At 40.4% G+C, this 72,089-nt stretch overlaps 2 long non-coding RNA genes across 4 annotated transcripts; both read right to left on the bottom strand.

The window, feature by feature from the left end:
- Positions 1-17,434: 17,434 nt before the first annotated feature.
- LOC123800715 (uncharacterized) lies at positions 17,435-35,157 on the bottom strand. The gene is made up of 3 exons (XR_006781991.2): positions 34,370-35,157; positions 33,175-33,989; positions 17,435-31,911 (listed from the first exon to the last, which is right to left on the bottom strand). It is a non-coding gene; the product is annotated as an uncharacterized LOC123800715 (long non-coding RNA).
- Positions 35,158-46,325: 11,168 nt separating this feature from the next.
- LOC123800568 (uncharacterized) lies at positions 46,326-71,731 on the bottom strand. 3 transcript variants are annotated; one of them, XR_015721766.1, is made up of 3 exons: positions 64,954-71,731; positions 57,654-58,738; positions 46,326-52,177 (listed from the first exon to the last, which is right to left on the bottom strand). It is a non-coding gene; the product is annotated as an uncharacterized LOC123800568 (long non-coding RNA). The 3 variants fall into 3 exon arrangements; XR_015721764.1 differs by lacking the exon at positions 46,326-52,177 and having other exon boundaries at positions 54,510-58,738; XR_015721765.1 differs by lacking the exon at positions 46,326-52,177 and having other exon boundaries at positions 54,510-58,738; positions 64,968-71,731.
- Between the last annotated feature and the right edge of the window lie 358 nt (positions 71,732-72,089).

The following is a 72,089-nucleotide window of genomic DNA, read 5'->3' as shown; positions in this document are numbered from 1 at the left end:
TCTTTTCTCCTCCAAGAATGTCAATAAATCTGGAAAACTGGGGAACGAAGGTGGAAGGGTTCCTGGGAATTTGAAAAGAAGTGTTCAAAATCTATATGTAGATATGACTTTTCCTCGGAGTCCTGGAATAATTATCATAATAGCAAGTACTCTAAATGGATATTTATTACTATCACTGTTATTATTAGAAAGAGTAACTTCATAGAGCCCCACTAATCTTAGTTTGAATGGGTACTTGCTAAAGATCGTGGTAGGTTGTAGGTAGGATGACTACATGCCCAAGTTGACTAAGACAGTCTGGGTTCACCCCATTCTCCCACCTTAATTATAACTGAGCCTCTTTCATTCTCATAAGTATCTTGTTTTGGATGATAAATACCATGGTAATTTAGTAATAGGACAGATTAAGAAATCACCAGTTAGAACCACCTTTATCACTACCAATCAATAGTCTTCCCAAAGCGGCACTGTGAGATGGTCCAAGGGCAAAAGCAGATTTTCTGGAACACAACCTTAGAAGCAAAGTCTCTCATCCTAGGCTCAACTTCTCCCCAATCCAAGAGGCATGAGTATCCAGAAGGCAAGCACAATTCTACCCATAGTTGAAATGGAGGATAGGGAAATTTAGATATCAAGAGTTGACACAGCTGGTTTCACCCAGTACAGAGAAGAAACCACACATGTTGGGTCAACCTATGCTTCTAACTTTCTTCTCATTCCCTTAAGTCTGCTGAATGACTGAACTGGTGATACAAGCTTACATTTACCAGAACCTCAGCTTAAGATAGAAGAGAAAAATCCCAGAAGCATACCAATAATAGTGAGGGAATCAAGAAGATCTCACCAATTCTCATTTGGGGGCAAATTCCAACATTGGATAGCATCTAGTCCTAGAAATATTAACCTCAAAACAATTCACACTAATATAAAAATAAGATGTTTTGAAGAACTGAGATTTGAAAATAACTACAAATAACTCAGGTCAGATTTAAATAGAATCTGCTTTATATTCTCAAGAAAATCCAAGAACATGTGAAATCTGTAAAATGAGAGATAAGATGAGAAGACAACAGACTGAAATGAAAAAGAAGGGGGTTAGGAGGCATAGAAAATATTTTTAAAGCTGCATGAGAAATATAAGACTTTAAATAAACAGAAATAAATTTAGTATTAGCTTTAAAATGAACAGAGAAGCAGCAAATATCAGAATTAACCCTATAAAAGTAAAATCTGTGAAAGAGAAGTCAGGACTAAGAAACTCTCTCTGAATGGAAAGAAAAGGACAAGGAGTTAAATCAACAAGAGTGAAGATTTTGGACAGAAAACTGATAAAGGAGATCTAACCAGCACATAATAAGACAAATGGAACAGATTCAATAATCAAAAATATAAAAGAAGAAAATTTTACTGAAACGAGAAAGGTCTGATTATCCAAATTAAAATATCTCACCGTGAGTCAGACAAATTTAATGAAAAGAAAACAAAAATGTTGGTAAAAATTATATATTTTAAGGAAAAATAAATAATCCTAACATCGTTAAGATAGGAAAAAAACTTATTTATAAAAAAAAAAAATCAGACCTTTTTCTTGACATTAAATGCTAGAAGACCATGGATTAGCAACATTTGAAAAGATCTTGGTTCTGACCCAAGATCATTTAACAACATAAAGAGATTTTCCATTCACATGGTATATTTTATACCATTCACATGGTATATTTTTCTTTTAAATTAATGCCAAAAAATTAACAAAGAATCAGAAAATATAAAAATAGATATTAAATTACTTCTGGTGACATAGAAAGCATTTATGTATAGAACTAATTGAGGTGAAGTATGTCATGCTAAAAGCAGTATTTTAACAATAATTAACATGATCAAATGGTTTCAATCATAAATTAAATCAAACTAAGAGATGGGATAGAGGAGGTTTAAAACAAATAAGATATTTTCCCCCATCATATATATATTATGGTCATGTGTGCATTTGATTTTTGGTTGTTAAAGTTCAATTCTAGATGAATCAAAATAAGACATAAAACTTCAGATCATTAGGGGCACCTGGGTGGCTCAGTCGTTAAGCGTCTGCCTTCGGCTCAGGGCGTGATCCCGGCGTTCTGGGATCGAGCCCCACATCAGGCTCCCTGCTGGGGGCCTGCTTCTTCCTCTCCCGCTCCCCCTGCTTGTGTTCCCTCTCTCGCTGGCTGTCTCTCTATCAAATAAATAAATAAAATTTTAAAAAAATTATAAAAAACAAAAAAACTTCAAATCATTAAAAATAAATAAAAACGGTATGGAATATACTGATGACAAGGGAAAATCAAGGGACAGCAAACAAAAGTATAAAATAAGGTAACAAAAGTAAGAACAAATAGAGTTATGACAATATGGTTAAACTATCTTTTAAAAAAGTAACACCCAGGATGGGACAAAATGCCAACTTAGAGCGTATAAAGTCTAAAGAGAAATATACATAGCAGTTTGATGAATCTGTAAAGTAATTTGATAAATAAAGATACACAGAGCTACTGCAAACTAAAATATAACAGATCTCAATATTTACATCAGATGAAGTACAATTCAAGTCAAACACTTTTAAGAGGGCAAATTAGGTCATTTTGTATTAACAAAGAGTACATTTCTCAATAAGAGTATGTCATTAGTATTAATATGCTAAGTAATACATAAGAAAAAAATAAGAGTAATACATGTCTATCTAATTAACATACTTCTTGGTGAATCAAACAGGCAAAAATGAATAAGAATGTAAATAATTGAATTATATATTTTTAAAGGGTTCTATAATAAACATTTACCAAGCTCAATACCCAATTAACAGAAAATACATTTCCTTTTCATGTGTCCAGTTAACATGTACAAAGAATCAGCCCTACAGCATATGAAAAATAAAACCTTAATTACTAAAAGGAGAAATTATACATCATATTCTCTGACCACAGTAAAATGGAACAAAAATTATTAACAATGCATAAAAAAATTAAAAAAATGCATAAAAAAATAAAAACTCTTATTTTTAACCTAATATTCTATATCAGGTCTGACTATAAATCACAAATGAGGACAAAACAAAGATATTTTCAGATATATGAGAGTAAAAGGAAGATTGAGGTACGTAAGAACACTGTCCAGTAAACTGAGAGTTAATAATAAGAAAAAAGATAGCTTGAAATCCAAGGAGACCAATGAGAGAAATCCAGAATGACTGCTGGACAATGGGCCTTGAAAGCAATTATTCCAAATTAGAACAGTTGGCTCCAAATAAACAGGAAATTATAAACTCCAAATATTTTTATTCAGCCTTGTTTAAAATTACCGGTAAAATCATATGTCATGAGGCAAAATGGTATTTAAACTAGAACCATGAAAGTGAAAAGGATTATTGACACAACTCTGTTTTAAAGATGAAGGAGAAGGTTGAAAAACTGACGGAGGAGCAAAGAACCATAACCAAATGGGTGAAGTTTCTGTATCATTTAATTTACGTTTATTTGTATCTTGTCATCAAGGAATTTAGTTTTTATGTAGTCTGTTTACCAGGAGGGAAAAAGAATTTCCAATGATTTTCAAATAATCCTCTCCTGTGAACTAATCTATGACCTTAGAACTGTGTTTGTTATTGAAAACAGCACTTTTTAGAATATTTTGCCCTTAAAAATTGAATTTACTCATCAGTCTCGTGATAATTAACCCACCAACTGTGTCCTCATGGATCTTGTTATAATTCATCTAACTAGTATACAAACTGCTGACTTTCTTGCAAATTAGGAAACACGTTTTAGGATTTTCTTAGAAGACATTTTGCCAATAAAATAAGAGTTTGTAGCAAAGTCATTCTTAAAATACAAAACAAAATCTTTCACAGTTCCAAACAATTTATTGTCAAGAAGAAAGGAAAAATGGATTCCAAGCAAAAGATAGAAAAACTAAGGACCTGGTTGATATTAGTGCGTGGTAAAGAAAGCATATGGTTCTTCTCCCAAAAGAAAAAAGAATGGCAAGTACGAATTCAAGAAAAAAATTACAACTGTAGAAGAAAGTCCTGGTCCAATTGTGAAACAAATTAAAATTTTTGAACTAATTGTGAACATTCAGTGGAATGCCAAAAAAAAAAAAAAAGGCCAAACTTTGGACTTGGATATTTAATAATTGGTAGAATGGACATAACTTTGGACTCATAGAGAGGGAAATAAAATACTAGCACGCTCCCCGGCTATGTGGTAAATAACATTTATGTAGTCATAACAGTATATATAAACAACATAATCCTTTGGTTCAAATTATAGGAAAAGCAGATAAGGAACCATTCCTTAAATGGAGTTACAGATCAAATTTTATAATGTAAAATTTTAGAAATCATTAGTAAGTATGGGGAATGGAAAGAAGAGAGAAGGCTATTACTGTCCCAAAATAGGAGCCAGGAAGCATACTGTTAAGTATAATGTTTAAAGGTATAACACAAACTGAGAAAAAAGAACCATCAAAAATTAGCATAAAGTCCTCAGTCCCATATATAAGTTCTCTAGGGTGATGACCAGTGACCTTCCCTGACACTAGGGCAAAGCCTACTGGTTGATAATCACCCATAGCCACAGCGCTTCCAGCGTGGGTAACCAAGGATCACCAGAGATTTGAGGAGAATCTGCAGCATCAAAGACGAAGGCCAAGAGTGAAGAATAGATATGAACGCTGGAGAAATGGGGAAATGCACATAAGTTAGAGAAATCTAACTTTAATTAGCATACTTAGAGGAAAATTGAAAAAGTATGCAAGTAACAACAATCAGAGAAGAATTCAGACCTTTTAAAATTTTAAAGATTTTAACTATTTATTTTAGAGAGAGAGAGCATGTGCTCAGATGTGGGAACAGGAAGAGGGGCTGAGGGGGAGGGGGAGGGAAAGGGAGACAATCTCAAGCAGACTCCTCGCCGAGCACGCAGCCCCACCTGGGGCTTGATATCAAGACCCTGAGATCATGACCTGAGCTGAACGCTTAACTGAGCCATCCAGTCAGGTATCTAGACATATAAAGGGAAAGCTGTATAATAATTATTTCGGTTTAGGGAAATACTTACAAGAACAGGCTGAGTGCTTATTTGCCAGGTATTAAGACAGAGGACAGAAGTACTGAAAGGAAATAAGCAGCACAATTCCTGGGGTTCAGACAGAAATGAGAATAATTCCAGTTCTACCAGCTGGAAAGGATAGACCTTGTATTACACCAGCATCAGGTGGAACCCTCTGAAGGCATCATGGGGCTCAATGAGCCCTACACTAAAGCCTTCTCTGGACCCAACCTAACAAATCCTCAACGGGCTCATAATACTCCAATGAATTCTCTTTAAAGAAATATCAAACACTATTTAAAGAAATATCACAAAATGCAGCAACCAATCATGACAAGTTCATTGTGTTTGGCATTTAATCAAAAAATTACCATACATGCAAAAAGTGAGTACCATCTGCTCATAACTAGGAGAAAAAGCAATCCAAAAAGACCCAGAAAGGACAGAAGTTTTGTACTAAACTATGGGGATTGAAGAGCTGTTATAAATATGCTCCATTTGTTCAAGAAAGTAGAGGAGAGCTTGACGTGATATGAAGAAAAACAGAAAACACAGAAAAAAAGTAAAATAGAACTTCTGGAAATAAAAGCTACAGTACTCAAGACATTGGGGTATTGGCATACAGATAAACATATAGATAAATGAGGGGCACCTGGGTGGCTCAGTCATTCAGCGTCTGCCTTGGGCTCAGGTCACGATCCCAGAGTCCTGGGACCAAGCCCCGTGTCGGGCTCCCTGCTCAGTGGGAAGCCTGCTTCTCCCCCTCCCGCTCCCCCTGCTTGTGTTCCCTCTCTCACTGTGTGTGTGTGTGTCTCTCTGTCCAATAAATAAATAAAATCTTTAAAAATATATAGAGAGATAAATGAAGCAGAGGAGAGCCCAGGTACATAGATGGTCATGTATCAAGTCAACTGATCTCCAACAAAGCTTTCAGATTATTTGATGGGCAAAGGAGAACCGTTTCATGAATAATACTGAACCAATCATACGGAAAAAGAACTTTGACGCTTACCACCAGCACACACAAAAAGTAACATAAATGAATCCTACACTAAAGGTGAGAGCTAAAATAACAACTTCCAGGAAAAAAAGGAGAAAAATTTGCGATCTTACCACAGGCAAAGATTTTTTGAGACAAGAGAGAAACGCGCAAACCATAGAAGTAAAAATCAGTGAGTAGTAATCAACATGAGAGACTTCTCTTCTTTGAAAGATGATGTCAAGGAAATGGAAAGACAAACAATGGACTCAGAAAAAATATTGGCAAAATGTATGTCAAAATGTGTATCAGATTTATATCCAGGATATATAAATAGCTCCTATGATTCAATACTAAGAAGACAACCTAATAAAAATAGTCCTGATTTTTTAAAAAAAAAACGTGAATAGACACTTCATTGAAGAGGATATATGGGTGACAAATAGGCCATGAAAAGATGTTCAACACCATTGGTCATTTAAAAAATGCAAATTAAAAGCCGTGAGATGCTACTACACACCTTCGAAGGTATAAAATCAATGTCTACCGGACCAAGCGTTAGCAAAGCTGCGGGAACAACTGACGTCCTCACATGTTTCTGGTTGGAGTGTCAAATGTATAGCAGCTTTGGAAAAGTTTTGACAGTTTCTTTCAAGGTTCAGCATTCATTACCGTATGACCCGGAAATCCAATGTGTACTTATCTATCCAAGAGAAATTAGAGCATGTCCACAAAAAGATTTGTACAAGAATATTCATAGGAGGTTTATTCATAATAGTCAAACACTAGGAACAATGCAAATGTCCATCAGCCACTGAATAGATAAACAAACCATGGCATATCTACATGCTGGGCTACTACTCAGCAATAAAAATCAGTAACTACTAATACACACAGCAGCGCGGATGATTCTTGAAATCCTCATGCAGAGAAAAAAACCCAGACACAGAAGACTACATACTACATAGATCCTTTTATAGGAAATTTTGGAACAGAACAAAGCAGAGTGATAGCAGATGGGTGGTTGGTTGCCAGGGCTGGGGATGGAGGAGGGAAATGATTGCAAAAGGGCACAAGGGAACTTTCTGGGGTGATGGGAACATTCTACATCATGATTGCACTCTGACAGCGCTAACAGTTGTATGACTGTGGGCGTTTGGTGAAACTGATCAAACTATACTTAAAACTGGTGTGTTTTATTACATGTAAATTATGCCTTAAAATAGATTCTAAAGAATAAAAGTGAATGTCTCTAGAAACAAGCCTGAGAGTCATAGAACATTGTTTCTTATCACTTGAACTTTTATACTTTTATTTCCATAGGCATGTGTGACATTGGTTTAAAAAAAAAATTTAAGGGGAAGTCCGTCTGGGTGGCTCAGTCAGTTAAATGTCCAACTCTTGATTTTGGCTCAGGTTATGATCCCAGGGCCCTGAGGTCGAGCCCCGCATCTGCTTCTCTCCTTCTGCCCCTCCCCTCATGCTCTCTCTCTCTCTCTCTCTCACGTAAATAAATAAATCTTTAAAAAAAAAATTGTAAGGGGAAGAAGATTGAACTTTTACCAGATTAACTTGAACCACACCTTAATGTGGTCAATATGATTGTGTTTTATTTCAGGGATAAAATAAAAAATCTTAAGATGTTACCCCAAAACCCCACAAAAGCATTCACAAGGGCAAAAGCAACCTACATGCAAAAGTCTTTCTGAGCACCTCTGAGGCAAGACAGGACAAATGTTGAGATGTGCAGTTACAATAAAATCACAATTTTTAAAAAATTTATAATATAATCTTAAAGTTCTTCTGGAAAAAAATAAATACACAGGGATAGTCAAGAATTGCCCGGGTAAATGGTTTCTGCCTCATAGGGAAAGGAGGCTATTTAGTTTTAAAATTATTCAACTCCCTGTGATTTAATATGCTTTGTTTGGTGGATTTATGTTATGTTTCATAGCCATCCCTAGCAAAGTGATCTTGGTTCACAATAGATTTCTAGAAGGTTCTACTGACTTTATACTGAGCAAGAGCCTTCCTCTTTCACACTCTCGTTACAACAGGAGGTGTAGATAAACTGCATTTACTTGATGGACTTGGAGTTTAAATATTTCGTTTGTGAACTAGATGCCCACAGAATGTGACTTACATTTTCTGGAGGATAGAAGTTGTTTGAACAAATCTAGACGTGCAAATTTGTTTGTCAATATGCCCCAAATCTCTTCCAAATAACAGGAGTTTAAGAGCTTATGAATCAACCTGAACAGCTTGCTGATGATCGTTTGACAGACGGTGTGGGGAATTGAGTTTACCTCAAATTTATGACCTGATGGAGGTATTCCTTATAATGATTAACAATGAGTCATAGGAGAAACCAAGGGTCGTTCTCAGGCACATGTGCCTAACGTCAGGTGTGGAGAGAGTGAGAACAGTTGTAGAAGAGGGAAAGGTCTCATGACAGTCTGTTAGCTAATTTTCATTTTTAAAGTGAAGACACAGACTGGAAAAATTGTAAGGCAAACTTAGTACCTAAAACATCTCCAAAATGGGTGCTTTGTGAAAAGCCTGGGTCACAATCCCCAAAAGATTATTATTAATATAAGAAAGCAATAACTCAGAGGAAGCTATAATAATATCACAATATGTTTACTTAATTTGGGAACTCAGAATAGAATATAAGTGCAGGGAGCGTAGGGTGCTGCACACATTGCTCTGATAATTGATGTTTTTACCTGAAAAACACATCATATACACATTCCGAGGCCCAGATGTGAAACACTTAGGAAAGTATATAAAAAGTAACTGAAGCAAATGTAATAGTAGATGGTTAAACGGAAAAAAGACACAGAACCAGTCTTCCAAACATGATTTTGTAATATAGTCAATGTTAATTACCCTTAAAAAGAGTAATCAATAAAATGAATATGGTTTTAATGTGAGTTCTTTCAACAACTGTTTGCCCAGCAAATATCAATTGAGCAGAGGCTATACTGAGTTCCTTTAAAGCAATATTTTGTTCCAACACCCCAACAATTTTATGAAGCATTATTCTGTTCTAACATCCCAACAATCCTATGAAAGGGGTATTGTTGTTTTCCCTACGTTATGGATAAAGATACCAAACGCAGAGTATAAAAACCTGTCCAAATCCACGCAGCCAATTCGTAGTGGAGCTGGGATTCCAACCCAAGTGTCTCAGTACTAAGAGCAGAAGTGTTGACCGCTAAGGTAAAGAAATATCATCAGGTAGGGGCGCCTGGGTGGCTCAGTCGTTAAGCGTCTGCCTTCAGCTCAGGGCGTGATCCCGGCGTTCTGGGATCGAGCCCCACATCAGGCTCCTCCGCTATGAGCCTGCTTCTTCCTCTCCCACTCCCCCTGCTTGTGTTCCCTCTCTCGCTGGCTGTCTCTCTCTCTCTGTCAAGTAAATAAATAAAATCTTTAAAAAAAAAAAAAAAGAAATATCATCAGGTAAAATCTAGACTACTCAATGATTAAATATTTTAAAAATCTGAATAAATATAGTACAAAAATGGTTATGTTTAAAATCCTATTTTTTAAACAAAAAAAATTAACTTTTGTTTCAAAATTTTCTCTTGAACGACCTTCTGGGTTAGTTCTGCCTGGATCACGACCAGAAAATGACCCAATGTTGCTTCCCCTCATTCTTACAAAGTTATAGGCTTCAGAAATATCAATCCAACCATAATCATTAAGCTACTATTTCTGCACTTGTGTACCTGTACGTGCACGGTGTTTAGCCCTAGAATCAGATGCTGTGGACAACATACGTCCACATAACAGTAGTTTATAATCTAAAATAGAAGGAGACTAACGCATATGGAATGATTAGAAATTACATTGGGAATAACTGCATAAATTCTGCCTGACAAGTGGCCAATAGAGCTGCATACGAATAGCCCTTTGTGCAAAACATTTCCCCAAGTGTGTTCCAAGAAAACCTGGGAGCCACATCTCGGGAGGTCCTCAAAATCAGAACCATCATCCTAACGCTGCTTTGCTCTCACTCTGACATGAGCAGACACAGGCATTTTCCACCATCGTGTGCTCGGAATGTAAACTCCTCACTTTTGCAACTCCAGCAAAGTGGGAAATCTGTGGGAAAGACCACAGTGAGGTGGCCTGGAACTCTGGGATAGGCTTTCAACGTTCACTAAAACGGTCCCTGCACAGCGCTCTTCAAAAAACCTTCTGTGGCAGTACGCGCTCTTGTCTTCCACACCAGCGGTTGTCCGATTTGCATCTGCGTCAGATCCACCTGGAGGGCTTGTTAAAACACAGATTGCTGGGTCCCACCTCCAGAGAGCCTGATTCGGTGTTCTGAATTCTGAATCACTGTTCTCAGCTGTCGACCAGCCAAACTCTGACCTCTGTCCAACTGGCTAGGCTTCAGATGGTAAAACCAAGTGTGTGACCTGCTCTAAACTTTTCAACTTCCTGTGGTTCGTCCTCATACATTGCTCTTCGAAAACTCACTACTTGGGTCCACTGCTCTCAGATAAGTACTCGTGGAAAAGCTTTCGAAACATCTGACATTAAAGCTTCTTTCTAGATGTTCACGCATCAGTAATGCTAGCTGAGGTTGGAAGTTTTAGTTCTGGAATGATTCATTGGAATTGCAGATTATGCAGGTGAAAACCCTTGGAGCATAAGCAAATATCTGGGAGCCACCCTCCATACTGTTTCAGTCATAAAAGAGGTAAGTGTTTAAATAAAAATATTATCTGTAATTGCTAAGAATACGCCTTTCGTGATACTCTGAGGCGTGCCGTGCACCCAACAGAATTCGGTGAGGCGGAGAAGTCTTTGAGGGCCTGTTGTCCTAACAGAATGCTTGCCAGTATCCTGACGGAATTAGGAAGTCCTCCTTGAGCTGCCCTCCAGACATGAGCACACACAAAGGAAGGCTTCATCTAAACTCCTAAGCAAATAAAAGTCAAGTGAGGAAAGTGGAACATTAAATTTTAGAATTGGCAAGTAGCAACATTTTGCAACCTTGAAGATATTATTTAACTAAGACTTGGAATTCCATGAAACTGCAATTTTGACAACTAAACGCCCCCCAAAGGTGAAGACTTTACCTGGAAAAAGATCTAAAGTGCAGTTCTTTAACTCAGGGTAATAGGCAAGAAAGTCATGTATGCCAAAATCCTGGGGGCCAGGGGAATAATCTGCAGAAAAGAGGGAAAGGAGAGAATTGACTTTGGTGGGGGGGAGCTGAATCCCTCCTTTAGATGGGCTGTGGTTCCAGAGCCATTTTCCTTGTGTCTCTCTTAGGTATTTAGCATTTCCACTGAGAGGTTTGCCTTCCCTAAACAACGTCAGGTTTCTGGGAAGCTGTCAGCCTTCATGTGCTGACGACATTTTACCTGCTCTCTTTATAGTTATCTTTGCTCAGGTCTAGAATTCTCAATCGCTTCTAAACCAAAAACTTCACAAGGATTCCAAAGCCCCTTGTGCCTTATCCATTGAATTTGTCCAAGTTTATTCAACGGGAGACTGTAAGGTGCTCGCTTGGTATAACATACCTTGTTCGATGCTTTGGGGGAGGAGAAAGACATTTCTGACAGAGATTTTGCCCCAAAGGGTCTCGTATATGGTCTGGTTGAACAAATAAGTTGCCTACGTTTACTCTGATGAGACAGAGGTGACAAGGATGATTGTGGCAAGAAAGACAAAGGTAATGTTCGAGGAGAGCTACGTGAAGGGTGTGGGGGATCAGGAAAGGTTTTGAGGAAGAGGGGCTATTTAAACTGATCTTTGAGGAATAGGCAGAAGTTGAACATGTAGAGGTAAGAGAGAGCAGTGTATTAAATTTGTCTGGGTGACTGTTGATATGTGCAAAGCAAACCCAGCTCAGTACCCCCGAATCAATCCCTCCAGGAGGTAGGTCATCTCGTTCACATAGCAAGTCCCCCCAAATGAAAGTCTGTTTGGAGTTCAGTAACATCTTTGTCTAGAAATATTTTTGGAGATTTTTTTTTTTCTCTTCCCTGGATATTCAATTTCCTAGTGTGAAATCCAATGCTGCACAGCACAGATTCATGTTTGTGCTTTGTCTGGAGTAAATTTTTTAAAACAGCCGTGCTGAAATTTATGTTATTTGTATACAAATCGTGCATTTGACATGGGAAAGACCTCTACAAATCTGGCTGCTTCTAGACTCTTTGGGGAGAATAACAGAGAAATCACCCCAGTGTAAATTTCATATCCTCAAGTCTGTCCCAGCAATACATTTTCAGTTGAATGGTTTCATCGCAGAGGAAAAACACTTGGATTAAAAAGAAGAGAGGGACAGATAAGAGGGAGGAGGAAGAAAAGGAGGGAGAGAAAAAAGTCCAAAGGCAACAAAATGAAGGAGGAAGTTGTTTGGAGATGAGGAAAGCATAAAAGGAGGCAAGGGGAGGGATGGAAGGGGAGATAGGGTTGGCGACAAGAAGACTTGTTAAAGCAATGCAAACCCTTTTGCCTGTCCTTACTGTGGGAAGTGCCACGGACTCTCCTGGGGAGATTGCTCCCCATGGACACACCCATTATCAGGGCTTCACACCATCTGTCTGGCCCAGCTTTGGCATTCCTGTCCTTGTGGGACAGAGGAAAGACAGACAGAATGCATGGGCTGGAGGAGGCGATGCATGCCAGGGAAACCCGTGAGGATTGGAGGAAACAGACCACGCTGGCCCCAAGAGCCAGACACCTGTGTAAACTGCAGGAAGCTGAGAGGAGCCCAGCTGAGCTGATGGAGACACCACATGCACACGGCTGGAGGAGGCAGAGTCACACAGAGACAAAGGCAGGCGCACGCACACACACACACACACACACACAGGGAAATGAACAGAGGCAGACTGATCCAGGAAGGAGCGGAGAAACATTCAGAAGGAAAAAGAAATACTAAGACAAGGAAAATTACCCCCCCCAACACACACAAATTACCTAAAGGAAAATGGCTTTTTCTAAATAAATGCCCTTGTATTGTGTTTTCATAGAAATTTATTAGTTACATCAAAAAAGTGTAAACCATACCTTTCACTGGATTAAGAGTATCCAGCTAATTTAACTTAATAATTTGTTGGGTATCTAGACAGATAGGCGCCACATAAAAAAAAATCTAGAGGCATTTTGTAAAATGCATATGCCCAGGCCCCACCCCAAACCTACTGAACGAGAATTTCCGGGCATGAGGGCTAAATCATGGGGGATACTGATGCCCACTCCTACTGAAGAAAAGCTCCTGCGACACGGGGAGTGCCTTGCATTCCCTTTGGAGGAACATAGAGCCTGTCTCTGAGAAACGAAACTGTTCACCTGCTCTCTGTTTTAAACAGAACGTGTCCAATGCACACCCAAACTTGCAGAGGGAAACGGTGGTAAGGATCTTGAAACTGGAATTCTTAGAAAAGCAGTATACAGTATAAACGAGTTAACACCAAGCACTTTCACAAGTGCTCTAATCTGATATCACTAAGGTACAGTAATTCTCGCTTACCTAAGCATGTTTAGTCTCATGTTTTTGGTACGTGAGCACAGTGCAAGATAGTGTTTCCCAAAGTATGCTCCGTGGCATGCTAATTCCCCAGAGGGCTCTTGGGAGAAAAAAGTTAAAGGAGGTGGAGAACTGCTACACATTTCCCCAGCATCCCCACACATACGCCAATCACCACGATCATTCAACGAGTATTAGTATTTAAGACACTTTTTTAAAGCCTACTTAATCTATTTTTAAAATTTTTTTCCACAATTATGTGACCACAGAGCCAATTTTCAATATAACGCCTATGACTGTCATGAGGAACTACTATTGCTTTCAAAACTCACTTTTAAAAAGCATTGAAACTTTGTATAAAGGTAACTGGTCACCAGTCACATGTTTTTAAAGGAGGCAAAGCTGGTGATCTGCAAAATTATAATTCTAAAACACAGCAGCGACACAGGCCTAGGTTAAAAGCACATGTACTGGCATTCAGTATTTTCCAATCTCTATGTTCCTAAAGTACCTTAGATGCAGATCAAACTAAATTATATTTGATTCATTAAATTAAAAAAAAACCCACTTTCTGAGGAATTTGAGCTAAACACAGCTCATGAGCGTATCGGAAAGGAAGTCCGACTTCCGGGTAATCTACAGAAGCAAATGTAACGCTAAAGGCCCCCTGGAAAGGAAGTCACTGGTACAAGAGTAACATGGATGAGCATCTTCTCGTGCTCAGGATGCCCTCTTGCCCATCGGGTCACAGTATAGGGTGGGATCAGGTCTTGTAAGCTCCCTGTCCCTTCACTTGGCAGTTTGTCTCCGCCCCTTAGTGGAGCCGCAGCACAAGGAGGATGACTGGGAGTAGGTCGAACCAGCTGTTGGTGAAAACACTGGGTTGATTCATAATTTCATAACTCACCAGCTCACACACGTGGGTTACATAAGCAAAGCTAGCATGATAGAAAAGCCTTCAGAGAGCCCACGAAGGTGGGGCAAAACGGGTTTTAGAAAGGAACACAGGGGGCGCCTGGGTGGCTCAGTCCGTTAAGCATCTGGCTCTCGGTTTCGGCTCAGGTCACGATCTCATGGGTCATGAGATCAAGCCCCACGGTAGGCTCCATGCTCAGCGGAGTCGGTTAGGAGATTCTCTCCCTCTGCCCCTCCCCCCACTCTTCCTCTCTCTATCTCGAATAAATAAATAAATAAATAAATAAATAAATATTTATTTAAAAAGGAACACAGGATGAGAGACAAACCTCTCATGAGGGGAATTGGGAAGACGGAAAGCTAACAAGAATATACAAACTTTTATTTCTAGACTTAATGAACCAAGAGAAAGAAAACATCGCGAGTCGTTCCTGAGTGGCATACACACTTGGTACTATAAAATGAGCGGAGGGAATAATTGTTTAAAAGTTGGGCTTTTTATCATGGAGGCTGTTTTTACACAGGGTTTTGGAGCAAATGATTGCTAGGAAATATGACAGAATGAGGACAGAGACTGTAAGTGATATTCGGGGCGTGTGCAGGGTGATAGGGTGGGGTGGGCAAGATGATCTGATGAAACTCAATGTAACTAAATACATTTCTTGCCCGTGGTTGATTTGGCATCAATTTTAAGTCTTTATTTTGAAATTTCCAAAGCACACCTTCCTCACTTGGTTTTAGAATATGAAACCTGATACGCATTCTTGTAAAACCCAGTGTCCACACGATGGACAATGGTGGCGAGAGAGAACAATTCAGCAAAAAAACAATAAAAAATTCCATTACATTGTTTATCAGGTCAAGATTTTGCTAATTAAGTCTCAGTTTTCTTCTTAATAGAAACAGGTGTGGTTTTAGTCAAAGTAAAAATATCAAATAATCTTCTAAGAGCCACAAACCTATATGCTGTTGTTTGCTGATTCCTGTTGCTCTCTTCCTTTCCCAGATCCTCTCCCCTGTCCCACCCCTGAATATTTCAGATAGTACTAAGCCAGCAGCTGGGGGAGTCAGGGTATAGCAGCGGGCTCCTGTGGGTGCCAAGGAAAAAACAACCACTACCATTTCAGGGATGGAAATGAGATGTTTTTCAAAGCGCCTTCTGTGTGAAATGTGCCACAGACAGAGACCTCCTTGTAGTTCCCCTGTGTGGCTTCACTGAGGCTAAAGAGAAAAAAAAGGTTTTTATTACCTTTGAATTGATTGAGTGACTCAATCTGATGGATTAGGAGAGTGAAAATACCTATTGATTTGTGGATGAAAGAAGTAGGTATAGATTTAGATAATATTGGAGGAGGAATATGAACTGTAAAAAGCAGATCATAAGGAAATACGCATGGGATAATCCCACTTTGTTAAAATAAGTGCTCTTTTTTCCATGAAAAATGTGTTGCAGGTAACAGGCTGCTGAAATGATAGATCGTCTCAACGTGCTGGTTTTGATTGAGGCCTCAACAGGATAGATTCAGAATGAGTAGCAGACAGGCATCCAGCATTTCTGACTTTAGAAATGAAATGGTCAAGTACCAGTTTTACAATTCCAGGTCACTTGCCAAAGGACCTCTCACTCACACGGAGGCTATGAAGAGGTCAGGACAAGTGAAGGGGGTTTTCAGGAAGATAACTGCAGAGAGCCATCGTGGTGTTCCAAGTCTCCCTCCCCCAAAGTGGAGCTAGGAAGTGCCACCTTCTTCACTTCCAGTCTCCTGAGGATGGACTTGCATGGGATTCCTCAGAGAGCTTTGAGTACTTTCTTTGTCATTGGGGAACACAGAGGACTTAGTAACTAACACACCGAGAGTGTTAAAAACCGTATAGCAGTGGGGTAGAGACAGCTGCCTTGGAATTAGTCTAATTGTCCTAGAGTTTGCTGGGGCAAAAGATGCATGAGTATTTTTCAGGGACCAGAGGTGAATCACATGTGAGAGCAGGCTAACAAAGGCTGGTCTTGGGTCCTTTCAAGGAAAAGTATCCAGAGGGACAGAGGCACCGAGTGTCAGGAAGCTGCAGACAGACAACTGGATTTCTAGAAACTGCAGACGTAGGTGAGAATAACCATCCCAAATAGAACTGCATATAGTCTTCAGTGATGGGAAGAACTAGGAAAGGGATCCAAAAAAGTAGTTAGCTTTAACTAGGGCATTTTTGAAAGTGAAAATGGAACCTACTAATACTTACTCTGGGACAATAAACATAAACCAGCACTGTTCCAAGCCAACTGTAAAGAATGGTTATCCTAATTTTTATTCTCTGTCACTCAGACCGCCTCATGCCAATAGCTCTCATCTTTAAGATCGTGCCTGCACTCCATTGGCTAGACCAAGAAGGGATGGGAAATCTTGTGAGAAAAGGATAAACTATGAAAAAGAAGAGAGAAAAGGACTATATTCCCCATTCCTAAGAGTTGTTCAGTCATCTGTTATTTAGTTTTGAAACTTAAAGGGGTTTTAAGCTAGTCTTTTGCTGCTCATTTCTAATTATACTGCAGTATAATTAACAAATATTTTCCACCTGATATTGATTTATTGAGGCTTTTCAATCTTTTAAGACTTTTGTAAAACGTGTACATGTTTGAAGGCAAGCAGTATTCTCTGTTTGCTGGGGTCGAGTTCCAACCAAAACCTCACAGGTTACATGAAAATTAACTCAAAATGGACCATAGATTTAAATAAAATCATAAAACTATAAAACGTTTCAAAGATAACGTAGGAAATCATTCAGACTGAGGACTTGATGAAGAATTCTTTTTTTTTTTTTAAGATTTTATTTATTTGACAGAGATAGAGACAGCCAGCGAGAGAGGGAACACAAGCAGGGGGAGTAGGAGAGGAAGAAGCAGGTTCCTAGCAGAGGAGCCTGATGCAGGGCTCGATCCCAGAACGCTGGGATCACGCCCTGAGCCGAAGGCAGACGCTTAACGACTGCGCCACCCAGGCGCCCCTTGATGAAGAATTCTTAGACAAAATACCAGAAGCATGATCCATTAAAGAAAAAAAATCAGTAAATTAAACTATATCAAAATTAAAGTCTTTTGTTTTGCAAAAGACCCCAATAAGGGGATAAAAGACAAGTTGCAGATTAGGAAAAAATATTTGGAAATAACTTCTGACAAAGGACTATACTATATAAAGAACTCCCAAACTCAACAATATAAAAACAAACAATCCAATCAGAAAATGGGCAAAGACATAAAGAGGCATTTCACTGAAGAGGATATATGAATGGTGAATGCACCCATGAAAAGGTGTTTATTACTGGCCATTAGGAAAATGCAAATTAAGACCGTGATGAGGTATCACCACACATCTATTAAAACAGCTAAAATTAAAAATATTGATAATGCCAAGTGCTGGCAAGGATGTGGAGAAAGTGGGTCTCTCATACATTTTTGTTGAGCAAGAGTTTGGAAGTTTCTTTAAAAACTAGACATATATGTACCATATAAGCCCGATATTGTACTCCTGAGCATTTATCCCAGAGAAATAAAAACATGTTTGCATTAAAATCTATATATGACTGTTCCTAGCATATTTGTTTGTAATGGTCAATACCTCCTCAATAGATAGATGTTTAAACGGTGGTACATCCATACCATGAAATACTATTCAGCAAGAAAAAGGAGCAAACTCTTGATACATGCAACAACTCGGATAGAGCTCAATACTAAATTCCTGGGTTTTATATTGGACTCTACTTACATTAGATGTGACCACTGAGGGAAACTGGGTGAAGGGTACACGAGACCTCTCTGTGCTCTCTTTGCAATTTCTTGACTCTACAATTATTTCAAAATAAAAAGTACCGCAAATTTTCGTGAGGTCGATAAACTCTAAACTAGCAACCCTACAAATTCAACTCAACTTGGATCCCTGATCTAAGAAGAGTTTAGAAAATACAAAACAAAGAAGAAAATGTTCGTGAGAAACGAGTTACCCAAATCGTATATTTTTTTCCACTGGCAAATTTTTTAAAAGAATGCCTTAAGAATAGAACTCCTTATTTTTCGACTTTGACCTTTTCAAGTAAAATATTTTTGAAATATCTACTATCATTTTTTCCCGATTTTTTTCAAGTCATAACCAGTTTTGCAAAAGGATCTTGTGCTCATTTATCGATTCTAGTACTTTAAGAGCTACCCAACAGGTCATTAACATACAGAAACATGCATCGTGAAAAGCAAGAAATAGCACCCATTGCTTCTGCATATTAGCGACGTGTTCCCTCCGAGCAACAGTGTTCACATCACTGAGGTCTGTGAAGGGTCACTTTTTTGCATTTACCCTGAGTGGAAGATGGAATGATGAGTACAAATGCAATGGATTGTAAACAATTTCTTGCCAAAAAAGTCACAAGTTAACAAAGTATTTTACAGAATTTACTACAAAACACCGTAAAACTGCCTTCCCTTAAGCTCTCTTCTGGCATCCGGTGAGCCACCTGGGTGCGCGTGGTGGTGGTGACTCTTAGCATGAACAGATTCGGATCTTCATACAAACCTGCCGGGTCCCCTTCACTAGCCTCCTGAGGCGCACCAGTGGCGGCGCTCTGAAACCTCGACCTTTGAAATCCTGGGCGATCTCCCTCACCAACCTCTGGAAAGGCAGCTTCTGGATCGGAAGATCTGCGCAGTTCCAGTAACCACGCGTCTTTGGAAGCACGAGTTCCCGCCTGCAGCGATGAGATTTTTCCTCCCCGCCGGCAGGGGGAGCGCGTTCCCCCGCAGGCTTAGGGGGCAGCTCTTTGCACATTGCTTTCTGGAGCAGTCCGCTAACCCTCGGGTCGTTTCTTTCACCTGGTGCCAAAGTCTTGGGCCACTTTGCTGCCCGACAGAGAGCTGCAGCCTCCGAGCAAAGGCATGAAGCTCCTCCAACGAATGACCAAACCACTGTGGTCGACTAATGTTTCTTAATAGTTGACAGTAACAGAATATGGAGATTAAAAAAAAAAAGAATATGCAGATTTGCCCAAGTGATGTATACTAAGAAATAAGGTTATTTCTGAAAAGCAAAGTGTTGGGGATAAAGGGGTTTCTGTACTATACTTCCATTGTTCACAGAAAGGTTAGTAATATTATTCCGTGTGATGCTTCTGTATATTTTCGTACATCAGCTTTAGGACGGCAGACAGAACCAGAAGTCTTTTTTTAAGTTTGACAGACCCAGACATCAATGATGAATTCAACTCCACTTCTGCTTTGCTTGACTGCCATGAGATTCCTGGGTGTCACACAGCAGACTTGGTGATTTTGATTGAAGAAATATTTATAGACTGAAACAATCAGTTGAGAAGAAGAGCATGTAATTATCGCTGACAATGGAACAAACATGGTGAAAGCTAGGAGTGATTTAGGAAGGAACCCCAGGCATACGATGCTGGGTTCTCGCCCTTTACTTGTGTCCATTTTTTTGGTTGCTTGAGGAAGGACAGTAAATCTAGTCCCTGATACTCCATCTCGGCTGCAAGAGGAAGTCCCCAGATATTTGCTTTAAACATATTAATTCTTGTAATAGAAACTTTAATAGAATTTCTGGAATTGTGATATGAAATTCAGAAATATGATATGATAACTGGTCCTTCAGGTAGAAGATATATTCTGTCAGTGCTTAAGAGTCTTTCTTTATGATTAACTTCTATATCTTTGTTTTTCACTCTGAAGCCTGAGAGCAGCCCAAACATTTGAAGTTTTCCTTTATAATGAATTCCACTGGGAAAGGCAGGGCAATGTAAACAGAAGCAGTCCTTTGTGAGTGTGTGAACTCTAAATCAGTAACAGGCTTTCATCTATGACATAAAATTGATGTTCTCGATGTCAGCGTTTGAAAGTGGGGCACATTTATTCAATCGGAATGGCTTCACGGACAGAAGATGGGGAAGAGGTTCTGCTCGTGGAGAGCCTGCTGCAGGGTCTAACCCTGAACCAGCCATGTGACCATGCCAGCCATGCAACTCCTTTAAACCTCAGAGTTTTTTTCACCTGTAAATGATGTGGCTACAGAATATTAATGACCCTCAAAAAATCACCAAAGGTTATCTTTTCAAACTCCTGAAAGAGCAATATGGCAGCACGGACGGGAATAGAAATTTTAAAGAAAGTGATGGAAGTCGAGATTTAGCCCCTGTGGAGAAAGGGACGTGAGCTGACCAAGGAGGTATGAAAGGATCGACCTGGGTTGCTTAGGAGCCCTCTGAGAGCAGGATTCTTTGGTCTCCGTTTGTAGGGAGATGTGGCTTTTCTGCAATAGCTCTCAGCAAATATTTTTCTTATATGTCATGTCTACAATGGTTTAGGGACCAGAGAGCCAGTATTAGGTGAATGAATGAAGACAAGATCATTAGATGAGGGTTGACAGCTTGGACTCATGACCTCTCGAGTACCTTTCAACCCAGAGACTCTATATTCCTTCACAAGTATGAAGGTGCAAAGGCTTAAGGGAACAGAGATAAAGGGAAAGTTAATTTACATCAGAAGAACCGAGGAGGTTGATGAAGGCAGGAGCTGAGCCTGGATGTGTGCATATGCCACTTGACGTCCATTCCAGTCTGATGGTGTGCGTCACAACCAGCAATCAAAGCATCATCTCAGAAGCGTGACAACCAACTCTTGAAGAATAGCACGTGTCTCTACTGCAGGTTTTCTTCAATGGCGTGGCTGGAGGTTTCACACGTTCTTCGCAGGTAACTGTCTGGAACTCCCGTCCGGACAGGTCATTTTCTCTTCTACATCTTGCCCTGCCAGCAGCTACAGCTGTCGGCACACTCCCCGCTCCAGGGCGTCCGCCAGCCCTGCCCCAGGCAGAGAAGACCAACACGACTTCCACCCTACCCTGCAGCTGTCCGGCTCCTCCTAAGGACACCCCGGGACGCAAAGACCTTACGTGGCCCTCCCTTTCCCCCACAGCATTTGCACACAGAGCCCCGGGACATGGGATTCATTTCTTGCTCTGACCACTTTTCTCCTGAAATATTCCTGAGATGAATTTCTGGTGAAAAAAACCCTCTCTATTGTAATGTAATACAAGCCCTTTGAAGGGTCAAATAATGCAGTTGCTTAAAACTAAAATGAAATATATGCTGTATATAAAAATGTACACATTCTATTGATGATTTGGCAGAGGGGATGGTTGGATAGAGACCCTGTAATTTTCCCCTTCACTTCTGGCTGTGAGCCCTGTTTCCACCGACTTAGTTCGGCTGATGAACTGTCTTGTTCTGAATACGTTCTATATGTCCTACACCACAACACTCTGGACGTGAAAATGCCACCCTTTGTCCTTCTCCCCAAATATTTGTGTGTACAGCAGACTTCTCTGAACATTGAAGAATGACAAGAAGGGACTACATCACAGATAATTCAACATTTACTACTCCTCTTCATTGTTCTCAAAAGTCCTCTGGCTATTTCCTACAACTCATCACAAATCCCCTGGGAAGGCAGAAGGAACCCCGAAGTGAAAAAAGACCAGAGAGGGAAAGATTCAAAGGTCCAAGAATGTAGAGTCAAGTTAGCCTAAAAGACCCTAATAGCAAAAAGCAGATTTAGGACAGATCTTGTCTTGAAGACCTTTAACCATATCGACTACGTGTCCTCTCCTTATCCTATAACATTCAAACTGTTCAGAGAAAAGTATAACAGGGACTTACAGATATTTCTTGGGACTTTATTGTGTATATCTAGATTCACCGTTTTCGGTAGTAGAATTACAGGGTAAGTTTAAGGTCATCGGCTCTCACACTGCCTTAGCAGATAGGATGCAAAAACACAGAGAAATAGAAACTATTTCTCTCACAAATGTTCATAAAGTCTGAAAGAACTTTAACTTTAGATTTGAATACATATTGGTCTAATTTCCACTCGTTTTCCTTTTCTTTTTCAATCTCTCTAAGTAAATATACACACACACATTACATACACGTATGATGTTGTTACGTTATATAACAACTGTGGAGCTCAATTACTGTTTCCCGTAAGCCTCACCATATCCACGGAGCTTAGGAAGAAACAAGAGTGGTGGTTCCTATTTTGAGATTAGGGAAACTGAAGCACAGAAGGGTTAAATGCCTTCCTTACCACAAGGTCACGGGGAGAATCTGTGCCGGGAGAGCGAGAAGGGGTCTTTCCTTCCCCGCGTACTGTTTTATATGTTAACCATCACGCACATGCCAAGTCAATGGATGCTGGCACTTTACATAAATATATGAGGATGCAGTGCTATATGTAATAAAAATCTGAAGCATGAAATGTGGAAGCAATTCAAGAAAACAGATCTCACATTTTTGCCTTTGTCAGAGTCAGAATCTGACATGCTCTGATTAAAATTCAACATCTGCAGGCATTTAAAATTAAAATATACAGGTATTCATGTTTTCCTCCTTCCACAATGTTTTATTGCTGCTTTTTTCATCTTAAATATTAAAAACATTACATTATTTTATTTCATATGTCGAACTTCATGTCTCAGTATATTACGCACTGCCCTTTCACCTCGGAGCTCTGGTTCAAATCCAGCTCTTAGCTGAGAAAATAAAAAACATCTGAAAATATTTAGTAGACTCATCTCAAGGCCTAATGGACTACAGTTTACATTAACTTGACAAACACAACAAACAAACAGATTTGCCACAAATTAAAATGTTTACGTGAAAACATTCAGGAATGAACAGTATATAAAGGCCCCTCATTCAGACCTGAAGGCCGTGCCTTTATCCCACAGGGAATTTGAAACAAAGATGGAGAAAAATCTGGGCTGCACCTGTCCCACCCTAAACAGGTGAATGAAAGATCCAGATAGTAGAAATCCACCTCCGCCATTTTGTGGAGGGGAAAACTGCCATTTGAAAGGAGACAGGATGGCAGGAATAAGAGAAAACAGCCTAAAAATAAATCATCAGCTGTATCACATTACTCTTCTGTTCATGCAAAAATTATTTATCGAGGCAGGCACTGCATTCAAACACTTCGCTAGGTACTTTTTCACTGGTGCCTTCCAAAAAGTCAGGAAAATAAAGGTAACCTTGGCCTAGAGACAAATCAAAGAAACAAGCCTGCTTCTTCTCTTAAGGACCAACTTTTATGAACAAGTTCATATTTCATGATTTTAAAAAAAGGAAACAATAGGCCATTTCATATTAAATTTGCTACCCTCTCTGGGAGTGGGTGACCAAGTGCCTTCAGAGACAAGGATATCCTGAGGAGGACAGGCCCCACATAAAGGCCTTCTGATTTCTTTTTTACCTTCGATGCCATGCAGTCCAAAAACTATATACTGCAGGCCACCCGTGCCTCTGCTTTAAACTACTCTCCAGGCCCTATGTTTGATGACCAATGGGTGCTATGCCCCTTCCTCCAGCACCACCTCCTCTCTCCCCCATCACCTCATCTAGAAGACACTAGACAGTTGCCACTATGAAGGGAACAATAAATCAAACCCCTAATTCAGAAGTTCGGTGTATAAAAATCTCCCGGGAACTCTGTTAAAATGCATATTCTCAGGCCTAACCTCAGAGATACCGATTCTGAAGGTTTGATGTAGGGCCTGGGAATATGCATTTTAAAGGCTTGTCAGGAGATGCTGTTGCAGGTGGTCCAGGGCTCCGTGCTGCATCGTGGACCCGACTCCTGTTCTCAGTGGCTTCATCAGGGTGAAGGGAAAAAACCAACAGAGGGGAAACATCCACACCCGTACTTGCTTCCTTCCCTCGGCCTTCAGGGCTGCCCCTCTAGGAAGGTTTCACTGAGGACGGAGGACCCAATATGGCTGAGAAGACAGAGCAGTACAGGGGACAGGGACTGGTAACTAGGTATATCCCACCCCAGGTCTCCCCGAGCTGGCAGCTGACACCCTCGCTGACTCCATCCTTGGCAGCCCATTCCACTGCTTAATGCCCTCCACCAGCAGAAAGTTCTTCCTCCCCACTCACCTTGAGTGAGCATTCTTGAGATGTGGAGCCATTTTTGCTTTTAATTCTCCACTCAACAGCAATGGGAAACATCAGGCACCACCCTTGGAGAGGAGAGAACCATTTATACGGTGTTAAGTGACACCAAGAAAGGCCATGGTAAGGGAAATACTAAATTCAAGCGTGCTCTGAATCAGGCTTTTGTAGTCAGTCTTCAGTGGTCTGAGTTCTGATTTATGATAACAGTTTGAAAGGTCTTCCGTAGATCCTTTCAGTTTCTCCATGGTGCAACTTGGAAATAGTTTATTCTCTCATACTTCGTATGTGAAGTTTCTGCCAAGCCTCAAATGGCCTTTCTCTCTCTCTGTTTTTTTTTTTTTTCCTGACAAACACTTCAAGACAGAGCTGCACTCAAACACTCAAATTTGGTACCATTAGCTCCAGTAACATAACTGACATCCCACTTAAAGAAGGGGAGAAAAATCATAAAAACCTTCTGTTTCACTTAATTTCATATTTGACAAGTCCCTTAAAGAACAGCCGGGATAGTCTCACCAAGTATTCTCAGTCGTGTCTTGACCCCATTTGTGCCTGGAGCTGGTACGTGTGCATCCAAAGGTGTGATGACTCCTTCTTGCCTGACACCCAGCCCCCAACAAGGACCGTGCTGGCCGGTGCCGGTATCTCAGTGATGGGAGATGGAACGGTTCATTTCGATGTGTCTTTTGTACTGTCTTCACTGTAAGATGCCTCTCAGTGAAGACCTCCCCCCCCATTTAGGAATTTCATGAGATCGACTCGGTCATGAACTCCTCTCCAGCACACGTGATTATGACGAGACAAGTGGGGGACATGGTGGGGACAGAGGTGAGGATGATAGTGATGTTCTCACCTATTGTCTGTTGTTGTTGTTGTTGTTGTTTTTCTGGCAGGTTCTCCATTATCAGAAAATTGGTGTTTTTCTTATGTTGGATGTGAATTTGGGCTGGTCATGTTGTACAGATGTATTTCACACTTTCTGTGAAGGGTTTGTTATTAGAAACACCACAAAGTGGGGTCAAGGGTATGCTCTCTCGAAGAGTATTTTTCAAGAACAAGATACAAGCAATTTTCATTGGTAAAAGTTAACTCCCATTTGCTGACTGAACCAACCAGCAATCATTTATCAAGACTCTATTATTTGCATACTATTGTACTCTAGGTTAATAAGACCACCGTAATAAGACCTGTCCTTACTTTCCAAAAGTATAAAACCTGGGTAAACAAGTTGAGACTTACTTAGGATGAGGAACAAGTATAACTCCAATGTCCAGCACTGTGTGTGGGAAGCCCATGACAGATAGTTAATCATTTCTTACGTACACAATAAGTGAGCATTAAATGTGGAGGCAGAGACTGAAAATTGTATAGATCTAATAAGAGATAGTGTGTGGCATTTCTCAAGCTCCTTTGGCCATGGAACTCAGCTTTCAAGAAACTCCACAGAGAATCATGTTCCACAGACTCTCTTGGGAACTCTAGCTCAGACACACTAAAGTGGGAGAGGTGGAACTCCTGCGGGGTGTTGTAAGGAACAAGGAATTAAATGGATGGACATGAGGGAGAAATCCAGGCAGAGAAAATAATAGAAGCATAAGGTGGCGGTCAAAATTAACCTAGAACGTGGGAAATCAAGGAATAACTTAAATCATTAGAGAGCTACCTGGTTTTTATAATATTCTGCCTGGCCAAATAACACCCGTTGTAACCAAGACAGACAGGGAAAGCCTGAGGTCAACTTGTGATGGTACAAAAAGCACTTGGGTTTATATTCTCCAGGAAAGCTAGCAATCCCTCCAAACATATTTGGGGTCCAGAGCACAGACCGCCAACCCTAATGGTTTCACAGTTCTCTTATTAGAAGCTTCTGTAGAAATTTAGGGGGGGAAGGGTGGTAAAGAAATGGGGAGCAAAGACAAGGGAAAGTCTTATTTTTATCCCTTTTTTTCAAAGTAAGAGATACCAGTACAGCGTTTGAGGTTCCAGCTATTTTTGTTTTTTCACTGATTTTTCTACATCTCAAAATAGTCTTTTAAGAGCACCATGCTTTGTTACATCTTGTTTACTTCCTTTTTTTTTTTTTTCCCCTGGCTGCTTTTACTTCCAAACGAACCTTCAGGAAATTTTGTTTGTGGCAGGATTTTGACAGTTCGCCTCTTCCGTCCTGTCTTGGCTGGGCCGTTGATTACTTGTGTGTGCTGCCTGAATTGCGTGTGTTCCTGACTTCAGTTTGCTCTTTTGCAATAAAGGGAGTAAACTAGAAGAGGGTCTTTAAAAAATCTATGTAACCTTCCTTCTAAGAGAGCTATTTTTGATAATAAGACAAGTCCCGTCAGGTGAAGGAAATCGATAACCAACCTTAGCCCTCTCCCAAGGTACCTGGAGGCAGCCCTTCCTCTGTACCCTTTCCACATGGCACTATTCACGTACCCAGCCACTCCGTATAATTATGACATTTTCACAGGTCTCCCTTTTCTACCAGAATGTGAAATGCTTGATTTAGGGGATGTTTAGATGTTTTTCATCTTTGCTTACCTAATCCTATTTCAGGAGACAACACCCAGAGGTGGTAGTGTCTAGTGGTTAAGAACATAGGTTCTAGGGGTGCCTGGGAGGCACAGCGGTTAAGCGTCTGCCTTCGGCTCAGGGCGTGATCCCGGTGTTATGGGATCGAGCCCCACATCAGGCTCTTCCGCTATGAGCTTGCTTCTTCCTCTCCCACTCCCCCTGCTTGTGTTCCCTCTCTCGCTGGCTGTCTCTATCTCTGTTGAATAAATAAATAAAATCTTAAAAAAAAAAAAAAAAAAGAACATAGGTTCTGGCCCCGAATGGGTTGGAATCCTGGCTCAGCCACCTTATAAGTTGTATGACTTTTGGAAAATTGTTTATGCTCTCTATGCCTCTGTTTCTTCACCTATTAAAAAGGGGATAAAAATAATGGTTATTACTTTGTGATGGGATTAAACAAGCACAGAGTACTTAGAGCAATGATTAAAAATATTAGCTGGTTTTCAGGAACCGACATCATAAAAAAAGAATAAGTCCACCAACATAAAAGGTTACATGGAAATAGATTGATTATAAAATATAAAAATATACATATAGAATTTGTGAGGGAAACAAAGTCAAATAAGATATAGTCCATGGCGGTATGAAAATTACAATCTAGAAAGGAAACGAAGACAAGCACATGAGTCATTACAATACTAGATAGAATCTGATAAATAGTCTATTACTATAAGAAACAAAGTGTAGCAGGAGTTTGGAGGAGAAGAGAGATGATTCCCAGCAGAGGGGATCAGTAACTGCTGCGTGGGTTGATAGATCTTTCAACAGAAGAGAACTGTGTTTACACAACATCTGTTGCCTCATCTCCCCCAGCTTTCTTTCCCCTGGAGATTCATAGATTAAAAAAAAAAATCCTTCTTTACAATACATAGAAATTGAGACTTAGAGAGTCAAATTTGCATCTTGTTTTGGGCTGATAACTTAAATTCCGAGTTAGGTTTTCTGAACAACAAGGACAGGGGATGGGCATTCCCAAAGGGGTGTCTACTGCTTTGTGCAACCAGAAAACTTCTGCTGCCAAGCACCAGAGGCATATGCATGAGCGTAACACCAGGAGAGCAGCCAAGGCCCCACTCGGGATGCCTTTATTGTTTGTCTAAAGTGGATGTTTTTCCAAGCAAACTGCATTGTGCTCCAAAAGGAGATCCATCATACTTGTCTTTGTGGTTACAGAGCAGGAATCAAAAGGATGGGGTGAGGGGTGCCTGGGCCAAAGGAAAAGATGCTCCGGGTCAGAGGCTCTTCCCTTCGCCTGGTCCTCTTCAAGAACAAGAAAATCTTTGGAATGAAAATTCGACAAATGACCTTGAAGGAACCTATCCCCAGGGTTTGACTCTCAGGGAGTTTTAAACCCTTGGGAAATCCAACCAGACCCCTGGGAACTTTCACCTAGACTACACAGAGTGGAGAACCAGTTTACATTTGTCCAGTGACGTAGAGACTTCTCAAGTTCTGGAGAGGTTAAGCCACATTTTGTGAGTCCGGGTGATTCTGGTATGTACAGCGCAGATTTCCAACCCCACCAAATATATGCACTCCTAAATGCATCAAGGTGACTAAGTATTTTCTAAAAGCTAAAACCATAAATTCCATGAGATTTGAGCCAAAATACATACCTATTCCTACAAGTTCGTGTTTTTTTTGTGGCTTTTCAAACAGCCCTACATTTGAAGTTATGATCCTTGTTTTTCAGTGTCTTAACACACTAGACGGCTTTCAAATGACCAAATCTGAGTCAGGGGCAGAATTTTAAGACTCTAGCCTAGTACCATGCCCTAAAGAACATATCTAGGATCTTCGGTGTACACGAGCACCGTTCCTTCTTTACTGAACCCTCGTCCTATCTCACCCCAAGCTCACTCAGAGAGATTTATCTCATGTGCTGTCTCCCCAAGCTGCTCCTACTACCATTTCAAGAGTCCTTATCTCACTTCTTTCCTTGTCTTCCTTGCAGTTCTAGAAAGGATGATGCTTATATCTCCAGAAATACTGACCTACTCTACTACTTACGACTACCTACTACTCAGTTGTGAATCTCTTCCCTTCTCCCTAAGGGGAGGCCAGCCTCTTCGACCTCTATCCTTTCCCTGACAGCCATTTTTCCAGCTCCCTTTTTTCTGGGCTCCAGAGCATGTACTCATATCCGTCTATGCCTTAAAATGAACTGTAACTTTATCATCGTCTTCATCCTCATTTTCACCATCTATCATTTATGGATGATGACGTGCCAGGCACTGTGCTAAGAACTTTATGTGTTATTTATTCAATCCTCACAAGAATACTTTCAGTTCAGTATTTCTGTCCCTGGAAACTAACTTCAAAACTCAACTCCTGGGATGGGTGAGTCTAATTCTACTGTTTAGTTTCGTTGTCCCATACTCTCTAATTACCACGATCTGATTTCTGTTTTTATATCACCCTTCTAAAACCATTCCTGCAAATGTCTCCAGGTAAAATTGACCCCGCCCCCAACACGCCCTCTTATCCCTGCAGATCCTTGGACCACTTCACATTCTAACAACCCACTTCTTTCTGATCACTGACTTAGGAATCCATGCAAGGTTTATTTATAGACTCCTTCATTCCACAGGGACTCTGTTGGGGTGCTTATGTGCTCCAATAGTTTCTTACCGAAGATGTTTGAACTGGCACTCAGACCCAAAGCACCATCTCAAACTTCTTTCCAACCTGATAAGACACAATTTTCCAAAGGTCGTACACAAATATCTTTAAAATTCCTAGGTTGCTATCCATGAATTTTAGGAAAGCATGTTAATTGTCTACCAAACTCAAGATTCCATGGATGTTGTGGCTTACGAACTATTTAGGATTAGAAAAATGATTGATCAAAAAAATATTAAGCAAATAAGAATACAGATATGGGACAAAAATTGTGAATGTGAAAGTAATATTCAAATTATGAAAACTGTTGCAGAACACCTTATTCTAGGGGCGCCTGGGTGGCACAGTCATTAAGCATCTGCCTTCGGCTCAGGAAGTGATCCCGGCATTCTGGGATCGAGCCCCACATCAGGCTCCTCCGCTATGAGCCTGCTTCTTCCTCTCCCACTCCCCCTGCTTGCGTTTCCTCTCTCACTGGCTGTCTCTATCTCTGTCAAATAAATAAATAAAATTTAAAAAAAAAGAACACCTTATTCTGTTGTCAAAAAGGAAATGGCCCCCCCAAAATCCTTATTATCTTCCCTTTTTGCTCTGTCTCTATGTTCTTTTATCTTCCTTATTAGATTCAATGACATCCTCTAACTTCTCAGTCCTTGAAGTAACCACGTCCCTCCCTATTTTCTTCATTCTTTCTATGTAGTCTGTCTCCAAGGTTTGTCAGACCTTCTGCAATCAAACTTTTAACCCTATAGCTAAAACCCCAGGAAATAAGTTATTCAAACGACCCCCTAACCTGTCATCCAGCAAAAATTCTTCAAGTGCCATTTTAAATCCTGAGCTCAGAAAAAGCAAAAATTTGTAGCAGCATCAACAACTACTGTTCCCTCCCCCATTTCTTGTGCCATGGAAATTGGGAGAACGCCATTTACAGAAAGGCTTCATAGCTAGAAAGGTGAGTTTGCAGAATAAGGCTGTCTCAAACTTCTGACTAATATCAGAGCAAGTCACACTGTACCTTTTCCCCAAATGCACGCCCTGGGCTAGTTTACCAGTGCCTGCCTCCATCACACCTGTGATCCAGATGTGTCTCCTGGGGACCTTCACTGCCACCTCCTCCTCCTCCACCAGTTCTGTGAAGCTTAGCCTGATAGGTTCCTCAGTACCCAACCCACGCTTGGTCATTGCATCCTGTGGAGCTCCTATTCCACCAGCTGTCCAGTCTCCTAGAGTGGGTTCCCCTATCTCAGGCTGATTTGTTTAGCAAACATAATTTCTCCCGTAGTTCTCAGATGAAGCTGGTTCTACCTGCAGTCTGTTCCAACTCTCTCCACCTCCCACCATAGATCTGGCTTCACGATCACTCCGCAAACCCTAGGGAAGTATAGCCATTTATACCACCTTCTCCACAAATTTCAGATTTCTACCAATCTCCCAATACGATCTCATCCTCCTAAGTGCCGTTAGCACCTGGATGAGTTTTCTTCCCCATCTTACTCAAGGCCACTGCCCTCAGTGACTAATATCCAGCACCCTGGACTTTTCTCATTCTTCATAATCCTCCTGCCACATGGCATAGCTGACTCAAGCCTCCTTAAAGCTAAATCCCCCTTTGCTTTCATGGTGCTCATTCTGATATTTCCTTTTTTACTCTGACCACGGCTTCTCTGTCTTTCTCTAGCTCCTCTTTCTTCTCCATTCTCTAACTGAATGTGCTCTCCAAGACTTTGTTCTTGTTTTCTTTTTTTTTTATCTTCACGCTGTGGAGATCTCATCTACACCGGTAAATCTAACCCTTAACTCTACACGGACACATTTGTAATTCTGACACTTTTACAAAGTTTGTTAGCCATTTTTATCTGCTTATGGGCAGTCCCATCTATATGTATTTTTGGCATCTCAGTATGTCAATTCCTCCTTCCACTCCTGGTTTCTCTGTATTTCTGTTAGTGGGACAAATATTTTCTTAGTTATATGCATTCAAACCCTGAGAATCATTGCTGCATTCCCTCCCTGACCAAATCTATCAATTCCTGTCAATTGTTTTCTTATTTTACCTTTCATCTGCCCTCTTTTCTTTTACTGTAAGGTGAATGTCATTATTGCTGCTAAGTGAATATCATCGTGTCCATTTTACAAGTTTGGCGGCCATTTTCCCAGGTTTACTGACCTGGTAAGTGATGGAGGGACAGGATTGAAACTTAGGTCAATCTTCTGCCAGAACCTGAGCTTCTTCCTTTCATCAAACTGCTTGCCTGAAAGTAGATGACATTGTTGCATAAAATAAGAGTAAGACCTAATTTGCATAATTAGAAACAAATGTTTGTACTTTTTATAATTCTTTCTGTAAAAGCTCATTCTAATTGAGTTCTTATTTCAAAAGGTCATCTTCTCTATAGGAGTTACAATACAATGTATATCTTTATAATATAAATTATAGAAGCAGCTCAGGGTGAGGTTGGAGAACACCAACTTTAGAGTGAATTGGGTTCCCCTTCCCAGTTCCACACGCCAGTCGTGTAAACTTTGGGAAGTTGCCCAATTTCTCTGTGCCTTGCTTTCCTTATCTGTAATAGTAGTGGTTACAGATGTGGAAAATCCACATGCAGAGACCAGGAAGCTTCCTCAACACATTAATCAGCAATACCAATATTTGACTCCTGTATATGATATTTGGGGCTGTTTATTCATTGTACAGAGCCAGACATACAGTTAAATTTAGCAAATATTGATTGAGTACCTCCCAAGTGCCTTAAGACAAATAAAATGATTAATAGCCAATGTCTGACAACATTTTATGGCTTGAACATCTCATCTTCAAAGTACTTACAAATAAATAGATCTAATTCAAATTAACCTAGTCTTACAAGTATGTGAAAAGCACAATCTAATTTCATAACATAAATATCACTCATAGCCTTGCCTTCTGTCTTTTTCCTCAGGTCAGAATCTTAGGGGGAAACCTTAGTCTGAATCCTTGACATCCTGTCTCGTCATCTCTTCTGAGTTGGAAGGCTGCTCTGTACTCTCCGAAGGCCTTCGGGTCTCCGTAAGCACTCACCTTCAGTCCACATCACATTCTGCTCCAATAGCCATCCTTCTTCTCGGGCATCATTATAAATTCACTTCCCCTTCTTTTCTGAGGTAATAATTTCCCCGTTTCCCTCTCCATTAGTTTGGTGTGCTTACCAACTACCAGTTCCAATTTCTCAGCTTGCTTTCTTCTCTCCGCAGCCCCTGCTTTGTTTAACTAACCTCCTTATTAGTTCATTTGAACTATGCATTCATAAATACCACCTCCCACATGACCTACTCTACGGTAAGTTACCCAATCGGACTTCTCAAGTCAAAGACCTAAAATTCCTTTTCCTCCACAAAGTCCTCCAGGGCTAAACGAAAAAGAAGATCGTACTATTCCCTCACTCCAATCACCCACTCAGACATTCATCCACCCGAAACCAGGAACACTTCACTCAGCAATTCATCTAAATATTGAATTTCGAAATCAGAAGGCTTACCACTTTATTGCCACACCATTGCATATTTGTTGCACTCTACGTCTGTCCTATGACGGAATGATCCGGGGAGACTACTATCGATCTTAGGCAGTGAGCATCACAGCATTGTTTCTTCACTAGTGCCTCCTACCTCTGTGAGGCACGAAGTCATCCTGAGAGTAACATTTCCTCCGGCCGGCTTCTAAGTAGGAATTTGGGATGTGGACCAGGCGGTAGACATGGCAGGAAGAAGAGAGGGCACGAGGTAAGGCAATATCTGAATACACCTGAATACATCTCATTATTAGGCACTTTCTCCCAAAATATTCTCTCTTAAAAAAAGAGTCACCTCACGTGGAGTACTTGCCAAGTATCTTCTGTCACGGAAATGCTTTCTCAATTACTTTATTCTGAGTAACAAATACCACCGGATGGAGGTTTATTAGGCTGAAATAGTCTCAATTGATACTAGTTTTGGAAGCTTGTCAAAGTTATCTGATATGAGCTGCTTTCTAAAAAGAAAAAAGAAACCTCCCACAGATGTAGTCATTATTCCTGGATAGTTGACAATATCACATGTTGGCTACTATGTTAGTGAAACTTTCAAGGTTTGTTTAGCTGGTTCTGTTGTGCGGACCACGGGGTGATTTTTTTTTTTTTTCCTAAATCCTAACCCTGGGCAAATGGCTGGGATAAAATTTTCAGTACAGTATTACACAGGTTGGAAAAATGAAATAGAAGTGATAGCACCAGTCTAGAAAACTGTATCAGGCGATTTGAGAAACAGCTCTAGCCATGATGAAAGCTCAGCTGCATCTCAGCTGTCTCCAGGATGCCTGTGAAGAGTCCAAATAAAAATTATTATGTCAGATGTGAGCTAAAAAAATAGGTTCTAAAATGATATAACAGTATACATAAGTATACATAAGATGTGATTATAAGTATACAGGTGAGATTAAATTAACAAATTAAATATCGTAAGTAATCATTTAATTCCTCCATATCCGTTACACTTGCCACATGCAAGTTAGCCAAAGGCCTTTTGAGAAATTACATAATGAGAGAAATGGTGTCTCCCCATATATTGAGGTCGGCCTTACAATGGGGACATTCATGGCACCCATGAGCGCATAGGATGGAGCTAGAAGGTTTGGATGGACAGATAGCTGGTGGAGGAACTGGTTCAGGAAAAAAGAACGGTGATGTATTTTCTCACCTTTTCTTAGCAGGGTCACAAGTCTGTCCTGTGCTAAGAGCACTCTGGTTGGAAGGACAAGAACGAATTCACTTTAGCTCCTTTTGTCCTATTCCCAGAACTGCAAATACTCCCTATTATTCATTGACAGTTAGGACGTGCTGTGAGGCACTGTATTCCAGCATCCTTCTAATTTGTTAAATAACGCAAAAGAATGGAGTCTGAAAACACAAAAGGTGAGAGGTATTCAGCATAATAAAGTCACTTGTGATACATATTTAACCCTATCTCTACGTTCCTCTAGTTACTTGTTTAAAACCACTCTTGGGCTTTTCCGTAGCTAAAAGGCCTCCTTTTGTTGAGCGATTTCAACGTATAGTCACATTTTGAACTGTTGCCAGCTAAAATTCTTGCGTTAGGCTCCATGGCTGTCTGTTCCACCAAGACAAATAAGAACTGGCCCAACCCCTCATCTGAGTGCATTGTTCATGGTGCTGAGCAGTGATTTTCCATATCTGCCTGTCTTTGCGTTCACCCCAGGAGAAAGGGTGAGCCTGGTTTATTGAGTTCTCATTTCTCACAAAGCAGCAACATCTGGAGGGCTGAGCACTTTGTTGGCAGGTCCAGCCCGAAGGAATTCGGCCATGGTTCCGATTGGCTCTTATCAGTAGGTGTCACTAAAGACAGCTTCAGAGACAGAAAAATAAAGAGGCCAATTAGGCAATGCCAAGAACAGACTATTTTACAGCCATTTCTGCTCTTTTTATTGTTATTTCAACTGCAGAAGTTTCAAGATTCGAATTATTCTCTGGCTTTTTCTCCCCCCCCCTCCCCGCAAATGCCATTTTCCCATTTTCCAAGTGCCTTCCTTTAGAGTTAGAGAGTGGGACATTCAATTAATAAACTTATTTTGTGGTGCCTGATGTAGTGAAAACACATGAAGGAGATTAACTCTAACACTTGGTTGCAATGAAGCTGCAGCCGTCTGTTCATCTGCACACAGGCTAACGAAAGCTTCCCCATCCCCTTTCTCTGCGCAATGTGAGACAGTGCGTGTAGCGAGCAAGACCACTCATCCCCCCAGCCATGCCTGTGTGTCCCCAGAGGAGGCACACGTGGAAACCCTGGTGTGAGACCCCGCATGTCTGTGGAGGTCCGCGAGGGAATTCCCAGGCCTCTTCCTGGAAAGGGGCCAGACTTGCTCATAGTGGCCACCAAACGCTCCGGCTTCACTTTTTGGTGATTGAGACTCCCACCAGCAGACATCGGCCCGCTGGGGACTCTAAATTTGACCTCTGAGTCCAAGCAACAACACATATATGTAGAACACTTTACCGATATTCCTAGTGAGCGGACGCCTCATACGGATAAGTCTACAGTTATCTAAGGAAAACTAGGGAAGAATTGAAATGGATGAATTGGGTTTGCAAAATGGACTGTGAACAAAACCAGGGCATGGATCCCAGGGCCAGCACCATGTCTAGCACATGGTAGGTGCTCAGGCAATGTTGGTTAAATGAATGAGGTACCTGTGCGCTCAGAATATCAGTAATTTGTTCTGGGAGGAGCATATGTACGGCCTCTGCCGTCCACTATGTATGATAAATGCACATGCATTTTAGTGGGTGCTTTCATTCTTTCTGGTTTGGGGAGCATTCCCACTACATCAGGTAAAGAGATCCTTAAGTGTGAAGACCAAACCAATGACTTCTCATTCCAAATTTCTTCTTTTTTCTTTTAAGGTTTTTTTTTGTTTTTTTCAGAGAGAGAGTGAGAGAGTGGGAGCTGGAGGGAGAAGGAGAGAGATTCTGAAGCAGACTCTGTGCAGAGCACAGAGCCAGACCCAGGGCTTGATCTCACGACCAGGAGATCGTGACCTGAGCCAAAACCAACAGCCGAACGCTCAACCAACTGAGCCACCCAACTGCCCCCAATTCCAAATTTCTTACAATTACAAATGTAAAGCTGATAGCTAATACTAGTAATAATGGTGGGGCACCTGAAGGCTCGGTCATGGGATCAAGTGGGACCTTGATCTGAGTCAGCTCAGGTCATGATCTCAAGGTCATGGGATCAAGCCCTGCAGCAGGATCTGCGGGCTCCGTGGGAGTCTGCTTGAGATTCTTTCCCTCTGCCCTACCCCCCACCCCCACTCATGTGCCTGCTCACTCTCTCTCTCGCTCTCTCTCTCTCTCTCCTTCTCAAATATATGAATGAATCTTTGGGGAAAAAAATAATAAAAGCAGCTGTCGTGTACTGAGTACTTACTCTGTGCCAAAGGAGGTTCCATACATTATTTCATATGATCCCACCAGAACCCTATGAGATAAATGTGATTATTACCCCATTTTACATATGAGAAGACTGGGACCTAACCGCATTAAGTTATTTGCTCAAGGGAACACAGAAAGTTGCAGAGCCAGCTTAAAACAGGCCGTCTGACTCGAAACTGTTGTGGTAACCAGGCACTTTGCAACCCTCTCTTTTAACATGGAACTATGATTAGTAAATCTTAACAAAGGGAAAGGAGGAAATGTCTGGGAGAGGAGAACATAAAATGAGTAAGAGAAAATGAGTGAAGTTTGAATCTACACCGTGGTATTTATAGCTGGATGATGGCATTTAATAGATGCTGGGCTTAAACAAAATGGGGGGGCACTGCTTGTTTTCATGGCTGGGGAGTATTTATATTCACAGCACTGCCATCTAGTCTCTAAGCTCAACAACGAATGACTCGTGGACCTAATTTTCCCCATGAACATTCTTCCCCAGCATCTTTCTGCAATTGTGGACTCCCAAGTCCAAGTTACATGATGTCATTTTCATTTTTTGGGTATAATTACTAAATTATACAGGCCCTAAACCCACATTCTTGTATTCTAAACAAACAAACAAACAAACGAAACAAGCAAGGACATGGTTCTGTGAAATGAAATGTACACAGCAGAACTCAGAAGCTGCTGGCCCAGAGCACGCCCCAACCACAGTGCCTCCACAGAGAACACACAGAAATCTTCATGATAAGAACACAAAAAGCCAACCTTATACTCCAATTTCAGCTTACAAGTTTCCAAATCTAAAAGAACACATATTCAGCCTAAAAAACTGACAAAGGTGTTACTTACACATTTTAACAGAGTTTATGATTTATAAACTTTTGGAATACTTACTTTTTTTATGGGATTTTTTTCAGCTGTATTTTATTTTTACCAAGGCATAACACATCCACAATAGACATACATACTCCACCATATTTCAAAGAATATTGCTTATCTTTCATCTCAACTGAGGAACATTCTTGTGGAATCTTATTCGTAACAGATTTATGCTCAGAATACTAGCTCTGGAAGTTAATCGTCCCCAGCTTTCGGTCATCTGATAGCAAGTGAGAGAAGAGCATTTAGTAGGTGTTTATCATCCTTTTTGTCAAGATCGGTAATGTGTTTTATCCAGATGAATCAAACTATAGGGGAGGATTCAGTAAGATCTTGTCGGTTATAATATATACAATACAACAATAATAATATAATACAATATGCAACGATAATAATATATAATACAGCAATAATATAAAACAATAATACGATACAACAATTTACAGCCAGCTTCGTTAGGACCCCTGATCCTAAAAGATTCATCTATAAAACCCAAATCTGCAAACATTGAAGACCCGTGATGAATAGAACACTGTCCTGCAAAGTAGATGGGCATGAGTGATACCATTTTTACCTTCATGATTGGCACATGACGAAAAGCTAGGTGGATGCCATGAAAGATTTGTCTTTAAAGAAATAAAAGAGGGGGGCACCTGGGTGGCACAGTGGTTGAGCGTCTGCCTTCGGCTCAGGGCGTGATCCCGGCGTTCTGGGATCGAGCCCCACATCAGGCTCCTCCGCTATGAGCCTGCTTCTTCCTCTCCCACTCCCCCTGCTTGTGTTCCCTCTCTCGCTGGCTGTCTCTCTCTCTGTCGAATAAATAAATAAAATCTTTAAAAAAAAAAAATGAAAGAAAGAAAAGATGAGCCCCATTAGGAGAATCAGGAAAAGCTTTTTTAAAGAGGTTGCGTTTGAGTTGAGCCGTCATGGAGACATGGAATCCATTGTCGAAAAGTAAACGAAAAGGAACAGCATGGGGGAGGGGCCAAGCAGAAACTGTGGATTATAGAGGGAAATACGAAGAGTTTAGTAAGAATGAGGCTGAAGATTAGGCTGAAAAAATAGATGGCATTTTATGGTGGACCTTGCAGGCCAACGGAGAGTTTTGTGCATAAATCAAAAGGCTGAGGGGAGCTACTGACGTCAGTAGGGTGGAAGTACAGCGAGATCTGCCCCACACTTCAGGAGGCCTCCAGCCCCATCTCCGAGAGACATGCAGAGAAGAGAGCAGGGGTGATGGGCGTGGACTGTTAGGGGCTCTAGCGCACCACGGATGGCAGCATCTGGGAAAATGAGACCAGGCAGAAGGGAACAGAGAGCTAGACAGGGAGGAGGGATGTGGTTGATGATGGAAGGGATAGAGGTACTTCTGCTAGCAAGAAGAAGGTCAGGAGGAGAGATCACTTTTTCACCGGTGGAAATCACGGAGCTTGATTCGGGACATAGCGAGTCCAGTGGCCATTTGTACATGCACAGGCATCTTGAATAGGTCTAGAACTGGGCCCTAGGATGGGGATCCCCACTCCAGCAGTAGCAACAAAAGCCACGGAAGCTGGGCAGTCACCAAGAAACGGGGCATGAAGATAACCTTCAATAGGCAAATGGGCAAAACACTGGAGGGTGATTAGAGAGTGTGGAAGGAAACCATGCGTGTGCTTCAGAGTCACACAGACCTGGATTCAAAGCCAGAGTCCATCTCTTAATAACCGTGTGACCTTCAGGAGCCTTTTTTTGAGAATCAAATGAGATGTGTACGTAAAACACCCAGCACCATGCCTGCTACAAAGTGAGTTTTCTAAATGTGAGTTAGAAAATGCTTCAGAGCATTTCTGGTACCACTGCCCATTCCTTTTGATTATCTTTCAGTTGCATTTGAAAGTTCATATTTCCAGAAATTCAATTATCAGAATGATGGGTAAATATACTTTAATATCTATAGGAAAGAAATACCTGGTTTTACAAGAAAAGGATAAAAATCCATGATGGTTCAGAAAGGCCTTTAATTTGCAATCCACTCTAATCAACTGAAAAGGCGTAGCCTCAAATAGCTCACGAGGAATGGTGGGGCTCAGGGTTCCATTCCCAGGAGACCACCCTCTGTCATCATCCTCTATATTTAGTAATTGAAATAAAACCCATTCTTGAGCAGTCACACAAGTATGAATCCACATGAAGCTGCTGAGTTGTACCAGTCTCTGTTTTCCCCAGTTACATAATCCGAGCAACACAGATTATTACCACTTACCCACCACAAGCAAGTAGGCAAGTAGCTTCTTTGGTCACTGAGACTTGAAACAACCCATTTTGTCCCACTGATAAGGCCCAGTGGTTTGTATAAAGAATCGTTATTGTGTCAGACATCGAGACATTCTCCGATGAAAGAAAACGAAGAGATTCTGCTGCTAGCACACCTAACCTAAGCCAATGACTGAAGAAAGTTCTCTCAGCAGGAAGAAAATGATAAAAATAGGAACCTTGGAACACAGTAAGCAAAAATATTGATAAATGGAATAGACATCTTTTCCTCTTGAGTTTTCTAAATTATGTTTGATGATGAGAGCAAAAATTATAACACTGGCGGAAGTGGTTTTAAATTAATAAAGAGGCAGTCTGGAAGGCAGTTGCATCATCAAGAGGGTCGGGGAGCAATGTAAAGGAAGGCGATGTTTCTACACTTCATTCAGACTTGTAAAATGTCGACAGCCATAGACAGTGGTGATAAGTTGTATACACAGGGTGACAACATACACATCTCAAGTTATACATAGATAACTTAAACTATATAAATTATAACTTTATAAACTTTAAAAGTTTTAGGAAAAAATGTAGAGAAAACATCTTCCGAACGTAGGGCTAAGCGAAGAGTTCTCAAGCTTTACACTAAAAGCGTAAGCTATGAAAGGAAAACTGGGTCAGTTGAACCTTATCAAGAGGAATAACTTGCTCTGCTTGACCCCCTGTTAAGAGAATGAAAAGTCAAGCTATAATCTGTGAAAAAAATAGTTGTGAACCCAACAAAGGGTTAGTGTCTAGAAAATGTAAAGAACTCTGAACACTCAACAGCTAAAATAAATCCAATGACAAAATGGGCAAAAAACATCCACCGTCATTGCATTGAAGAGAAGATGCAGATGGCAGACAAGCAGAAGAAAGACGTGCAACTTCATTAGCCATTGGGGGCTGCGCGTTAAAACCACAATGAGGTTCTCACTACACATCTATCAGAACGGCCACATAAGAGACAGTGGCAACACGAAATGGAGACAAACTGCGTACCTATGCGGTTTTGCTGACGGGAATGGATGAGGGTACAACCAGTCTGGAAAGGAGATTGGCAGTTTCTTCAAAGACTAAACATACAGCCACCATATGACCTGGCAATTGTATTCCTAGGCATTTATCCCAGAAAAATGAAAACTTATGTTCACGCACAAACCTATGCATGACTATTCATAGCAGCTTTAGTCACAATAGCCAAAACCCGAAAACAGCCCAGATAGCCTTCTCTGGGTGAAGGTTTAGACAAACTATGGTATATCCGTGCCATGGAATATCAGTCAGCCATAAAAAGGAGCAGACTATTAGGACATGAGAGGACTTGGATCAATGTCCGGAGAATTGTGCTGAGTGTTAATCCCAAGAGTTAAATAGTGTGTGACTCTGTTTATACAACTTTCCCAAAAGGACAAAATTATTAAACTCAATTAATGTTGCCAGTAGGTAAGGACAGAGTTGAAGTGGGAGGATAGTGGTTTATACCTATAAAAAGGCAAAACACAGGGTTCGTATGGTGATAGAAATATTTTGTATCTTGAATGTATTAATGTCAAATCCTGGTTGTGATATTATATGAGATATTTCCATTGGAGAAACTGGATAAAGTGTACAGGGGATCTCTGGGTATCATTTCTTACAAGTGCATATGAATATACAATTATGTCAAAATAAAAAGATTAATTTTTAAAAAACTTCTAACATCAGTTATTCTCCCATATTCAGATGAGATTCAACAGGGAATGGCTATATATTAACTGGCTATTTGGAAGGGGGGAGGGAGTGGGAGAAATGAAGAAAGGGAAAGAGGAGGGAGGGAGGAGGGAAGCAACAGAAGGAGGGAACTGAGGGAGGTTGGGACAGGAGGAACTGGAGGGAGAAAAGAGAAGAAATAGAAGTCGAGCTTGCAAAAGATCAGCTGGCCACTCTTTGGAATAGTCTGGGGAAAATGGGGGCAGGAAGACCAGCTCAGAGTTTCCAATAGAAGGTCAAAGATGGTATCTTTTTTTTTTTAAAGATTTTATTTATTTATTTGACAGAGATAGAGACAGCCAGCGAGAGAGGGAACACAAGCAGGGGGAGTGGGAGAGGAAGAAGCAGGCTCATAGCGGAGGAGCCTGATGTGGGGCTCGATCCCAGAACGCCGGGATCACGCCCTGAGCCGAAGGCAGACGCTTAACCGCTGTGCCACCCAGGCGCCCCAAAGATGGTATCTTTGATAACAGAGAGAAAACTGCTTCCTTCTCAATAAAGAGCATGGACTTACTCAGTGTGAGTAAGAATTCCTCTTGGCATGAAGTCCCTCAAGAATTCCTCTTGGCATGAAGTCCCTGGAGTGTCCAAGAAAAACTGATGGCCCACAGGGCATAATTTTGCAAATTTGAAAGTTAAAATGAAATCTCCCACAGCACATGTGTGTCCTTGCAACATGATATTCATGATGTGAATTGGGCTGATTAAATCCATTTTAGGGTTCAGGGATTTACACAACTTAAATATCCTGGTTCTCAGGGAATGAAGAGCTTCATATTTCCTTGGCAAATTTCGTCTCACTGGCATCAACAGGAAGCTGTGAGTGATAAGGAGAACTTGTCACTGGGGGCACCGGGGTGGGGAAGGGAGCCGTGTACGTCAGTCTGAGGACAGGACTCCTCAGCCGTGATTTCATGAAAACTCTTCATGAGCTCCCACCTGGGGTGTTCATACGCAGATGGGATATATGAGAAAGTATGACATGAGAGGCTCTCGAGGTTAGTAAACACAGGCGTGATGGATGCTAGAGATAGGGTGAACCTCATCACGGAACCTGGAGGAAGGAGAATTCCTGCTAGAGGCTGAAAAAGAAGGAGTAAATGAACCGGGGAATTAGACCTGATGTGGAAACCTAAGATCATTATGTACGCAGAGTCTACACTCATATCTAAACTTCACAAAGCAAAACACAATAGGGGAAATTATTATCCTCCTGCAAAATTCCTCTCTGGTAGATCCGCTATCACGTAATGGCAAGAACCTAGAACCCAAAAAACAAATCGATTTTAAAAGGAGACAAAGAAAGTTCTGTGCAATATATTATCTTTCCTCTGAGCAAGTCCCGTCAGACCAGTTCTTGAATACTCTAGAACCTAGCAAACCTTAGGGTGCGGAGTCTCCAACGAAGCCGGGCTTGTCACACTTACTTACCCTTTATTAATATCACACTGGAAGTACAGTATCAGCCAAATAATGATGTGAAACCCAGAAAGAAGAATGCTGCTAATTGCCAAATTTGTTATGGAATTATCACATTTTCTGTTTCAGGGCTAGGCTCTGGGAGATGCACCGAATAAAAGCTCCAACAAACCATAGATCACAAAGATTGAGGTCAATAAAATTCAGAAACCAAGCCTGTAACCTCGGACATTAGACCCCTTCAAAATAGACATCTTCGAGGGGAAGGATCAACATAAACAGACTTGCCCTTGAGCGTAATTAATGAACTAATTTCTGCGTATAAACTCACAGCGTGCTGGCTGTAGAGAGGGTAAAACTCTGGTTCCTCTCTAAAGATTTGTGCAAGTCTTTTATTAAGATTCATTTCCATCTTGACCTTCAACCTGTCGCTGCTTCCTTTCTGTCTTTCATGTTCTCTCACCTTGATGCAAGTCAAAATGCTGTCTTGTTGCACTGCTGACATTTTATTTTAGGCGAACTGTACAGTTGAACTTGCTCACCACCATTCTTAACATATGGAAGCAATTAATTCATTTTCTTTGCCATCATTAGGATCGGAATCCCAGATATTCTAAATGTAACTTCATCATAGATTTCCCTTAACTAATTACATAATATCTAACCCATTTTCTTAAAAGTAAAACTTGCTGGTTAAGAAATAAAAAACGGCATTGCTTATAATAAACTCTGCATGCTACACTGTAATTTAAACTGTACTGTTATGTACGGCGAAGGACTGAAAGTTTAGAGTTACTCCCCTTGGCAAACATTTTTTTTAAGGATTGCTTAAATAAGCAGTACAGAAACCAGATGTCATTTGGTAAGAGTATCTGAATGACCAAAAATTTGCTGTCTGGGTATTTTTTTCCTTTATAAAAACAAGAAAAATTCTTTGGATTTATATCATATTTAGCAGCTGTGAAACAGTGCAAACATCTGTTTGTACCTATGGGGAGCTGACCCGCGGGGTCCTCATCTCTTAATCACCAAGCATCAAGCCAGCCTCACATGCACACTTTCTTGTTTTCTTTGCTGTTGCCTCCCGCACTTCAAAGTTTTCAGATGCTCCAGTCCTACTGGCAGAATGGAGGAACTAATCCATTCATTAGAAGACCAGATGATTAGGATTTTTTGAGACATGATCACAGCATTCTCTCCACCCAGCCTGTGCCCAGAAACACATTCACATTTGCCTCTAAATTCATTTTGGAGTGTCTACACTTAATCCAAATAATGCAAGATTTATGAGCCTCAAGCAAGATTACAGCAGCACATACACTCGACTGCAGAAGGCCTGCCGTCACCATCTGGGGCCACAGTCTTTAAAAAGTCATCTTAAGATAATTTGTTCCTTTTTAAACTCCGCACACAGATATTACATTAGCTCTTATTTGGAGTTTTCCTATTAGAGTTTTTGCTACAGGTTTTTTTCCTTTTTTTTTTTTTTTTTAAGAGCTGTAATAACAACAACAACAAAAGCCTCACCACACTTGTACACCCAGGGAATATCAGTTTCTAAAGGCCAACATTTTTACTGCACTTTATAAATAGGGAAAGTACGCTGAATTGGAATCGAAGCTTGCCAGGTCAAATCAGCTGCTTTATTTTTACATTCTTTTTTTATATACAAAGTCTGCCAAATAAAGCATTCCTATTGTAAAAAAAAAAAAAAAAGTAAGAATCCGCCTCATTTTTATAATATTAAAAAATACTCATTAAAACAAAGTGTCATTACCATGGCTTCCATTACAAAAAAGATACACTCTGTATAACAATGTTACTTATGAGGATGACCCATCATAAAAACGCTCTGTTAATTAGGGTGAGAGGAAGTTCTCTGTAACAATTGATTCTTGATCAGTGAATGCCTTTGGTGGCCCTTATTCATGTCGCAGACATTCTCTACGCTGTGTGCTCTTTGCATTGCACTCTGGAAACAAAGAGAAGGCCGTGTTATATAGCTGTACTCTCACCATGTGGAAATTGCACTTGGCTGAGTCCTCTGTTTTAAACATTCCAACTGCCCCCACAGGGTGGGATGGGAGAAGGATGTACCCAACAAGTTAGAGCCATAGGAATATCCAGAAATCTGGAGACAGACGCTAAGGTAAAAACCACGTGCACAACACCTCCCTTTATATCCTGCTGGGTTCAAAGAACTTCTCGTAACTTGATGACACGCTAAAGAAACACTAGACCTTGGATTTGTCTCATCTTTATAAGCCGTATGGGCTAATGTACATATTCTGAATCTGGGATCCATAAAACAGACCAATTCCCAAGGTACCAATAGGTGATCCTGGGAAAGAAGTTTCCATGGTCAATTAAATTTGGGAAATACTCAGAAGACCCTCTTTTTGGGACAAAGACAAGGCCTATTAGCAAATTAAAGGCTCTGAGAACTACTGCAGCAAAGGCATCCTACATTTTTTTTAATTAGAAAAAAATATAGAGATAAAAAAGTAACAAGAATAATAACAAAAATCCAAGTACCCACATAGGAGCTTAAGAAAGAAATGTTACAAATAACAACTGACACCTCTGTGTGCCCTTCCCCCGTCATACCCCTTCCATTTCTCAGAAGTAATGAAATACTAAAATGTAGATTGTGTCCATGTATTTATTAATATTTTATTACATTTACATATATTCTTAAATAATGAGTAGTTCTGTTTTTATGTTTTAGCTTTTCTAAAAATGGTATAATACTCTAGGCATTATCTTGATAATTCTTTTGGGGAGGACTCAACATTATATTTATGACACTTACACATACGTAGCTTTAATTCATTTATTTCACTGCTGAATAATTTTCAGTTGTATGAATATATCCCAGTTTCTTTATCTGTTGAAAATATTGATTTTTTTTTTTACAATTATAAACAGCATTACTATTGCTATATGAATAGACAGAGCAACCAGGCAGAACAGAATAGAGGCCGGAAACAGATTCACACGTGTGTGGAAATACCACCTGTGATGGTGACTGTTGAAAATTGGTTACCAAATGGTGCAGCAACAGTTATTTATCAATGTGAAAAAAATTAAATAACATCTTTACCTCACACCATATACCCAAATCATTTCCAGATATGTTGTATGATCAGTTCTAGGTGTATTATACACTCATATGTAGAAAACAAAACATTGAATTTCTAGTAGAAATATGTAAGAATATATTAGAGATTCATTCCAAAAACCAAACCTCAAAAGCTTAAACAATAAAAAATATTAATAACTTAGTCTATAGCTTAATTTAAAACTTCTATTCATCAATAAATACTATTTTTAAAAGTAGAAAGACAAAGCCTAGAATAAGGCAAGGTATTGGCAAGACACTTAACTAATAAAGTATTAGGATCCAAAATATATGAAAAAATACTCTAAAGTGTATTTAATCCAGCACTTTCTAAATGATTTGACTCTGATTTAGAGAAACACTTATTGACAACTTACAAGAAAAAAAAAAAAAAGATTCCACGGGCACAATTTGGGAAAAATTTGTATCATGTCAAAAGCATCAAACTCAGAAAAAACTTTATCTCAGGTCTCTACCCCACTCTTTATTCTTAGCAATGTGACACTAAAACAATTTATTGCTCTGGGCTTTGACGTTTAGCCTATAATGTGGAAATTGGCCCTATTCTTAGCACACAAAGTTAAACAGTATGGAAATCCAGAAACTGGACTAACAGTTACAGCCTGAGTGGCCTATAAGCACCTTGCAGTGACCTCTTAGAAATCCTTTAACCTCACCAACAGCGGCAAGAGATACCCTCAGAGGTTCGGTAGAAAAAAATCAATTCTGACAAATTCTGTCTGAAAGATTTCCTATTCTTAAATAAATGTCTTCTCATGGTACATATTCTCTCTCTCACTACCAATAACTACCATCAGAGATAGCAAACTGCAAAGGACAAAGTACCCCTATTTCTTGGCATCTACATGCAGGCCACATTCCTATGGCCATAATGAAAAGCTCAAGAGAAATAAGCTGTATCAGAGTTTGAAGCATACATAAAGGAAGTAAAAATAAATTTTTGCCAATACTTGCAACTCCAAAGTATTCCCAATGAACTGAGGAAAACCATTTCAAATGAGAGACTAATCTAATACAGTTTTATTTTTGAAGATTAACTCCATCATCCATGAAGATGCTATTCTTCACTGGGACTTACGAGGTCTCCCTTCTGTTCTAACAGCAAGAAAGAGATTATGAATGCTTATGTGGAAAACCATTTTTGTATACAACACAAGAGCAGAATCTTCCTTTGCGTGTCATTATTCTTTTTTAAGTGGTAAGCTCTATTTCATAATACAAAAGTAGAAAAGGAAATATAAAGGAACTGCTTCTAGTTCAGATATTGGCAGCAATTAAAATTTGTAGTAAGAAATAAGCTTAGGATAAGCAGTTGGCTTATTTTAAGTCCTATAAATTAACTTTTCAACTTCAATTTCCAGCAATATCACAGACTAGAAATCTGAGAAAAAGTTTTTGTTCAAAAATCAGATATGCTTAACTACGTATTATAAAAGATTTAGGTTCCCTAAGCTCAAGGTTGCTATTTAATAATATAACCCTCTGCATGTATAGATGTCATCTGACACCTCTTCCTGTCACCTGGTAGGAACCGAGCCTTGGGGAACCAGTGCAAAATGCTGATACTCGAGCTGCCCCTACTGCAAGAAAAATAAGCTCTCCTTCACCTTTGACTCAAGAGTCTCAAGTCTTGAACCAGAATCCATGAAACTGGACTTCTTGAAGGTAAGGTAAAGGCAGGATAAAAAATTCTCAGGCCCTTCCAGTTCTTGACAATGGCTACATGGGAATGGAACATGGAGAAGCCTAGGGAGCATCGAAGATGGAGAGGCTAAGACTCCAAAGGACTACAACCTTCTAGAAATAGGCCCATTGTGTAAAAAAAAAAAAAAAAAGAAAGAAGCCCACTGTATTACACAGTCTCTATCTATACATTACCTTGTGTAGAAGATAACAAGGAAGAAGATAGCAAGGGAATTTGGTACTGGCTGAAGGGACCAAATCACCCAGAATAATTCACGAGAGTGCACCTCTCTCTCACATGGGTTGCCAGACCAATTTTATCTACTTATGTAGTTCAAAAAAACCTTAAATGGAGAATTTAATTTGGAGGTCACACATCAGCAGAAACACCTATGTAGCTGACAAATACCACTGAAAATCAGCATCAACCCAGGCCTTACAAAATCCCAACGTTTCAAAAACACAAAACGCAGAAGGAACAAAAGTACAATGAGAAAGAATAAATAGATACAACAGAGAGCAAAATCAGACCCACAAATATACAGTAACTCACGAAATAGTAAATAAGTGTGTTTAATATTTTTAAAGAAATTAAAGAGAGGCATTAAGATGCAAATAGAATGAAGAAATCCTTTTTAAAGTTTTAAAAGAATTTGAAAAGGAAACAAATGGAACAAACAGGAATTATAAAAACAGAAGTAAAAACTCTATTCAAAGTTGAAATAGCATATGAGACAACCCTGGAGATAACTACTAAACTGGGAGATAGATATAAAGAAATGCAAAGTGAGAGGCCAAGAGGAGGAAAATATAAAAGAAAATTTAAGGGAAAATGGAAAATAATGTGAGCAAATCTAATATGTGTCTCATCTCCAGAAAGATAACAGAGAGAATGTGGAAGAAACAACTTCTGAAGAAACAATAGCTAAGAATTTCCAAAACCTGTTGAAAGTTACTAACTCTTGGATTCAACACTCCCCAATTCATTATATGAGGCTAATACACCTGTGACATCAGAATAGAGAAGGAAAGTGTATAAAAAGAAATATCACAGGCTAATCTCAGTAATACCCCAAAATACAAAAATTCCAAGCAAAATATTAGTGTACAAATTATGCAATGTATTCAAAACATAATATTTCATAACCAAGTAGGATTTATTCCAGACATGAAACATTGGTTTAGTATTAGAAAATCTATTAATATAATTTACCACATTAATGGCTTAGAAGAGAAGAAACATATCAACTTGATAGATGCAAAAAATTTGATAAAACTTAGCATGGATTTTTCATGATTCAAAACAAGACAGGAATAGAATAAAATGCTCTTAAACTGATAAGGGACAACCACAAAAATAAATATAAATTATATACTTAATGGTGAATATTAAAGCTTCAAAATGAATACAAATGCACCTACTCTCACCTCATCAATTCAGCAATACACTGAAAAAACCTAAACAGCACAATATGGACAAGAAAAAAGAAATAAAGGAATAGGATTTAGAAAGAAAAAAAGTGGTGCTTTTAATAGATGACATGACTGTCTACTTGGAAAATCCAGAATATTTTCCATATAAATTATGAGAACTAATATGAAAATTTAGTGTGATTTCTGGATATAAAATCAAAATTAACTGCATTTCTAGACATCGGCCACAAACTGAAAAAATATTTATAATTTTCTAAAATGTTGTTTGCTACAGCAATAAAAATGATAAGTTTTGCCTAGGGAAAAAGGCCTACCAATAAATCTATCAAAATATATTCCAAGGCCTTTATAGAACAAATCACAAAATGTTTTAAAATACATTAATTGAGACCTATATAAGTTAAAAGAGATATCACATTTATGATATGAAATAGGAACTTCTAACCCTTCACTCTCTCTTCTTCCCTCATGGGAGCACACCTCCACACATTCGTCATAGCCACGTGAGAAAGGAAGCCGTAGACAGAACGGAAAAACTCCCTCTACTTTTTGGGGCGAGCAGTATTTTACAAATTCCTATTTCATGGGCCAGGAACTCAGTAAGGAAAACCATTTCCTCCTCCTGAGAAAATTCTGATTGGCCCACTTAGAACTGCATTTGGTTTTTCCTCTCCACCGCGGCTGATCCCCTGAATGTACCCAGCTTCTCCTAGTGTGGGTCACAAGCCAGCAGCATGGGCATCACCTGAAAGCTGGTTAGAAATGTAGAATCCTAGGGGGCGCCTGGGTGGCACAGCGGTTAAGCGTCTGCCTTCGGCTCAGGGCGTGATCCCGGCGTTATGCCGCGTTATGGGATCGAGCCCCACATCAGGCTCTTCCGCTATGAGCCTGCTTCTTCCTCTCCCACTCCCCCTGCTTGTGTTCCCTCTCTCGCTGGCTGTCTCTATCTCTGTCAAATAAATAAAATCTTAAAAAAAAAAAAAAAAAAGAAAGAAATGCAGAATCCTAGACCCACCCCAGCGTTCTAGACCTGGTGAATCAGAATCTGCATTTTAATTAGATCCCCAGGTGAGTTCTATGCCTGCTAGAGTTTGAGAAGCATTCTCTAGGAGGGGCTCAGACCAGACCAATCTACCTGGCGTTATTCCACTCAGCCAATCCTTCCCAACAGTGAGTATCCTCTAGTCCTTCACTGTCTAGTACAGAAAGTAGGAGCCACTTGTGGCTATTAAATATTTGAGATCCGCTATCAGTTTAAAACAGACAATGGATTTCAAAGACTTAATACACAAAGGTAAATGTACAATCCCTTATTTTTATATTAATTACATGTTGAAATGAATATTTTAGAGATACTAGGTTAAATAAAATATATTATTAAAATTAATGTCACCTGTTTCTTCTCACTTTTTTATTGGGGCTACCAGAAAATTTGAAATTATACAGATGGTTTGCATTTGTGGCTCACGTTATATGTTTAGCACCCAGCACTGCTCTAGACCCTATTGCTTGTCCACCCACTTGAAATTGTATGACCCACACAGCCATCCCCGTGCTACTTAGCTTCCTGATTGCTAATGCCATGATACTCATTCTTTGATACAACTAATAACCCTCTAGTTTGACATGTCGTTTGGTCCTGACCACCTTCATCAAGCCGCCGATGCTCTGGTGATTCTTCTTTTTCTGAGAAGTTTAGGTGTGATTGTGGTTTGGATTAAATAGGAGAAAGGGGATCCGGGCTCTGGTTCAGACTATGCCTTGAACATTCTCTATGACCTTGCCCCATCTCCGTATCTCTTCTTCCAACCCTTTATCTAAAACATGAGAGATTTAAAACTCGATACCTTTAAGATTCTGGAAATCCCTAACATAGACAACAATCTTTTACTCTCAGTTATTTCTTATGCACATTTACTGTCATTCCAATTAGATTGCAGAATGTTTGAAAGCAGACATTTTATCTTTTTTTGTTGTTTTATTCAGGTATAATTGACAAATAAAATGGTAAGATATTTAAAGCGTATGTGATGATCTGATACAAGCATACACTGTGAAAAGAGCCCCCATCAAATGAATACATCCGTCACCACACATTTACCCTTTTTTCGGTAAGAGCACGTCAGTCCTGCTCTCTTAGCAAATTTCAATTATACGATACAGCGTTATCAACTACAGTCACCATGTTATACTTAGGCGTTTCTTTACAGTTCTGTGTTTAACTCCTGGTGCAATCGCTGAACTTTGGGTATCTCAACAATTATCTGTGATGAGGAATTTGATGCCCAAGGACAAACCATTTATTTGAACAGATCCAGTCTTTAGAAAAAACGTGAGATCCTACAAAGACATTGAAGTAGAGACATAGTCCACAAGCCGTTGAATTTTGAGGTAAATGCTGCTTGCATATTTGTGCGTGCACATTTATTTTCAAAAGTTTGGCATCTGACTGTAACCTGAGGAATTTTGGTTAAACATTTCTTTATGCAAAACAAAGAATGTCGAGTAGTTAAATATTTTACCTCTGAGGCTAAAATTGAGTTATTTTTTTTCCTCCCTTCTGAATGTTTAAGGTGGAAAATCAAGTGTAAATGTTCAAAAGATTTCCAGTCATGGGAATCTCATCTCTATGAAAGAATAGTGGTAACCAACACCTTTGAATGGTTAATTAATGCAACAAACACGTATTTTTTTAAAAGATTTTATTTATTTATATGAGAGAGAGAGAGCATTGCGCGAGGATGAGTGGGGGGAGGCGCAGAGGGAGAGGGAGAAGCAGACTCCCCGCTGAGCAGGGAGCCTGACAGGGTTTGGTCCCTTGACCCTGGGATCATGACCTGAGCCAAAGGCAGACGCTTCACCGACTGAGCCACGCAGGCGCCCCATCAACGAACGTGCATTAGCCATCTCCTACTATAACGGAAGGAGTCAGCAGTATTCGCTGAGCACCTACAAACTGTGGAGAGATCTCTGGTAATACAGAGACAATGGAAGACCAGTCAGTACCTTCTAAGAATCTTACAACCTGATTGAGGAAAAGTGAGCGCTCAAAGTGAAAAGAACCAAATGGAAATTTACACAATACATAAGTAATCAGGCAAGAAACATTTTTTGGAGCTCCTGTTCTATGCACAGTGCACGGCAGATACTCGGATGGACAAGACTGACGTGTGCACTCTCAACATACGCTCAAGGGCTAATGGCTCAAAGGGGGCTCCAATTAGCCTGGGTGCTCAAAGGGTTAAGGAATTGTTTTTAAGATCAGAAAACCAGGAGAGGGCAACCGCACGCCTGGCATAAGATTGCACAGATGCCAGAACCCTCAGTAACACTTCCCTCCTTCCACCAGAGAAGGTGGGTGAGGTGAGAAACCACAGGAAGGGGCTTCAGTCATCTGAAGTTCACCTGTAGACAAGTGGTTTGTAGGCCACCTGTGGGAGAATCACCCAGAGGTTTTGTCATAAAGGCATATTTCTCTGACCTACTCCAGAGCTATCACAGCAGTACGTTTGGGGATGAGCTTCAGAAATCTGCGCTTAGAATACACTGCGGGTGATTCCTCTGCACACTGACATTTCTGAACCACTCACTAGGTGAGAACAAGAATGTCAGATTGGCCCGTTTCCCCAGCTTTATGATAAGTTGCCCCTTTCTGCTGCCCAGCCTCTCTAGGCCTCAGTTTCCCCATTTGTCAAATGAAAATACTATCTGCCTATAGTCTTGTTGCGAGGATCACATGATGCACAATCTAAGATGCTAAGCATACAGTAAGTACTCAAAAAATGCAATAGAAATTATAATAAGCTCATGAAAAATTCAACTGCAGCCAGTGATAATGTATTAAACACTTAAAAATTTGTTAAGAGGGTAGGGGTGACTCAGTGGCTGAGTTGGTTGAGCTTCCAACTTGGGTTTCGGTCCAGGTCATGACCTCACAACTGTGAGATCGAGCCCCATGTCAGGCTCTGTGCTCAGTGAGGAATCTGCTTGAGATTCTCTCTCCCTCTGCTCCTCCCCCCAACTCATGTGTTCTCTCCCTCTCTCTCTCGAATAAATAAATCTTCTAAAAAATTGTGTTAAGAGGGTAAATCTCATGAAAAGTGTTCTTTCCACAAGAAAAGAAATTCTAAAGAACAGAAAAGAATTCACCAAATGTGAACAGGTGAAGCAGACACAACGAGGAAATAAGACAGGGCAAAGCCAGAGGTCCAAGCAGGAAGTTGGTCCATTGAGGACATGTTTCCAATGACAACCACTTACTAGCCACTACCTGTATGCCAGGCTACTTTCACACTGACTCAAAAGATCCTTAGGATCACCCTATGAAGTAGAAATTTGGTAGGACTTTAGCTGAAGGTCGGTGAGGTTAAGTGCCCACAGCAAAGTCACACAGCTAGTAAGTCACATGACACACATTAGGCAACAAATTGTGTCATAGTCAAATAGCCAGAATCCAACCTCTGAGGCACTCAGCATGCCCTACAAGGACAGAGATGAGCCAGGTCAGTAGCAGGTGTGCCCTGGAGTGGAGCCAAGTTCTGAGACCAAAGGTACACCCAGTATCAGGCTCAGGAATGTGGGGTCAGCAAGAGAGTCCTATCGCCTATTCTGCCAAGAACCTTCCTTATTGCCCCAAGTTGTTATTAGTAACCATAAAGATAGACAAGTAGCAGATATTGATTTCCTGCCACATGTCTAAAAATGTGGAAATCTAAACCATTGTTCAATTACTCTGCAGTTAAGATTTGTTATTAGTATTAAGTGAATTTTAATTCTTGTTTTCTACAGTATCCTTGATAGAGGTGAGTAGGCTTAAAAAATCTGAGTACAGAAACCAGAGCTCTGGAAGGATCACAGTCCGCCTGGAAAGGCCACCATAATGAATACCTGCTGTGTTTACCCGACCAGCATCCATGCCCCCTTCTGAACTAGCACCCTCACTTTCATTTGGGTACCACTCCTCCCCACCTAAGTCCTTATAGTTCTGATAGTGTTGATCCCCACTCCCAGATTCCAAGAATGGAAACAAGACCCCGAGGCTTGCTCAATTAGCATATTCCATGCCTCTGGTGACGATCATTGGCTCAGGGATGACAATGATCTGAATTAGTCCAATCAAAAGCTGATCTCAGACTTTGCATTAGAATATCAGGAAAGAAAAGTTCTCCTACTGTAATTGGATTTGCCAAGGATTAGCTGAAGTTTCCAGGGCACACTTGATGGAGTACAGGGCCACATTATTTGCTCTTCTGGATCTTGCCGTGTCAAAATTTTCACTCCTAGTCTTTTCAAGTACGTGAGCCAATGATTTTTTTTTTTTTACCTAAACCTATTTAAATTAAGATTTTCATCACTTAGGGAAAAAATCCTAACTAATTGAGAACCACATGTAACTCAAAGGCCATTGCTCTTGTCATAAACTTACACTTAATGTGAACTGGTTCTGTGGGCCTAGGACATGGATGGTGAGAGAATTAGGGTGGGGGGAAGGAAGATTGGTCCTTAATCTATGGGTAGGGCTAATGATATTAGGACAAGACCTTCAAAAATAATTTTTTTAAAAAAGTGAAGCTAGAAACAATAAAGATGAGATTTACCAGGAGAAAATCAAACTGGAATATGCACCCCTGTTTTCTGAAAAAAAGGCAAAAATTTAAATATGAGAGCAGACTTAGCAAACATGTCCCTAGTCTACTAAGGCATAGGGGAGAGAGAAATAGGAGGTGCTACACGTTTTAAAGAGTTAAGGAGACTAGAATAGAAACAGAAAATGACAAAGCATTTCAACGTAGGGCATATTTGGGACAATTTTCAGTAGGAAGAGGCATTAACGTCTAGAATTTTGACTCAAAATTTAAATTAGGCGATTGATTCAGTCTGTTGTTTAGTGGACAAACTTAGAAAATCTACCTGAAATTATCGTTAGTAGCAAACATCCTGTTTTCACATACATTATAGGAGACGTGGAAAAATAGCCAGCACGTAATTCATAATGCTTGAATTCATTCATTTTCAAGACTCTCAGCTGACAGACAAAAGTGAGAACAATTTAAGTACGTAATTCCATTTTAATACAAAAAAATCAACCCCTTAAGTAATTTCAGGCAAAGAAATAGTCTATGTCCCCATAGGTGAATTTTAAAATTCCATCTGATTCAATAGTATCTGCTTTAAATTTTCTTCGTAACAATTAGTAGATTATATAATTCCATGCTTCTCTGCAGGTGTCACACAATCAAATAAAAATAGATTAAGTAGGGAAGAAAAGAAAGCCTCCCATTTAGTTTAATCCTTTCCAACCAGGAGTCTAATTCAAGGCCCAACTGTAGCTAAAAGATCGGAAATGTCTTATTTAGATTGGAAAGACAAGAAGTTAATTACAGCAGAACATATTTTTCAAAACAGTTGAAATTAAACAATATAACTAAAGAAGTCAGATAACTGGGATGAAAATGGAAAAACACACTAGCACAGTGGTAAATTTCATTATACGTCATTCACATCCTTAAACTTCAGGTCCATTTGCTTTATAAACTTAGGAGTGCCTTGAAAATGCAGAGTTAATGTATAATAATTCTAAGCAACTGTATTACCTACTGCAGTCCTGTTTTCTGCAAATTAAGAATTAGGCATCAGTGTGGAGTTTCCTAATGCCTAATGTAAGGATAGACTACATTGCATTTTCCTCTGGTCATTGATTCCATTGATTCCATTTTGTCTGTGTCTTTTAGAGCCCTGTACACATTACATTATGGTCAATTGTTTATATGACCCATGCTTCCCTGGACTGTAAACTCCTTCAGAGACAGGAACACCTTTTGCTCATGATCTTTCGCACTCTTTCTAGTACAATGCTGAACCAAAAGGAGCCTTGGTAAGAGCAAACTGATGTCTCCCTTATAGTTTGTAATAAAGTCTGGTATTTTTTGCCAATGAGTTAAAGCAAGAATTGTAAAACCATTCTGCCAGGATGTTTTGGTATACTAACATCAGAAATATATCTGTGAACCACTTTTTAAAGATTTATTTATTTATTTTAGAGAGAGAGTGAGAGGGGAAATGGCCAGTGGAAGAGGGAGAGAGAAAATCTCAAGCAGACTCCCTGCTGAGCAAAGACCCCCCCCCCCTCCCCGACTGAGACCTGAGATCATGACCTGAGATGAACCCAAGAGTTGGAAGTTTAACTGATTGAGCCACCCAGGCACCCCCGAACCATTTTATATACAATATCCAAATACAGGATAAGATGAGAGAAGGGTTCTTTTCAAAATTGAATAAAACCGGGTTTAATAAAGAAGTTTTAATATTATATATGAATTTGTCCAGCAATTATAGCATATCATTTTTTAAAATAATGTACATACTCTGCTTTATTTTCTATATGGTTTTTAAGTGGTGATTAGTAATAGTAGTATTTTAATATTTTATTATTACTATAGCTACTAGTACTATTTAAATAGTATTATCTTTTTAATTTAAAAAAATGTTTTAAAACAGAATAAATGAGTGAAAGGGTGTTGTGATTTCAATACATCTAGTCTCAAGGAAATCCATGGAAAACCGTGAGGCCTTAAAACCAAGTACCGCAACACATGCAGAAATTTATCCAATTGAGAACATAACCAGCAAGAAACAGTATCATCCTTAAATCTGCTGGTGCAAAGCAGATCAATAAAAGTGATGAAAGGCCATCGATTGCAGCCGACACCACTAATAAATCTGTATCTTCAATCCCAACCCCAGCCCTGTGTTTCAGGCTTTGTATCCAAGCAGCTGGAGACATTCCACTTGGAAATTCCATAATGAACTGACTCCACCACCCTTCCCCCAGGGAGCAGACTCAGGAGCCAGACTGCACGAGTTCCAGGTAGCAAGTTGCTCTTTACCATCTGACTAATGTGATTAATAAAAATCTCTACCTCACGTAGGAGGGTACAAAAGTGTCTGGCACATATAGAATGCTATATAAGTGTTGAGTAAAAGATAAAATCCTATATGAAGCCTTCTGTAAGGATAACTCAGTCCTACCCACCTCCTGGGGGCTCACCACTACCCTCCTGCTTTCTTTTCTTTCCAATGCCAAGCTCTTTCTTGCTTCAGAGCTTTCACCCCCTTTTCGGCTTTTCTGCCATTTCCTTCCGGTTTTATCCCCAGAGGCTGCCAGAGACTTCCTGAAGTGATACTATTTTGAACAACATCCAAGTTTTTTCCACAATGGCTTCCATCTTGATCGAATTTAAGAGGACAACAGGGGGCTGTCAACAAGGCAGGTTTTGTCCTTGAATATCATTAGTATAATGTCATAAAAATTCAGGAGTCATAGAGTTCATATTGTCCTAGACCCAAGACCTGGCTTTTCTACTCATTGGCCAAGATACCCTGATCAATCACTTAATTCCCCACACAGCATTGTTCTCTCCAAAATTAGGATAATGTTTGTACCTACCTTCCAAAGTCATTAAAAGGATTTCATGTAGTGATGAATTCGGAAGGGCCTTATCCGCCTGAAAGGGGCCATAGCATAGTATTATTTTTGTTGTTATTACTAGCTGCTATTATTCTGTTCACAGAATAAGGACTAGAGTTCAAGTGTATCATCTCATAGCTAAGCATAAGTCTTCATCTTGATAAATACATTTTGTTCTAATTTGTTGTGGTTGACTAGTTAGTTGCAGTCCTGTGTGACACAATGAAAGATTACGCCAGGTGTAAAGACAGTTCCTACGTGCCATGTTGTCATAGTCCTGGACTCTGTCACAGTAGACAGCTTAATCAAGGTAGGCATTTGGTAATACAATTGGAATGTGTTAGGTATGTTTTCTTTTTATAAAAGTTTCCCCACACCTGATAGACCAAAAAAACCCAAAACAAAACGAAAAAAAAAAGAAAAGAAAAAACAGTATCCCGTGGGGGGAAAAAAATAGAAGGAAGGGAGCAAAAACTAATATTTGAGGGCCTACTATGTGCCGGCCATGAAAGAAAAGAATCCAGTTCAGCACAGCTTTCATGGCCCAAGGCCCAAGGCCAGCAGTGTGGCAGAACTCTCCCAAGGTCAAGGCGTGGTTACCGAAACTGTGGCCTATTTTAAATGTTTCACACTTAACAAATCAATACCTTTAAAAGGAAAGAAAAAAATCCAATGCACGATCATTGCACTAACCATACGGTAATTATTTTTTAAATCATCGGTTCAAAGTGCACTCCAGAGCTTGTGGCCTGATAACAGGTCACACGCAGAAAGGTGTGCAATGAGTAACTTCTACTTTCGGTTCTGCATATCCTGGTAACTGTAAGTATAACCTCACTTGCCGATAACACTCGAGACCTGATTTGTGAACATGAGGCTTGAGCCAGCGACACTCCACCCTGGGATGGGCCCTGTTCAAAGCAGGGTATTTGACCTCACACTCCGATGCAGCCATTTCATGTCACACCACCCTGCCAACATGTGAGATCACCGTCTTTTCAAAAACATAGAAGAGATATTCCTTACCGTAACTGGATTCAGGCCTTATGAAGCCTAGGTCATACCTGAAGGAAAAAGAATAAATTTGGTGTGAAAATCACTATTTACTTAAAATGAAGAAAAAACACAACATGTTACACATTTTAATAAACTGTAAAAGCGCAAACAACAAAAAAACCAGAAAAATAACCATTTTTTATTAACTCCCTGGCAGATCTTAAAGAACTTTTCCTATATTTTTGACTACATGCTTCTTGATCATTCTTTCAGATGCCAATGATTTTGTAATCGCAGTCCTTAGAGAGAAGAGGAAGATAATTCTATTTGTCTTCTAGCATCATTGATCACAATTTATTTTTAATTATTAATAGTTTAGAAAAGCTGTTGATAGTTACTGATAGTTTAGCATCACAAATTGTTACTGGCAAATACACTACATTCTTAGGATTTTTATCAAATTTTGGGAAACTTCCATTTCTTTCATAGATGACCTGTAAGATTTTAAGGCCTCAAGTTTTCTTGCGTAGTGACCAATCTTATTCTTTGAATGAACAGAATTTAATAACCAGCCAATGAGCTTGTAATAATTACACATTGTAAGTTCTGTGTTATCATCGTCAATGTCACTATTTCGTCTTAAGTCAGTTGGGAATGTAAATATTTTTCCGTTATATCCATGTAATTCAGTGATATGTTGGGATGCATAAAACATACGATGTCATCAAGATAGAAAGTACTACAGAATTTGTAGCAGTGCTGCATACATGTGTCCTACAAGCACAGTATTTCTGACAAATTTCCTTTTGAAAGATTTCTAAAATATTTCTAAATGTACCAACTACGTTATCAAGTATATTCCTGACAGTAAAGAACTTCGGTTTCGATGGGACCCTAATGGGAATGGAATGATTCTGTCACAATTTTGTCTGCCTGACTGGAAGAGTTCCCCACAGATGGGCTTCTGGATCCAGAGACTTCAAACCGTGTTTCTCCTCCAGCATCCACATAAGTTCAGTTGCAGGAACTCCAGACCCCTCCACGTTACCATGCAAGCTCTGCCCTTACACTTCTGAGTCGTAATGTTGGTGAGTGGAAGCGGTGGATGGCAGGGGTGAGCCTGGAAGTCATTTCTACACCAAAACATTGAGCTAAATAGTTCTATGTGGATATGACTGTAAACAATGTAAATATATCCCTCGGGCCTAAACATCAATGAATCCCCAACTCAACTTTTCTGCAGCCTCTTCTCTAAAAGGCCTGTGGCAACCCCAGTGCCACTCGACAGGAGGGGTAATGTGACCAGAAGAGGGGAGCGTGGAAAGAGAAAGCAGCCTTCATTAACGGAAGTTTAAGTATTTTACTTCTACACATTTTATAAAAGCAAATGGCTGTATCTACATATTACTAGGGCCCTGGCAGGGCTTTTAAAGGGGACCAAGCAAATGAGGGGCTTTGATATTATGCTTCAACATTTTGCATTGGATCAGCCTTGATCCCTCACTTTCATTCCATCCCTAACTTCAAACTTTAGGGTTTGTTTTTTTTTTAATTTATTTATTTATTAGAGGGGGGGTGAGGGGCAGAGGGAGAGAATCCTCAAGCAGACTCCTCGCCGTGTGCAGAACCCTATATGGGGCTCCAGCCCATGACCCATGAGATCATGACCTGAGTGAAACCAAGAGCGAGATACTCAACTGACTGAGCCAACTAGACAACCCTTGATCATGTATTTCTGTATTATTTGTATACAGAATATGTTATTTTGTATGAATGAGCTTTGATTTTAAAATCAGAAAAACAGTATAGATTGTTAAAGTCTGTTGGGGTTGATCAAGTTAGACTCCAAGACTGATCATCTGTTCCCCAACCTCCATTTTGAAGGAGCTTAATAATTAGTGAAGTGCCTATATGGAATGGACCACTGAGAAAACCATTAGAAATTTAACTGAGTGTTTTCTGTGAAATCTGAAGAATATGAGATCCTATTGTGCTACAAATATCCTCTTCTAATTCCCACCTACACCTTGCCCAGTAGATAATAAAAAACCCACTCAAATAGGGTTATAGAATCAAGAAGTCAACCTAACGGTGTTCATCTTATAGATTTTCAAATGAAAAGATGGAATGAGTACCTCAGTTAAGTGAGCACATCTATTTATTGATTAAAAGCAAATGATAATGACAACTGTCGTTTCAGAGAGACATCCAAGATATTGAGATACAGATGATGCATATGAACTCTCAGAAAATAAGCAGCCTCCTAACCTAGGATGATGGGGGGCCCTTTCTGAGATTGGCAAATGTAGTAAGACTCTGATTCCTCTTTCCATGTTGTTTGACCATATTTCCATACCATCCTTCCCTCAACCTTGACATTAACCCATCCTTGATTTCATCTCATCCCTAATCCCTACCCCAGGAAGTACAAGTTGGAGATGGAGTGAAGTTCAAAGATAAGGTAAATTTGATTTGCACATTATTCATAATTAAAATAGATACACTTTAGGGTTTACTTTTTAGATTATGTCAACATATTTCCCCCTCAATATCGCTGAATCAAATGGCTACATCCAAATGTCAAGAACCCTTGTGAATTCAGTTATGAAGCAAGAATCGTAGAAGATTATATACATTTTGGTTGTTTGTTCCAAGGTGAGTGGCATTCACATGTCATACATCCATCCCTCCATTGTAGGACCCCTTAGTTGAGTCGGCACCATGAAATTTAGTAAAATGGATCTATAAACTTTACATTTGACATATTTTTCCTTAAGCTGACCTTTATTGCAATGCATGTCTCCAAGACTAGGCATTTGTTCATTCATTCATTCATCCATCCATCCATCCACCCATTAAGGAATGATAACTTTCTGTGCGCTAGGGAATGAAGATACTGCAGTAAGTAAAAATGGTATGGCTATTGTCTTCATGGAGCTAACAGCTGAGCAAGAAAGATTGACAGCAAATAAAACATCACTCAAATTATTAATTAATCAAAGAGAGGATTTCTCTCTGTTGCCAGAAGTACTGGGTTTTCGCTCTGAATTGGGGAGGAAAGATGTTTGCCAAGACCCCCCAAATCCATACCTCTTCACCACAAAGCCAAGGTAAGGGATTCTACTCTAGCCCCAAAAATTGTAAGGAAGGAGGACCCTTATTAACCTGGTAAGCTTCAATCACTGAGCTCACCCCTGAAACATCTGATCATAAGCCCACCCTCTGTGCTGGTGGGCAAGAAGACATGTTATCAGAAGAGTGGAGATGGGTAAGTTTGCGCATCAGACCAAAACAAAAAGTTTATAGCCCCTATATCCATATCTCTATAGGCCATAAGGACCTGGGGCTTATTCTAAGAGCAAGCAGAAAACCAGTGCAATATTTTAAGTGAGAAAGTGATGTGATCAGATTTTTTGTTAAAGTTACCCTGGCTGTGCTGTGAATAATGGTATGAATGGGAACAAGAATAAAGGCAAGGAGAGCAGCTAGAAAGTTTTTTCAGGCAAGAGATGACGACGTCTTAGTTTAGGGTGGTGGCTTTGACGATGGAAAATGGTAGATAAAATCAGAGCTATTTAGGAGATAAAATAGCAGGTGACTTGAGTATGAAAGGATAAGGAAAAGAGGGAGGTCAAGATAATCCATAGACTTCCAACTTGAGCAATGGCTCAGCGATTCTTCACCTGGCGGCTCATTGTACTCATCTGAAGACCCTCATCCCCAAGATTCGGATTTTATTGGTTAAGCAAGGTACCCAGGCATGGGTACGTTTTCTACTCTGCTCAGATGTTTCAAATATGAAGTCAGGTTAGAGAACCCCTGAACTAGGTGGACAAGACTTCCCAAGAGGGGAACACCAGAGAGGAAGGAAGTTTGAAGGGAAATTCCATGAGTTTCCATCCCATGTGGGTCTTGTTGGAGGATCCCAAGCGGTATGTCAAGTTCAGAGTTGGACATACATGTCTGGATGATGCAGAAAAGACCTAAATTGGAGACAGGTGAAAATGACTGACATTTACATCAAGACAGAAGTCATGGCAGAATATGCAATTACCTAGGGAGGTAATAGTGAGAAATAGAAAAAGAGAGCACTGAAAAACCCCTTCATTCAAGACAGAAGATGGTGAGTCAGCAAAGGAGACAAAGAAGGAGTACTGGTAAGTTAGAAGGAAACCAGGAAAATGGGGTGCTGCCAAAGTCAATGCAAGGGAATGTTTCCAGAAGAGAGTGTGTGTAAGTGGCTTGAAAGCTGTGTTTAATTTTGGCAGGGCCTGAAACTCCACCCTCCTTCCAACCGTCAAACCTCTGGGTTGATTTCGAGCCCTCCCCATGGTAAATCTCCACTTTGGCAAGATAGCTATTAGCAAGGTATTATTATTTAAAGGTCAATTTGTAGGAGACTTGAAAGCCTAGTTTTTCAGGATTTGGAAAATAAATACAATCTCAATTCAGATACTAAACATAAAAGATAACATTCTTTGTGTACATGCACTCGTGACTTCCAGCCCTTGGATGTATATTATGTTCGCCTATTTGTGGGTTTAAATTTGGCAAGTACTGCAACTCTTTTAGGGTTCAGTAGCATTCTTTCTGTTGCCAAGCCGACCTAGGGCAAAACAAACAGAGTGAGCTTTCAAGACTTGCCCCCTCTTTGGGCGTCTACCAGACCATGTACAGATTTTTGTCACTATCATGAGGTCCATACCATTTTACTGTATTTCTTTACGTGGGTGTCTCCTCCCGATTTCCCTGGGGGCTGGTAATGTCCTTACGTGGGCTTATATCCCCAGCACCTATCACAATGCCTACCACTCGGTATGTACTGAATAAATGTTTGCTGAATGAATGGAAAGTTGCATAATATTTCTGTGAGTTCATGAACAGCCAATCTGGAAATTCCATCTCTAAGTATTCTTTCATCATAGACTGTAAAATATTGTTTAAATAAAGGATGTGGTTTATCCATGTTTAAGTTTTAGGTCAATTTTCTATGGAGTTAGTAAAATCTCGTTCCAATACAAATTACTTAATCCTTTGGTGCCTTGGGTTTTCTGCCTATAAAATAAGAAAGGCAATGTTGATTTCCCTTGGAGCTGTAGTGACGATTGTCAAAGTTAGAACTCTGCTTGGCCCATAAAAGGTACTACTTGGGTCTGAGGACCAATTGATAATCATTTCTGGTTTTGCTCTGAGGGTATGTTGGTTCAGATGCGGGGGGCAACAGGTAAGTTCTTTGGATCTATTTACAGCTGCTTCTAGAGCAGTTACTGAAGGCTGAATCTCGTGACCCAGAAAGGATTTCCCGTGCTAGGAGCTGGGTTCCTCATGTCATTCTTTGCCACAGGGGTGATTTTTCCAGAGGGATCCAGCCCCTTTCAGTCTGGACACTGAGTAAATGAAGTTTTGGTGGCCTTAGGGCAGAGCCAGGCCAGCTGCAGCAAATGTAGTCAAAACTGCCTTTAAGGTCATGTCAGATCCAGATCAGTTTGTCCAGAGCTAGGGTCCCCTCTAGTGCAAGTCTGGTGTTCAGTTGACCGAAGGACTCTTGGTGACAAATGTATCAGAGAAGTAAGAAATTACCTTAACCAAGAGCAATCTCACTGACTGCAATTTAAATAATAAAATGCATTTTTATTTATTATAGGCCCACTTGATGCATCGTTCCCCACTGATTGAGTGCTGATTATAACCCAGACTTTTGAAGTACTTTACAGCATTGTATGTTCACGTGGCTATTATACTATTTCCATTTTATACAAGCAAAGAGCGCAGTCAGAGACGTTAAAGAATCTACCCAGCAGCTGGCAATAGGCAGAGACCAGATGAAACTCTAACCTCCCTGACTCCCAGCTCAGCCTCCTTCCCACTCTTCAGGACTGCCTCATAGACATTCATCTTCTCTCTGTAGGCCTTTCACATGCTATTATTAAAGCTAAATTTCATCCTCACTCAGCTGAATATTTGCAATCCCACCTTGAAAGACATGCATATGGGTTTTCTTGTCATTTAAGATTATTTTGGCAAAAAAAAAAAAAAGAAATGAAAGCAGGTATCATATTTAGTTATCTGCTTGCTGAATAATCTTGTTAGATTTTAACTGCAACTTAAATCTTCATTTTTGCTCAGTAATCTGTATTATTGCGTTTGTTTCCGTACAGAAGTACCCTTCAAATCTGTGGTCATTGCTGTTCACTTCCTTTTGCTCATGTACTTTTAAAAGGTCAAACTGTCCTCTACAGCTTTTCAAATTCTTGTCCCTGTTTCTCACACCATCCACACTTACCTTATTAGACTTACCAGTAGTTCCACCCTTCAAGCCGGACGTGAATAGCCAGTGCCTTGACTACTCAGGGAGGTTCTCTCCTCCCGAGCAGATGCCGGCAGCGCCTTCCCGGGTAACTTCAAATGAGTCTGGGTTTCTTGTGCTTTTAACATTAGACCTAGGAGGATTTTTACAAATTCGTAAATTTTCATCCACAAGGACCTAATAGCTTCATGGGAACAAGATAAACATTAATACAAGTCATGTCGTGGTCCCTGGGGAAAGATAGTTCCGTTTTCTCCAACAAGTACTAGGTAGTCTCTACAGCCAACATAAGAAACAGGTCAAATTGACCCTGTGAATTGAAGGTACTAAAGAGTTTTCCTCTCAGGTGTTGACTCCAAACGATCGGTAGTAGCTACCTGAAATACTGGGTTAAGCGAGATCCTGAGGCTGTGTCTGGGCTTAGTGGAAAGAATGCTGCAATCTGTTTGTGATGTCTTCCCTGGGCAGTGGGGAGTTGTGGCAAGGCTGAGCACCTGCCAGGATCTGCAGTCCTGGGAGAGGTCAATGGCCTTAGTAATAACTCAAATTAAAACCAAGCTCTAAACGAGGTGTCCATCACTGTACGATGGCAAGAGCCCCATTTCACAAACTGGCCCAAAGAGAACTTATGAATGACAGACTTCCAGTTATTTAAAACAAAAACAAAAACAAAACTGATGTGCAAAGAAATACAGAGAAAGGTAGAGGAGAGGATATTGTTCAGGAAGGAGACAAACAGACCATGTTCCTGTGATGTCTCTGGGACAAGGGAACTCTGCCCAGTTAGTAAGGAGGAAAACCAGATCTGACAAAACTTTCCCTGCTGCAAACTTAGGACACCATAGCTGAGGAGGGGAGCGGGAAGCCTAAGTTAGCACATTCCAGCAGAGAAATACAGAGGGACCATGCTGGTGGTGTTGACATTCGAGCTGATCACACTAGCAAAATAGGTGTCTAAGTGTCAGGGATTCCTAGATGGAAAGCTTCTCTTCTGATGACCGGGAGCAGGACTCCCGTTGAGACTTAGAATACCGCAAGATGCTTGTTATTGGTGTTCCTTGTGGTGTGGACAGCTTCTCCTAATACACTATGTCTCTCTAATAGGTTACGTTTCTCTGCCTTGAAACATTCGCTGTATAGAGGGGGAAACATGCAGGCATTAAACTGCAGCTCAGGGTGGTGCCTATTATCACAGAGGCACGGAGGAGCTACAACTGGTAACCGCCTCTGTCTGGGAGGGCAGGACAGGCTTCTCAGAGGAGACAATAGAGACAGTTTATTGGGCAGAAAACCATGAGGAGGTCCTTCTAGTCCTAGAGAAAAGGACATGCAGAGGCACGGAAGCAACAGCACAATCAGTCAACCGCAACTAGTTCAAGGTCCCTGGAGCACACAGTGAAAGGAATGGGTAGAGGGTCTAGATCAGGAGGGGTCAGAAAGCTACTGAGGGTTTTTAAGCAGAGATGTGCCATGCACGTCTTTGTTGTCCTGTGTTCTTGGCCGCACTGTAGGGACTGGGTTGGAAGAGAGGGAGAGAGGTGCTGGCTGGGAAATCACTGTAGTTGACCAGGTTAAAAAAAATGATGAATACAGGCAGATTCAAGAAATACTCCGCATTAAAATCACCAGGACTTAAATACTGATGGGTGAGGGGAAAGGGCAACAGAGGAAGAAAAGAGTTCAAGGTGGCTCCCAGGTTTCAGGGTCATTACTAGGGTGGAGAAGACAAGAGGAGAAATGGGTTTGGGATTCTCTGCATGCCTCGTGCGATATCAGGAGCTAATGACCAGTCAAGAGCATTAGCTTTGAAGTCAGAGATTAGGATTCAATGCTTTCCCTCCCATTCAATAGCCACATGACATCACACAAGTTAGTTAGCCTCTCTGAGCCTCAATTCCCTAATGGTAGAGGTGAGATAATAGATAATATGAGTGCAGCTCATAAGGCCGATATTGAAGTTAAACGAGACTATGTATATAGGATACTGAGTACAGCTCCTCGTACGTAAAAAGAACCCAACACCACGAGCTATTTTTGATTCAGTAAATACATTGCTTTTCTCCTTTTTACAAGGTAAGCAATTGGATAAAAACATTTTTTATTCTTCTGGCCACATAATGCTCACTTGCTATCTTTATTTCACAGGCTCGAACTGAATTCCTGCTAAGGCATTTATGGTGTAGCACATACAAACTGCTCTTGAATGGCCCTCCAATCTAAGGATTTACCATTGGCTTCTTGACCAAAATGTCTAGATAGCCTCCTGGGAACCTGATCCTAGGAGCCCACACTTAAGAAAGGATTAGGTTGTCCCCCTTGGATTATGCTGGGATCAGTTCCAGTCCAATCAGTACTGCGACTTGGCTTCATGCTCCCTTCACCCAGGTCTTATATGCTATCCCTAACAATCACAGCAATGGACACGGTTCTTAGGCCCATAAGGTAGATGGTGCTATCCAGAGTGTCCAGCACAGAACTTGGCACATAGCAGGTACTCAGTAAATTTTGCCTGAGTGAACACATTGCACCCCCTATACTGCACTGAAATGCCTAGCCTCAGCAAGCAACGCTTGCACCACGCCAGTCCCTAAACACTTCTTTCTACCCAAGTCATGTGCCCTAAGCAGAAATATTTTTAGCGTAAAGTATACCTTTTGAACTATGTAAATGAAGTATTTAATCTGCCAATCATATGGTAATGACTATAAACTAAATATAGATTGAGAAACCAAAGTCGGCATGGGTAAATTTCTTCAAGTATACGTTGATAAACTAACATGTTTTGCCATAGTGATCCAGTACAGTGACCAGGTTTCCCTGAATGGGAATGCGTCCACCCAGACAACTCAGGACAGTATGAATTAGAACTTACAGGTACTTGTATTTGTCAAACCCATTGAAAAGCACCTAATTTAAGGATCTGTGATTTAATGAGCCTTTCAAAGCTGAAAATATATCCCACTGAGACTTAAAACAGAAAATAGATTTAAAATAGAAAAAATAAAACAAAGCTAGTCTTGTGTTTCACAGACACAGAAAGGTGCCAGAATTATTTACTGCTTTCTGGACTTTGCATTATGACCAAATTGATATTTTCCAGGTTTTTCATTAACTTAAAATGTTCTGAGGTAAACACATCATTTGCCATGATTAAATCCAAGGTGTTTCCGCAGCTTCCTTCTGAGCAGCGAAAAATTAGGCCAAGAGGTAAGAGTTCTGGTCGACCTCTTTGTGAAAGTAGCACTAGAGAAAATACACGGCAGCTTCACTGAGATTCTAACAGCCCCAGCAAGCGGAAGGTCTACAGGCAGAGTCACATGGTAAAATCTTCCAGTCCAGAACCTTCTCACCTCCAAAAGCAGAAATCATTTCACCTTGTTTTAAAAATTCTCATAGATTTCCCAAATAGAGTTGACCTGCCCACCCTCACACCTACTGCACTGACCCTCCATAAAGAGCTCTGCAGGGGTGAGAGCTTCTGCTACTTCTCTGAATGGTTCTAGGCAGGGCCGGGTTAATAGATACACAGCTCTCAGAATTCACAAGGACTTCAAATTTCTCTCCCAACCTGAATTAGACTGATTAAATCAGCTTCTGTTGAAAGCTCATCTTTTAAAACAGGTGAAAGATTAAAAATAAACAGAAAAGCTAAATCCATTTAGCTTTTTCTTTCCCCTCTCTGAATTCTACCTTTCAATCTTGGAGACAAGGACATCTCTAGGATGGGACTCCACTGGGTTCATTAAGTCCATCTGATGGAAACAGAGAATGTCATAAAGCTGGCCCTCGCTGCTATCAATGTTAGATGCCCCATTGGCCACCCAGGAGAGCCCTAAGTAAATTATCTAGGGAAAGTAGTGGAGAACACTCGACAGGAGTGCCCAGAACAATTTTTCAAGAAAAACTTTTCACGGATCCTGGCTACCTGATTCAGCGTAGAGCGAAATTTTGATGCTTGCTTCTTGACCCTTTCAAAACTGGGTCGCAAGCAGAGGTAGAGCACAGTTCCTATTCACTTGTCTTACGTCCCCCTTCCCCACGCCTTACACTCACCCAGGACAAGACCAGACCTTCACAATGCTTTCCAGAACGGCACGTTGCCCTGACATTCCAAGACTTAGCATATAGTGACTGGTTAAAGTTCACTGACATTATCTGATTCATACATATAGATAAAACTCCTTATGATGATTTCAGTGAATAAAAAATAACGTCAATATAGGCTGTAATATATGTGGAGGGAGGCATTCAGGGAAAGTGAGTGTTTTAAGGTCATTTCATCATCTAATACACCCACTAGTCGGTCAATTCTAATTGTTAAACAGTTCTTAAATTGAGTTGAAATTCCCTTCCCTAGGACCAACTCTGTCCCTAATTCTGTTCTCTGGAACCAATCCTAGTACCCTTTCAGACATAGAAATTTTTTTAAATAAAAGTTTAATTCCTTGCTTGGCAACTGTGGCTGCTCCTTCAAAAATAAAGCTTGAAATTTTAAATTAATGTGTTTGGTGTACAATCAATCGGTTCACCAAAACCTTGAGCACCTACCAAAAGCGAGGTACTGCCCTCAACACTGGGAATGATCAGCAGTAATTAATCAACTTATTCCTAAGGGATTAGCTTCCGCTAGTTCTTTTGTTGTTTGGCAATGCCTCCTTTGAAGAGAAAATCAGTTAAAAAATAAATGGGGGGGGGAGAGAAGGAATCAAAATGATGTAGTGTGTGCCCGTTGCACGTGTAACCTGGAGGAAAGGAGGGAGTACGTAGAAGATAGGAAGTAGTAATATTCGTTGGCTTATAGGAACTCCAGGCGCTTTATATTTATTATTTCATTTCATTCTTATCACAACTCTGTAAGGTGAGTTTTACTCTCAATTTACCAAAAAGAAAACTGAGGTTTTAAGAGTTTATTTAAATTGCCCAAAATGATACACTTGCTGTGACGGAGCCAGGATCCACACCCAAATCTGATCCTAAAGTTCTATTCCTTTAACTGTGTGATAACTCATTACCTGCGAAGAAATCAATACAGGAGCATTACCACTTATCTTGGGATCTGATACTATATGAGGATGGCTAAATATGTACCCCATTCTGCTGTTAGTTTTGTATATGTACCAACCAAAGAATATAATTTTTTCTATCTCTTCAACACTCCTAAGTCATTGAATTTCAATATAAGTATGTATAATTTGCAATACCATAAATCTGTTTGGTGTCCCCAAATTGGCAGCTCACAGAACTCATAGAATGACAATTAATAATCACAGATTTAAAAGAGAACAAAGCATAGAGAAGTTTGGGGAGAGAAAACCATCTGATCATCTGTTTTTCAGGATATTTTAAAGCTGTGAAAATCACTGAGTGTGGGGAGGAGTGAAACTAAGTTTGGAGGGGAGCAAATTTCCTCCGCACACCCCATTGGAGATGGTGGGACTCTCTCCCAGTGAAATTGCAACTAAGGGCATCCCTGTGGCTCTCATCTGGGTCGTTCAGTTTAACTCTGACCAGGATTCTGCTTTGCCTTCCTGTTCCTTTGCTAAGGGACCCCCTCTCAGCAGGAGATGGCTTAAGTCACGTACTCTGCCACCCATTATTCCATCATATCCTCTTCTTCCTCCTTGCATTTTCCAGTGATGAGAGACAGATCCAGCTTAACTTGTAAGCAAGGCACTTGAGTCTTAACGAAAGAAGAGATGACGGAGAAATGTGGTTTTGCCCAGAGTGCGTACCATCTGTGACATTCGCCAGGCACAGCCACGCATTCCTCCTGGAGGGCAGGGTTGCTCACCATTGTCCTGACTCGCAGATTATTTCCCTGCACAAGTGCCTATAGTTAACCTCATTCATTTGATGTGGGAAACAAAGGCAGGAGGAAATGTAGATAAAAGTAAATGTCCTTATAACCTGTAGCCCATTGACAAATACTTGAGGCAGGCAGAGTATAATTGTTCCTCCAGGAAGCCCCCAAATGTCTTAATGTCAGCACCTTGCTAGAGGGAAAAGCAACCTTAGTTGGACAATAGCAAGGCCTCCTGTATCCTGAGAATCTTCTTTAGTATATGAAAATCCTTTTGGAACTTCCATTATCTTTACTTTCCCCCAACCCCAAAGTGTATAATCAGTTGCCCTTCGTAATCCCGGGGCAGCTGGGAGCATGAAGCGGCAGGCAGGGGCCTGTCCCCGTGCTTTAATAAAACCACTATTTTGTACTGAGGACGTCTCAAGAATTCTTTCCTGGCTGTCGGCTCTAGACCTTACCCCACCAAGCCTCACCTGCATTTCAAAACTGCATCCCATTTGACTTTGCACGTGGGAGGCGTGGAGAAAGGCTCAGTCGTGCTCTGAACTGCATCCTCTAAAGCTAGCAAACAAGCAAGGTGCTTGCAAATGCAGGTTTCCAATGTCCTTCCCAAGCTGTTTCCAATAGAAACCTTGACTGGGTCCTTTGTGTTACAAACTGTTTTACAGTCTGTAAAAGTTCAATATGAAATGAAAAGGAGAAGAGTTCAACGGACAGATCTTTGCATCTGACCCTGCAGCACATCGTCTCATTTTATCTTGGCTCTTAGAGGTCCTATTATGAAGCAGCAGGAGCAAAACCAAAACGGGCCACACACTAGGGTTCAGTAGGAGGCACAGCCCGGCATTCCTGCAGGCTCTGGCCTGGAGTGATTCTGAGAGCGGGCTATGCAGTGGTATCATCCAGCTTCACCCGTGGGTAGGTCTCCAGCCCACCAGTGCCTTCACCCCTCTCCCCCTCCCCCCACCTCCCACAAAAAGTTGTGCTTTAGGGAGGCTTTTTGTTGCAATGGTCACTCCCAGAGACTGCACATTCTTACTGCCCTGACTCCGTCTTCGCTCGCTACCACACAAGTCCCAATTCCTTCTCGCCCACAGCACAGCTCTATCAGCTTATTTACTGCAAAGGACATGCTCTTTGGTGCCCTCGGCTAACCCACGGCTCAGCGCGTGCTGGGCTGGAAGTGGAGGTGAAGGGGTTGATTCACTTCAAAACCTGAACACGTCTCTACTGCCATTAGAGACGCGAGCATCAAAAGAGCTTGTGGAGCACAGTGAAAAAGAGGTTCTCGGTAATAATCTATTACATC

Source organism: Ursus americanus, chromosome 26 (assembly GCF_024610735.1).
Source record: "Ursus americanus isolate L20-20 chromosome 26, mUrsAme1.1.p, whole genome shotgun sequence".
Lineage (NCBI taxonomy): Eukaryota > Metazoa > Chordata > Mammalia > Carnivora > Ursidae > Ursus > Ursus americanus.
Note: the sequence above shows the minus strand (reverse complement) of the source record. Positions and strands in the feature narration are given on the sequence as shown.